Genomic DNA, 62,122 nt, shown 5'->3' on the forward strand with positions numbered 1-62,122 from the left:
TTAAAGATCTGTCATGCGAGTTGGCCTTGTTGGGCAATTAAAGCATTGGAAGCAGGAGCCAACATTAACCAGCTTATCGGCAGCGGAGGCTACTTTGTTTGGATACTGGTGCTAAACTTTAGCAGTGTCACATCGAATGTTTGGATGCTAATTAAGAGGACTAAACATGAGCTAATTATAAAACTAATTGCAGAACCCTGTGCTAATTTACGAGATGAATCTACTAAGCCTAATTAATCCATCATTAGCAAATGGTTACTGTAGCACCACATTGTGAAATCATAGACTAATTAGGCTTAATAGAATCATCTTGCGAATTAGACTCCATCTGTGCAATTAGTTTTATAATTAGCCTATATTTAATACTCCTACTTATCATCCAAACATCCGATGTGACAGGTGCTAAACTTTAGCAGGGAGTATTCAAACGGAGCCTAAATGCAACAGCTGATGAAAGCTAGCCGATGCCAGAATATGTTTGGGTTGGACATACTTTTATCGGCTATTCTTTAATCAAAAGTGCATGGGCCACAATCGGCTACCAGTGATGTATTTAAATTAGCAAAGGGAAGGGAGCCGATAGGCCCAATTAAGGGTCTGTTTGGCTCACTAGTGTTAAAGTTTAACACTTGTCATATCGGATGTTTGAAGGCTAATTAGAAGTATTAAACATAGGCTAATTACAAAACTAATTGCACAGACGAAGTGTAATTCGCGAGACGAATCTATTAAGCCTAATTAGTACATGATTCGACAATGTAGTGCTACAGTAATCATTTGCTAATGATGGATTAATTAGACTTAATAGATTCGTCTCGCGAATTAGCATAGGGTTCTGCAATTAGTTTTATAATTAGCTTATATTTAGTTCTCCTAATTAGCATCCGAATATTTGATGTGACACTGTTAAAGTTTAACACCTCGTATCCAAACAGCCCCTAGGATGACGAGAGGACTCTGGAAATCTGGCTAATACGGGACCTGCTTCTTCATCGGCAGCAGGAATCTTCAGTGATATGACAGAAAGCTCTTACGGCCGATGAGTGGTTTTGGCAAGTAAGGAAAATGAATTCTTCCACACAGAGACGTCAAGGTCTTGTTAACGTTATTATATCGGCTATTAATTTCGAAGCATGAAACGTTCATACTCCGAAATTAGGGGGCCTACATGTTGACAATAAAAACTTGGCGGTTACTGCACCCAGTTTTTGGTGTCCACATACTGATCTGTTGTTTCCACTGCCAGCGAATTCATCGGCTCAGAGTGGGATCAAGGCATCAAGCCGACGAGGTTCTTTATATTTCAAGAGAAGTCGATGTGACTTTAAATATTGCAATCAGATGTTATTGGCTCTAAAGACAAGTATCGGATTTCTATAATTAGTTTCGGAATATGAAGCCTTCGTACACCGAAACTGGGGGCCTGTGTTGACACCGAATTTTGGTCGATAAATCCAGTGAAGTCCGGAGTGAAGAAGAACCATCGGCAATCAGTATGCATCGGCAGGAATCCTGTGTGATGATCATGCATCCAGAGTAAAGAAAGGGAAGGATGGCGTTAAGAGGGAAAGCTAGCATGTGCATGCAAGGATGATTAAAATAATTGAAGTCTCAGGTAGCCACGAGATGGCATTCAGACTGTTGGAATTAAATATTCCCTAATCTAGATGCCTTGGCCGAAATCAGTACATAATAGAAACTTCATCGGGAAGGATTATGCGGAAAGGGAATTAGAGTCCATGTATCTTAATATTTCCTTTTATTTAGATATTTTGTATTAGGCAAGTCTTGTACGACTCATGCTAGGAGTCATTAGTTTAGGGTATAAATATATGCCTAAGGTTATTGTAATTATCATCCAACGATCAATCAACAAACATATTTACCTTTACGTATCTACCTTTCAGCTTTACGCTATTGCCCTAGGAGTAGGAGTAATGTAGCTTCTTGACGAGTTCCTTCTAGCAAGCTGGGCTGCATCGATTTTGATCTTTGGCAACCTGCAAGTTTCGTCACCAGGTGTTCTAGACTTTAACTATCGGGCGCATCGCTGTGGTTTCGTCTAGTTTCATCTGCCAGTTATCGAGTATATTGGATCTTCGACTTACAACGCATCACTTCTGTCTCGATCTACGGTATTCATCAGTTATCCTGCCTTGATTAAGATTGCATCGACTGATATCTATTTAATCTATCGTCTTGCCGTCCGGTTTGCTTTAATTAGCTCTAGATTGTATCATCATAGACGATAGATCACTTAATAGCCTGTTGCATCTTAATCTTGGCTATCCCTCGAGTGTTGTTGGAATTGAGTTTCATTGTGATTGGATTCATTGGCTGGTGGGGTTTACATTGACGTCCTGCTGAGTGTTTCTAGGCTGCAACTACCGGGTGCATCGCTGTGGTTTCACCTAGAAATATTGGTAGCAACATTAGTTTGAATATCATTGGCTTGTGGCTCTGCCTATGGTGGAGCAAGAGCTCGACGTCGCTCCATTTCCTATCGGCTTTCTAGCCGATGGTTATTGCTAAATTATGTTGAATCGGCTGGATAGCCGGTGAACTACTCACGCTCATCAGGATACTGGAATCAGCCTCGCAGTCGATAATTTATTCATCATGCATTATTCTGTTACACTATCATAATTGTTGGTGCCAGGATCACATCGGCCTGATCGGCCGGTTGCCTCGAACTTCAGAAGGATTATCTTCACCTTGTCAGTTGAATGGTCAAACTGACTGGCACGCCTGCGTACACCACGTGCGTCGATCTACAAGACCCGCACCGGAGTGAAGCAAATCTTCCAGACCTTTTGTGTGTTAGTACTAAAGGTCACCACCCGATTTCTGCATCAACACACTTTTGGCACGCTCGGTCCAATATCTCTTTAACGAGGATGTCGACAACTCATGGAATATCGAGCAACTCTATTGATTTTATCCCTAAATTTTAATTTACATGTTCATGTGAATCAGCCATCGACCCTAGTTGTAGAATTATAATTCAATAAAGCAGTCATATTTTTTGTTGTAATTCGACTAGCTATTTCTACCTAAAGGCGACTTGCAGAAGCAAGTTTGTAGACCTATTCAGCTTCCTAGGCAAAATCATCCAATTGTGGCTTCTAATAACAAGTCTACACACTCTGGCCATTATTGCCCAAGTGCGGCTTGTAATAACAAGTCTGCAAAAATTTTAATGAGTTATTTAACTCACTGGATAAAATTGTCCAATCGCGGCTTGCAAAGCAAATCTGCAGTAAACTTCATGAGTTAGTTAACTCATTGGACAAATCTGTTCCTTAGCGGCTTGCAGAAAAAGAAGCTATCAATACCTCAAGAGTTAATTAAACTACTTGAGTAACTATTCACTAGACAAGTATGTGTAGTCCCGACTTTTAATAACAAGTCTGCAGTTCTAGGCTTTCCAAAGCATAACATCAATACAACTCAAAGAAGTTGTAAAGATAGGCTCTACTCGTCGAAATCCTGAAGAGACCTCTATTAAAGAAGTCTATTGCCCAGGCAGCTTGAGTACTCGTGCACTGCAAACAAACGAACACAAAACAAGAGTACTCACAACTAGCGCCTGATGAGGCTCATCAAAGAAGCCTTGTGCACAGACACTCACATCTACCATATGAGCAAATATCAGGGAAGATTGTGAGATGCACTAAAAATAATAAGTCAAAAGCAACAAAGATTGCAACAAGACTTAGAAATATTTAAATTTCAAAGCATTCATATTATATTTACATTACAAACTAATATTTTCTTTGATACAAACTACTTAAGAACTAGATGCTTAGCTACTTCTTCTACAATAGGATCCATCTCCTGCAAGTACTCCTGAAAAAGTTTGTCAGAGCAGTTCTCCGCTATAGCCTCCACAATATAAGTCAGATCAGCTTGAGGATATAAAGATCTGGCAAAACTCAATAGTTGCTTCGAGATAGACTTCACCATCTTCTGAATATAGCCAGCAAATTTTTCTGGCACGTCCTTGAGTACTTCAGATAGCGGACGGGGCTCTATACCCTCAACTGGAGGCTCCAACATATCCGTTATTGGCTGGGCCGCTTCAAATATCTCCTTCAGAGCGAGTTTTACGGTTTCCAGCTCAGCTTCGCGCTCCTGGATAGTCTTCATGGCATTGACCAAGTAAACTTCACCATCTTCGCGCATTTTCCTCTCTTTCTCCAGTGGTGCTCCAGATTTTCATATTTCAATACTAGCTTATCATGCTAATCAGCTACGCGGTAATGCACGTTTTTCCAATCTGTGACTTGTCCTTGGATATCTTCCTTTGAATTTTCAAGCACTACACCAATAATACACAAGAGGATCAATATTACAAACAGAATCAGTACTCGAAATTCAACGAGGAGAGCAATTACCTTTGATGTACTGGTTCAATGATTTGTTGCGCCCCTTTAGATGGTCTTTCTCCTCCTCGAGTTGCTTGATGCGGTTATGGTACTCAGTGGCAGCGCCATCATACTTCATCAGCAGTCAGGAGGAGTACTCCCTCTCCTTGGCAATTTCCTTTTCAAGGGTCGTAGCATGGAGTACCGTATCCCCATAGCCTTCAAGCATCAGAGACTTACGGCGGGAGCGTTTGATGACATCCTGCGCCACACAATAAGTACTCATATCAAGGCATGGGTACTAATTGCAAGTTATGTGTCAATGGAAGAAGTTGGATAAAGCATACCTCTGCATAAGCACCGATACGGTGGTGCATCTCCATCATTCCAGCAACCACATCCACGTCCAGCAGTGGGTCATCGATCAGTTGGATATCTTCAAAACAAAATTTTCCAGCCGACAGAGGATCCGCACGAGCTTGGGAATTAGTTGTGCTAAGCGGAACCATGGCAAGAGTGGTCGACGGACCTGGCTCGGAAGACGCGTTGGCAGCTATAACTTCCAAAACTGTCGCCGCTTCAATCTTTGCCTCTAGCTTGGGGGCTACGAGAGTAGCCACGGTGCTAGAGATAGTCGCCACCACTTCTTCGGGTGCTTGTCGCTCGAGGGCTGGCACTACAACGTCAGTCAAAGATGATATGACATCTTGCATCAACAATGCTACAAAAGACACAACACCTGGACTACTCGTCATCACGGGCTGATTCTCCGGCTGTGGACTTGCTTGGGCAGGGGCAACATGCTGGACTGAGAGGCTATCACCATCAGTCACGGGCCTCAAGCTAGGCCCTCCAAGGACCATATTAGAGGATTTTCTGCATAAGACAAAGCTTTAGAGACACAACAAGTCGATCATGAGCTACAATTAATACTCAAAGGGGCAGCAAGACATAACTTGTAGATCTGCTCAACTTCAAAAAGGATTCTCTTGTAAGGCATAGCAGTTTTATGGTTGGAGACGGTACCTTTGGCACGGCTTGAATGGTCGCAGGACGATCATTGCTAGCCTTAGCCACTGCATCTGCTGTTTGAGTTGTTCTTGCACCGTCAGGATCCACCACAGCAACAAGAGGCTCTGGATCATCTTCAATATTGATCAACTCTTCGATGGTCAGCAACCTGTCTTGTGCAGCTAGAGCAGCTGCCATTTCAGCATCCGTCGCCGGCTCGAGGACCTACAAATGACCAATGTTATTTTGAGTAGATACGGTGGTGATATTGGAATCGCCTATTGGGAGTACACGATCCTAATGATCTTGTCCTTTCTCATAAGTAATTACCGTGGGAGATTTGACAACAGCAGCCTTCCTCCCCATCCTTGATGTTACGAGCTTCTTCTGTCGTATATGTTCTGGAGCTGAGTGGTGGGGGACGGTGGCACTAGTGCTCGGAGATTGGACAGCGGCGGCGATAGGGCTACAGTGTGGAGATTGGAAAGACAATTGGCAAAGGTAAAATGGAAGGAATAATTTCTTCCGTTATTTATCATCGCGGCGCGGTAACAACAACGTGAATAAAGGAATTTCAGATTTAACGGATCCACAGATTTTGAGCATCTGATTGGCAGTTTCCTTTATTTTCAGAAGAGATAAGATTTCCTTTCAGAAATGGTCACGTTAACCAGAGGTTGACCCTTATACCCACCAAACTAGTCAGTAAAAGGCTCAGAGGCTGTGTGCTACGTTCCGTCGATAAAAAGTTTTTTCTCTAGGTTTTATGGGGAAAATGATGCAAATTACAGATTGACCCTCATCCTGAGGGTTACTCCATATGGAGTGCGCACTTCCATATAGAAATTTATGATTGAAGGATAAGAGACTGAGTCAAATAAGGTCTAAGTACATTCTAGCCGCATGGCAATCTTTATGTACCTTTGAAGATTCAACTAGATGAAGTACTCGAAAAGCATCAAAACTAGTCAATGAAGTCTACAAGAGTAGTCGGAACTGCTGCATTTGACTAAAAAGTACTTGGGGGCTTGTCATATATACATATATGGGCCCACCAGAAGGTTTGGACAATTTTAAATATAGAGCTGGACGCCGAGACGTATCTAATATGGAGAATATGATGCAGGACGGTATAGTATACGTGGAAAGATAGGAATTAGTCAAGGATTTATAAAAGTACATGTAGTAATAAGAGTAGAACTCGTCTAGTCGAATCCGACTAGTATTCTTGTAACCAACTGACCTATTACCCTGTCTCCAGCAACATAAGGTGAGGCAGGGACCCCCTCCAAAGCAATTCAATCCAACCAACACATAGAACGCAGGGTATTACGCTATTCGGCAGTCCAAACCTGTCTAAATCGTGTGTCTACGTTTACCTTCGAGTTTCTGATCTCGTTAAGCCCCACTAACTAAAACACTACCTCGAGCAATCCCCTCGATGTCTCTCCTTTTGCTTATAGTTTTGCCAAATCTGACTTCAAATAGCGGGTTTGCAAGTCACGTCATTGCATCATAGAAAGATTGTTATATTTGATGCTTTTGTCGCCTCGCCTCCGCTCGTGGCTCTTCCATGGCCTGCTTCATTATGCAAAAATCGACGAGTTCGTTTGGACCCAGCTGTCGAAGCGAAGAACCTGAGTATACCAAGGAAAAGCAGGAAAGGCATTCTCACTTCCTTTGAAGATCGCTAAAGCACAAAGGTTAGAATCTATTAATTAGAATGACGACCGAAGTGGCAAACCCCCAGCAATAGATCATGCAACAGTTAAAGTAAAGACTATGTAACAACTATAATAGAGACAATTATATACCAAGTTAGATTGAATGTCTGGTAAGCAACTTATACCTAATATCAACTTATATAAAGATTGCATAATAATATGTTTAAATACTTGATAGGAGCATTATATTGACAATTCATCAGCATGTTTACAAAAAAGTTAATTGTGCCACCATATATAATAGTACATTTAAAATGACTTGAAAAAAAATATATGCTAGTTTTATTTTGTACATCCCGTCGTAATGAATAATATGGTGAAGATTAAATTAGTTCAGGACTGATAGGGTCGAACCGCAGCTTTCACTTTAACAGGGCGGTGCTCTGACCCAATGAACTACAATCTTAATAAGAAGATTCGACTTGTCTACCGTGCTTAAGAAATAGACTCCCAGTATAAAAGCTAAAATAGACTAAATTAAAATAGGCAAATAAATGTGCATTCAAAGTGGTTGTTTGTATATGATCGCAAAAAAGTTGTCATATGATATACGAGCTAGTCTCTTCATGCGTCAACCCTGAAGGCCACACATGAAGATGCGTTGAGATAATGCTGACTTAGGACTTGTTTGAGTTTTTTTAGCAACTTCTCAGTGTGAAAAATAAGAAGATTAAACAAACAACGAATTTTTCATGCAGCCTTTGGAAAGTCACAACCTCTAAAAAGTTGAGTTTATATGAAAAATTGCAAAGCTCAGTTTTTAAGCTTTTCGTAACTTTTTTAGCCTAGAAAACTGAACACATTTAAAATCTTTTAGAAGTTATAGTTGTCTTTTCAGAAAAAAAAAGGCAATAATAGCTTTTTCGGAAAGCTTCAACCTGCAGTCAGGCTTTAGCCAAGTTCACGCGGTCAACCGACCAGGCGCGTCGCCGTAGACATAGTAACAACGAGAAAAAGAAAAATCGAAGCACTTTGGGCCAAGCAAGCCCATATGAGAACTTGTAAGTTAACTTTGGAGTAAAATGCACGACCAGCTCACGAACTTCGGTCACCAAACTTTTAAAATGCACATTAAGATCCCCAAACTTACTAATCAGTTTACGTGAGATCCAAACTTACATAACTTGCATTAAACTGCTCACGTGGCATACTGCGTGTGCGTTGACGTGGACCTGGCATGTAGGGCCCACATGTCAGGCCCACCTCTCTTCTCTCTATTCCCTCTCTTCCTTACTGCCCCTCTCTTGGCGAGGTCTAGGAGGCGGTGGAGATTGCATCGCAGAGAGCCCAGCTCGGGGGCCCTATTCGCTGCCATCAAGGTCCCGCGCTCGAGTGCCGCCGTCTGCCGTCACCGAGGGTCGAAGCTCGAGCGCCTTGTCTACCGTCCGCTCCGATGGGGTCGCCGCCACTGCCGCCGCTCCTCCCTGCAGCCCCTGTCACCGACACCCGGGCAAGGCCTCGGCCCCGTCCGCTCCGGCGGGGCCACCGCCTCCACTCCCCCGTGCAGCCCTTGGCACCGACACCCGGGCAAGGCCTCGGCCTCGTCCACTCCGGTGGGGCCGCCGCCTCCCCTGCGCAGGCTCGTGGCCCTAGCCACCAACAGCCTGGGTGCGGAGCCTCTGCCACCTCCGCTTCGGCTTTGCCACCCCGACCAATGGAAGCTCAGGCACAGCCTCGGCCGCTGTCCGCTCGCGAGGCCCGCAAACCCGGCCCACGACAACTCGCGGCGGATGGGCAGGATAGAATGACGGTGCGGGGAATCGGCGCAGAGCGCAACTGGAGAGGTGTCGGGAGGCAGGGAGCTTGCCGGTGTTGCCGGTTGGACCAGGCAGCACGGCTCGGCCGCTCGGGGCTGTGGCAGGGGCAGGCTCGGTCGAATGCGAGAGAGGGATGAGGAAGAGAGAAAAATGAGGAGCTGCTGTGTGGGCCTCACGACCACGTCAAAGGTGATTTGAACCTCACTTGAACCGATTAGCAACTTAAGGAACTCAGATGTGCATTTTAGGAGTTCGGAAACTTTTATGACACCTAAGTTGGAGATCCGGGTGTACATTTTACTCTTAACTTTGCTATGTTGGCCCAGAAAAAGCATGGATAAGGGGCCGAGATGAAACATAATTAAGCACTAGGATTCATTCGAGTAATGCTGCACCTGCTTCCTCTCGCGGAAAATAAATAGTCAAAATACTCCTCCGGCAGCAAGGTTACCGCCGGCGGCCGGGTGGCATCACTGGTGCATGCAGCACGCCTCAGTGTGCCTCACCCGTGACGCATGTCGCCATGTGCCGCGCGCGTTTTGGCCGAGACCCACCCGACACCAGAGGTCTCCTCTTCCCACCGCGCATGTTCGATCTCAGCCTCGATCAGGCTCGCAGCAGTCGGCACAACAAAGCTTGGCGCGCGGCAGGCGAAGCTTGTTGTAGCAGTAGAATCCACATCGCCGGAGTCCTGAAGCCGGCCGGCCGGACGCTACCTCCGGCCGCCTCCTTGGGACTCCTTGGATTAACTTAATCACCCACCATCGCGGCACGATCCCACGATGCCGCGGCGTGTTCGGTCGCCCACCGGGCCACCGGCCGCCGGCCGCCGGACTCGTCACGTGACCGGCATGTGGTGTTCGAATAACAAATGGGTTCAGCAGCTTCGTCGTCAGAGCGACGCAGCTGACGCTGTGATACTATCTGTCGAGCCCTTGCTTATCAGCCTGTTGCTTATCACCGCGTCCAATAGGCGACCGACAGTTCATCGCCGATCATTCTGTCCACAGAATTCAACCCCTTTTATAATACTCGCCGAACTCGGTGATTCTTCTCGCCGCTGCTGTCAGATCGAGCAGCTGACTACGATCGATCGATCGACAGACACGGAATGGGATCAGAATCCTCTAAAGCTCTAGATGGCCATATACATACAAGCATGTTACGTTCCGGAATTAACGAGCCCCGGATCGAGCTCGAGAACCCGATCAGAACGCGGCCACGCCATGTCGCCATGCAGTTGCACCGCCGATCGATCTGACTGAGATGCGCAACTGTAGCTGCGCGCGCACGTGCCGTACGTCGTGCGCTCGTCGATCGAGCGATCGATCTCGCCTGCTGCAGGCTTCGTTCTCACGATCTGCCGATCCGTCGACCTCAGCGGCTGGTCAGCTCCATCGACTCATCGAGCGCACTTGTTATTTAAGAACAGACCGCCGGGCCGGGGCTACTGACTTGTAGCAACAGTAGCTCACACCACTTGTCAACAGTTCCTCTTCGATCGTGAGCTTTTCGTGTGATCGATCTTCACTTGATCATCCTACTGTTCGTGACGCAGGGAGCGGCGGCAATGGAGACGCCCAGACCTCTAGCGGTCTTCCTCGCCGTCGCCGCGCTGCTCGCGGCGCCGGCCGTCGTGGCGGCCTGGTCCAAGGGCACGGCCACGTTCTACGGCGGCAGCGACGCCTCCGGCACAATGGGTACGTGACCTATATATGCACGCGCTACCTAGCTTCAAGCCTTCAAGTATTGAACAGAACAATTTCTCCTGCACGGTCCATGCATAATGAACGATGCATGTAAACAGGCGGCGCGTGCGGGTACGGCAACCTGTACTCGACGGGGTACGGCACGGCGACGACGGCGCTGAGCCAGGCGCTGTTCAGCGGCGGCGCGTCATGCGGGCAGTGCTTCCAGATCATGTGCGACTCGCAGACGGACGGGCGGTGGTGCCGGGCGGGCGTCTCCGTGACCGTGACGGCCACCAACCTCTGCCCGCCCAACTACGCGGTCCCCAGCGACAACGGCGGGTGGTGCAACCCGCCGCGGGCGCACTTCGACATGGCGCAGCCGGCCTGGGTCCAGATCGGCGTCTACCAGGGCGGCATCATCCCCGTGCTGTACCAGCGGGTGCGGTGCGTCAAGCAGGGCGGCGTGCGCTTCACCATCACGGGGTTCAACCACTACGAGCTCGTGCTCATCTCCAACGTCGGCGGCAGCGGCTCGGTGGCCAGCGCGTGGGTGCAGGGCACCTCCACCAACCGGGTGCCCATGAGCAGGAACTGGGGCGCCAACTGGCAGTCGCTCGCCGGGATCGCCGGCCAGGCGCTCACCTTCGGCGTCACCACCACCGGCGGACAGACCATCGTGTTCCAGAACGTGGTGCCGGTGAACTGGGCGTTCGGCATGTCATTCATAAGCAACCTGCAGTTCTCCTACTGATTGTCATGTCACACCCTGCACTTTATTAGAGCCTAGCTAGGATGGAGCACTGACTGCTGGCTATAGCATTCAAGCCGTCAGTAGATAGATTATTTGGGAAAAGCTCTCCGGCTGGAGCATTGCATTTGAATCATGTGCAGATATGTTCGTTTTCAGTCTGTATGTGTAACTTGATTGATTGCAGTAACTCAGACTCCACGTCACGCTAGCGCCTAGCTAGCCATGTACACCCTCTGAATTCAAAAATAAAAAAAATTGTAAATCGTTTTTGATTTGCACAAAAGTATTAAGAATGTGTTTGGCATAAAAATAACCACGTTTTCCTTTCAATCATCACTGCGACTCTCCTGCGTGCCCTGTTTGAGTGTTGAGCGGTGAGCTTGAGCGATGCCGGCTTGTTCCATGAGGAGAAATGGTGGTAGTCTGGTGGATATCATGGAGGCAGAGAGACGTCGGGACAGAGAGATCAGAGGGATGGGGTGATAGTGTAATACAGAAAAATAAAAAAATGAGTTCGCCTACTATACTAAGCAGTGGTTCTAGTAATGACTGATGCCGTAAGCAAAATTTTCGGATGGAATCCATTATGCAGATACTTTGTAACTGGGCCATACAGGCCAGGTACCGGGCCGGTCCACTGTAGCTGAAACATAGGGCCCAGCAGTTTATTTGTTTAGCTAGCCCATTTAGCATCATCCTCTCCTTCTAACAACAAACCCACAACCCACTGACACACCACACCCACGGGTCACGGCCCATTTCGCTGCGCCAAGACACGCCGTACAAGGATCACCGCGCGGCCGGCGCGCTGCTAATCAACCGTACCTCGGCCTCTGCACGGTCCTCCGTCCCCAACCGCCATCCATGTGGCCACTTGGCTGCCTCTCGTGGCCCCATGTGGGGTCCTTCCCTCTCCTCTTATCTCGCCATGCTCTTCTCCTCCTGAATCCTGAGCCCTTGATGACTTGTTAATCCTGCAACTGGGAGGTCCCTGCTCGCGATCCCTTCGACATTACAGCATGATGAAACCTAACGGTGCCCATTACTTAATGGAACTAGGCAGTCTCTCTTAGGAGTTAGTTGGGCACTAATCATGCGCGCGCGCACCATCATATCCAGCATGGACCTCTATCTATCTTCATTCCATCGCAACATGCATGGCGCCCGCCTAATTGTCAAGGCTTTGACATGGCGCCCTGCATTTGCATATATGCACGCGCATGTGAGCTTCGCTAGCGTTAGGACTTAGGAGGGCCGCCGGGCAATCACCGCCCTATATTCCCTGCCAACGACCATCATTCCGATCATTCCCTGCCATGGTATCGGCCTCGTCAGCTTCAGTCCTCCTGCTCTTATTTAAGGCGCCGTACACTGCCCGTCCTGGTCGTAACAATCCATCCACCATCGTCCGATCGACTTCTAGCTTCTCTTGTCCTCTCTCTAGATCCCCAGCTCATCTCACAGGTGCCATCATCGCTGCCAACAAGATGGGCAGCGCCACGGCGATGCTGCTTGAGTTCGTCGCCGTTGCCGCGCTTCTCGCCACGTCGGCGACGGCGCAGTACTGGAACAGCGGGACGGCGACGTTCTACGGCGGCAAGGACGGTTCCGGGACGATGGGTACGTACTGCTACCAATGCAGCATGTCGGCGCGCCGCGTCGCAACCAGCAGCCTCCGCCACTGCAGATGGCGAGCTTCATTGCAACAGCTTCGTTCCTGACGGTACTCTGCAATTCTGAGCTTGCAGGCGGCGCGTGCGGGTACGACAACCTGTACAACCAGGGGTACGGCGTGCTGAACGCGGCGCTGAGCCAGGTGCTGTTCAATGACGGCGCGTCATGCGGGCAGTGCTACAACATCAAGTGCGACACCAGCAAGTCCGCGTGGTGCAAGCCCGGCTACTCCGTCACCATCACCGCCACCAACCTGTGCCCGCCCAACTACGCCATCACCACCAACGGCGGCGGCTGGTGCAACCCGCCGCGCGCACACTTCGACATGTCCCAGCCGGCGTGGGAGCAGATCGGCATCTACCGCGCCGGCATCATCCCCGTCCTCTACCAGCGGTACGTTCGTCGTAAATGCATTATCGATAAACCTCGCCGCCGCCGCCTCTCGCGACACAGCCCAAGCTTAATTACATTACCATACCATGGCGTGTGCAGGGTGCCGTGCTCCAGGCAGGGAGGGGTGAGGTTCACCATCTCCGGGTTCAACTACTTCCAGCTGGTGCTCGTCACCAACGTCGCCGCCAGCGGCTCCATCCGGTCCATGTCGGTGAAGGGGGCCAACACCGGGTGGATCGCCATGACGCGGAACTGGGGCGCGCTGTGGCAGTGCAGCTCGGCGCTCGTCGGCCAGGGGCTCTCCTTCATGGTCATCTCCACCGGCGGCCAGACGCTGTACATGAACAACGTCGTGCCGGGGTGGTGGACCTTCGGCATGACCTTCGCCACCAACCTCCAGTTTTACCAATAGTTCACAGCGCATAATTGCATGTGCGTGTGCCTGCCTCTGGGATTAAATTAATTAATACATCAGTTGACTTAATGGGGTGTGTATGTCTGTAATGTGGGGGTTGATCTGGGATTTTGATCTGTGTAATCACATTTTGTCGATTTTGTTTCTACTACCTGTACATGCACATCAGTTTATTTGTTGTCGGTTGATATATATTACATTATTTTTTTTCCATTTTGATTTGGACCTGAGAATTAAGTTTATCAGAACATTCTATTCATTATTATGTATATAGTAACTCATTTGACAGCAACCAAAACTCCTGCTTTTTTGTAAACCAGTCCAGCATTGTTACAGATGCATGACAAACCTAATTGACAGTGATTGTTTCTTTCTAAAATCACTCCTTCAGCATGTGATACACCAAAAAGTCAGAAACCTACTAACCAATTAATAAACTCCAACAGAAGTGCCCAATGAGATGCTGACACTATTAGTGATCATCTGACACAAGAACAGAGAGCATTTTATTTCCAATGGAAATACACAGAAAATTATTAGTTCCATGGCACTAATAATTGCTCCGTGTATTTCCATTGGAGAGTGGGATGTGGGAATAACTGGTCCATATATAGGATTTATCTCTTGACATGTACTCCCTCCGCCATGAAATACAAGGCATCCTAGATATTTTAGGACATATTAGGAGGAGTAAAAAAAAAACGTGTACCCCTGTTGTCTAGCTCTTTTTTAATGGCAGTTGCATATAACAATGAACTTATTTTTAGTAATAATTCACCAATCAGCCACCTTTATCTTGTTAATTATGGAAAGAATGAAATAAGCAATCATCCAAATGTGCCTACAATGCGAGGACAAATTTTGAACTCTTGGATGTTGTATTAAAATGAATACTATAAGTTATTACCTTAGTCAGTTGTTTTCAATAAAAAATAATGCCCTAGATCAAATAAATTAAACTACATATTTCCTATAACTTGCACTAGTTTGTAGAAAACCGGACCCATTATCGAGAAAAATGAAGTTGCAGGCCAGTTTGACAATAATCCAACTCTTGGCACATGATTACCATCCCAACTCTCTAAGGAAGCATCTATTTTAATTTTCAATATAACCTTTTATAGAAAAAAAACTTTATTCGCCTATATCATCTGCCATAAATTTCAACATACATCCAATACAAAAAACTACATTAATGATGATGTTTAAGATTGAAATGATCTGGCAACATGAACTTAATTTTCTCAATGATATATTCATGCCATATATTGACATTTTACCGCTTTATTTATTGGTAACCCTGTGAGGTCAAACACTTTACTTCCCTAGTAAAAGATAAGGATGTTGTTGGATGCTTCCATCAAGTTTGTAAATCTTTATATATCTATTTACATGTTTATGCATGCTTACCTTCTACATACGAAATTATGTTCCAGTAGATTTTTGGTGCAAATATTTTAAATTTAGTGTTCAGAGAATTCACACCAATATCCAGAAATATATTGCAGTACTGGTACATTTATAACGTATTCTGTCATGCAAGGGTAATGGTTTTTTGTTGACTCAGCAATGAATCTCCATTAATTCATTTATAATATTACATGTATATTTGAGACTCAAGTAAAACAAACATTTAAAAACATTGGGAACAAAATTGTAAGAGAAATAAAAATACACAAAGAGGTGGAAATTCGAAATTATACATTTTGCGCACCTCCTGCAGTCGGAGCATCACCTAGGAGAGATGCCAGTCAGGCGGTCACCAAGGATGGAATGACAAGTTGAGCTTGCTCCGTCAAAATCATGAGCTAGCGCTCACTCGCCACTCAACCGAATTGCAAGAAATGGCGAAGAATACTAATTGCTCTCCTGCTTGTAAGTCTCAGTAGGCGAAATTCTGGTAGTTGTTGGTGAAGGTCTGGCCGAACTGCCACCACCCTGGCGCGACGTTGAGGAACTGAATGTACTGCCCGCCAGTGCTGGTGACGGCGAAGCTGAGCCCCTGGTTGACAAGCCCGGCGAGCGCCTGCCAGTTGGCGCCCCAGTTCCTGGACATCTGGATCCACCCCGTCTTCTCGCCCTTGACCCAGGCGGCTCCCACGGAACCGCTGCCGCCGAGGTTCTGGATGTTGACGAGTAAGAAGTAGTTTGAGCCGGCGATGCTGAAGCGCACGCCGCCGCTGCGCTTGCACTGGACCCGCTGGTACTGGACAGGGATGATGCCGGCCTGGGCGATGCCGATGTTCTCAAACGCCGGCTGCGACATGTCGAAGTGGGGGCGGCCCGGGCCGCACCAGCCGCCGTTGGGGAGCGCGTAGTTGGGCGGGCACAGGTTGGTGGCCGAGACCGTAATCGACGTGCCGGGCTTGCAGTACTGGCCGCCCTGGCGTGACCCGTCGCAGGTGATGAGGTAGCACTGCCCGCACGACGCGCCGTCGTTGAACAGCGTCTGGCTGAGCGCCGCGTTGAGCACGCCGTACCCGGCGTTGTACAGGTTGTCGTACCCGCACGCGCCACCTACATGGATATGCATCGGATCAGTACGTGCCGACTGCCGAGTAATAAGCAAAATGTGCATCTATAAATCTTAGCTTTGTACCGAAATGCGATGCATGGAAGCTTACCCATGGTGTCGGAGCCGTCGGGTCCGCCGTAGAACGTGGCGGTGCCTTGAGACCAGCCGGCGGCGGCGAGCGTGAGGCACGCCGCGAGCGCTGTGCACAGAATCAGGGACTTGGCCATATCCATGGACGCCAATGCAGAGTTAGCTGCAGAGAATGAACGAGATGGAAACGGAGCAGACGAGGAGGCTAACTGTTTCTGAGCTTGAGGGATGAGGTGCATGACATCGGAGGCCGCCTGTGCTTAAATAGAGAACGAGGCGCGCGGAGGCTAACTGATGGAGCAGGAGTTTATTAATCACAAAAGGTAGGGGATTAGGGGAATAATGGTCTTGCCGTGTGTCAGAAGTCGGAACGCAGGAAATCCGTGTTCCACCGAGGCACATGCATGCAGATGATGCATCAGGCACCTCCAAGGCTCTATGACTTTGTCGTTGGGGTTAACTCGTCTACCTCCATCAAGAAGATTCCCGCGGCAACGAACTCAACTAACTGCAGTTGCGTCCGCATTAGTTGAAACCCTGTCCTGCGCATGTTCTGTGACTCTGAAGTTCGGTCGAGCAACCGATCGAAACGTGAACTCGTTGGCTCATTCCAAGCGACAAAGTTATTTTTTGAATATTGATTATCTTGTGGAAAAACACAGCTAAACTTATCATCAGTCTGCCGGCTGAAAATTAAAGTGGACAAAGATGGTAGTGCCGTCAACAAATTCAGCGCTAATAACGTGCCAATGGAAATGCCATGTCGGTTGGGAGTACTCCCTCCATTCCAAATTATACGTTATTTTGGTATTTCTAGATATAAACTATGTCTAAGTACATAGCAAAGATTATGAATATAGAAATGTTAAAATGACCTATAATTTGGAACGGAGGGAGTACGAGGCGGCAAGTTTTCTACACGATGGCAAGAATAATACCGCTTCTCAAACACTCGAGGGAATATCGCAAGTTCAATGAGCTCAACCGTCTCTATAAGAAAGAAAGCTAAGTTCATTAAACACTAATTGGAGGCACATTTGCAACACGTAAATTTTGCAGGGTTTATGAGGTGTTTTAATTAATTAATTATGTGAAGTTTCTATATTCGAATTCCCTAGCTTTTAACATAGGGCTCATATTTCTGCGCTAAACTTCTCCCATGAGGTCATACCATGTATACAACGTGTTGTGTCAGATAGAATGCGGATCTCCCTTGATTTCCTCTTTCGCTAGGTGGAAAACAGAAGCACATGATCTTAGCGCGGTTAGTCTAACTTTTTAGTTAAGGCACATGACTGGATCGGCACTTGCTAATTTAAAAACCTAAATTGGGTTAAATTCCAATACAGTTCCCATTAACTTTCTTTAATCCGACGATCACACAGTGCAGCACATGATGATAAGTGCAACACTACATTGACTTCAAATCCAATGGTTTATTTACCGATTCAATTCTTCTCGTTTTGGTTGTCCAACATGATCAAGCAACTTCCCTAGCTCACATATCATATCCACCCAATCCAAAACAAGCTTAGCTGAAATTATCAAATATTGGTAGACCTATTAGTACTGCAATACAAGTGATCAAAATTACGCGGTTAGGCACATTGCTGTTGCACGTTGTACTCCTATCTTACTGGTGGAGGAAGTTTGTTCAGTACTATCTAAATGAAAAAGAACTATATATCACAATTATTTCTGTGAAATCAATTAGTATCTCTATTAATAAAAGGACAAACATATTTCGAACAACACTGGCTTATTATCTATAGAGCCAACCAATTTGATAAGATGCATGATTATTGTCCCTTATAGTTTCTACTTTTTACAGTTCAAATTAAAGTATAAATTGCATATCTAATTGTAGAATGACTAAATAAACTCCTTGTTTCACACAAGACCCGTAACTCTGATAAACTTAAAACCTCTAATACTCTTAACTCTGTCCTCTTTCTTCAAAGCCTGAAAACCACAACCATGTATACATGTCATGTCAGATTGTCAATCTTCCCTAATTTTTCTTGGGCTAAGTGGAAAACATAAGCACATGATCATATGAGTTAGTATAATTTGGTAATCAAGGCACATGATTGTCTTAGTACTTAGGTTAATAAACAACGTACATTAGAGATAAGTCCAATAATCTAGTCAAGCTCAAAAAATGTACCTTTTGGTTATATAAGTGTGATCTCAGGTACAATGCATTTTGTGATGCGATAGTTCTAGATTGTCTTTTGTGATGTAATTGAATATAGAACCCCTGTTCAATCAAATGATCGCAAAGCACATGATCATTGCAACATCATCCAAACATTGAGTTGCATATTGCAATGATTTATTCACTAGCTTAAATTCTTCTCTTTTGTTCATACATGATGATTAGACAACTCCCATAACTAACCGCATCAGCTCCATCCCAATCTAGATTAGCACATGGTAGTAAGTCAATCTAGACCCCTCACTGATCCATGCTGGTGCTGAGTCATAAGCAAGGGAGACACCATGTTCAGTTTGCCCTGTGCCAATGCACCAGCACTACTATAGAATATGCTATCACCATCGGCCTATCATAGCCGGTTTTGCGTGGGCTGGCGGTGATAGAGCTTTATCACCAGTTTTGAAGTTGGTGGGGGTAGCAACCCTCAGAACCGATGGTGATGCTCACTTTCATCACCGGTAAAACCGGCAGTGAAAGTATCACCGCCGGATTTTAACACCACCCGGCGCTGAAACAGTGCACGAACGCGAAATAACCTTTCGTTCCACTTAATTCCGTCTCACGTCCGCACTACCCCCCTCCTCCCCTTCTGCACCCACGCGCCGACCTCTCTTCCCCTCAGTCTCTCACTCTCTCCCTCCCTCCCCCCGCCCTCTCCTCCCTCCTCTCCCGTGTCCTCTCCTCCCTCACTCCCGACGACCTCTCCTTCCTCCTCCCTTCCTCCCACCACCCTCTCCTCCCCTCCCTCCTTTCTCACCGCCCCTCATATCTGGCCCCTCTGCTCCCCCCTCTGCTCGCCCCTCAGCGGACTAGATCTGCTGGTGAGAAGCAGCGGCGCGGTGAGTAGCGGCGGTCGCAGCCGGCGGGGAGCGATGGGTCAACGAGGCGGAGCGGCGGTGGGAGCATGACAGAGCGGCGCGGCGGCATCCTCTAGATCTGGCACGGCGAGGCCCTAGCAAGCACGGTAGAGCAGCGGTGGCAGCATCCTCCAGATTCTGTGACGTCGGCTGGTGAGGTGCGCCGGTGAGGAGCAGATCCAGCTGCGGGAGCGGCGGCGGCGCATAGGGAGAAGCAGATCCAGCGGGAGCGGTGCCTGGCGGGCCCAGCGGCGGTGACGGTGAGCTCTCTCTCTTGCTCCCTCCCTCCCTATCTCCCTCTCCCTTTTTCTCTCAGTTGGTGGGGACGGGGCTCAGCCGGTAAGGAGGCGGGGCCGCAGCGGCGGCTAGCGGGCTGCAGGTATTTCTTTTTCTTTTCTTTTTTGTTTTTTCTAAATGGGCATCACCGCCGGTTCCCCATCCTTCGGTGATGCCCTCTACCATAACTGATGATCTTTTACCGCCGACCCCCAAAACCGGTGGTGGTGTTGGTTTGGGAGCAGCGGTGATAAGCACATCTATATTAGTGCAGGGTAAGAATTTTTTTGCCACTAGGTAGGCTCAAAATCACTATATAATCCTGGAAAATTTATCTCTATTTCTTCTTATTTAAAATGCTATTAATTCCTCCTAGTTTGATCAAGTTTTTAGTCCTTAAAAAGGTGCAGAGGTCATTACAATTAAAATATGTATCAATGACATATCTTCTCTGTAGGTAGCAACAATTAATGATTATTGAGATATTGGCTTGCACATCAACATGATTGATTCGCCAATCCAAATTATGTCAATTTTATTCATCAAGGCAAACATGCAACGCTTAATAACTAATTCATCTTCACCCCAATCTAAACCAGCTTAGCTGACATTGTCAAAAAAACACGGATTATATAAGTACATTTCTTCAAAATTGCAACGATAGCTATGCATTAGACCAAAAAAAGTCTTAGCCATTGTGAAACATTGATAAATCATGATTTGCATGGATGATAAATTGATGTTGTTTAAGGATAGGTTGACGAACTTCTAGAGGGAATTAGCAAGAGATAAAGTATTTGAAGTTCCGGTTATCAATCATTAGCTTGCATAAGTCAAAATCTGGTAGTTGCATATGCTGATGTGCATAAGAATGTTACAACATGCAGGGGCGGAGCCAGGGACTCATTTTTCTCATTGTCTGGGGGCCAACAGTGCTATTTTTTCTCAAAATTTGATCTAATTCAAAATTTTCAGTGGAAAATTTCAGACCATAGAGGGGCTGGCCCTGCCCCCTCCCTTCACCACTGACAACATATGCCATGAAAAATCTCCTTAGGAGACAACAACAACTACTTAAAGACAAACACTCACTGCTGGGAAAAGCGCCTTCAATATCGGATCGAAACCCCCTTAATACCAGTTGTGCAACCAGTATTGCTAAGTCGGTACTAAAGTGGGTAGACCAACCGGTACTAAATTAGCTGACACAGCACGCGTGGCTGAGGCCAATTTAGAACCGGTTGGTCTCCCCAACCGGTACTAAATTTTTTTTCTTTTCTGTTTCTTTATTCTATATTAGTATTTCGTATTTGTTTCCTTTATGTATACTAGTTCTAATATGCAATATATAAAATTATATTTGATCTATAATATTATACATAGATATATTGTGCATACACATATATGAATAATTTTACATTGCATCAACTCTCCAAGTTCAACATTTTGGATCAACTATTATGAATCCGAGTCCTGACGGTGATGCAGATTTGATCCATCATTATGGAACTCTCCTGCTAGATTTATTACCTCGTCCAGAAGAAATCCACTGAGTTGTTCTTGACGGCCCTGATTTTTTCCGTCTCGAGGAGTTCTTCCTTCGTGTGCATAATCTATGTGATTAGCAAAGGTTATTATATTAGATCAATAGATCTACATAATTAAAACTAATTTATTGTTAAGAAATTTGTATACGTACTCTGAATTCGTGGTCAGTTATACGCTTGGGACGTACAAAGCTATAGATGAACTCACATACGTAGTATCCGCATAAATTATTCCCTGGATTCTATCTCAAACACTATATATATATATATGACAATGAAAAAGAATGACTAATAATTATACAATTTGTTATAATAAATGACTAATCAATGTTGTACGTAATAATAACTAAAATTTTTCTATAATTTCTAGCTAGTAGCAATAAAATAATTATACTATAATTTCTAGCTAGTAGAAATAAAACAATTTTATGCACATTTCTATAATTATACTATAGCTAGTAGCAATAAAATAATTATTCTAAGTAGTAGAAATTTACAATTTCTAAGTAGCAATAAAAGAAATTATTCTAAGTAGCAATAAAAGAATTATTCTAAGTAGCATTAAAAGAGTTATTCTAAGTAGTAGGCAGTTTACATTTTCTAGTATTCCACTAATAAAATAATGCATGGCAATGTACATTAATTTCCTAGAACTATTTATAAATTTTCTAATTTTCATAACACAATTTCTATATTCACCAACACTACTTATAATTTTTTCTATTTTTCCTAACACCATTTCTATACTTTTCCTAGCAATATATTAACAGAATAGTATTTATCCTAAATTCCTAAAAATAAAGAAATTAAAAAAAAGATGATGTCAGCGCGGCCGCGAGCTTACATTAGCAGAGACGGCGCCTGCGGCCGTGCGCGAGGGGAGCTGGGCGGTGGAGAAGGGCCGGTGGCCGGTGGAGGAGGGGCGCGTGGTGTCGGTGGAGGGCTGGCGCCGGAGGGTGAAGAAGGCAGCGGTCGCGGTTGGAGGGGGCACGCCGCACTGGTGGAGGAGGGGTGCGCGGTGCCGGCGCTGGGAGCGCGGGGTGTCGGAGAAGGAGGCGAAGGTGCGACGGGGTGGGGACATGGCGATGTAAGGAGCGACGCCCGGCGACGGCAGTGGGCCAATCAAGCCGGGGGTCGTGGGATGCATTGTGGCGCATGGTGTAGGGGCACGTGACGACGGGGACGATGGTGGCGTGGAGGACAGGGCGGCGACGGCGGAGGATCCGGCCAGGGGAGGGGACGACATCATAGGTGTGTCGTACGTCGGGGATGGGGCGCCGTGGGGATGATGGCGTAGGGATGACGGCGCGATGGCGTGGCGACGTGTGGATGACGGTGGGGACAACAAGGGCGACGAGGAGTGGCTAAGTGTTCTGGGGAACGAGGGAGGAAGACGATGGGGCTTTATCCCCCCTTTAGTACTGAGTGTAGCCTTCACTCGGTACTAAAGGGGTTGCCCAGGACCTTCTTCTGCAACCATCTCTTCTTCAGCCTCACCCATTGCAGCATCTGCAAAGGCACCTCCTTGAGTTCAGTCAGGAATGTAGTTATCATCTTCTTCATCATCATCATGTTCCATCATAACTCCTCTTTCCCCGTGCTTGTTCCAAACGAAATAGTTAGGCACGAATTCCGAACTGTATATGTGGGTGTGAATAGTCTTTTTGGATGAGTAATCCTTCTCTTTTTGCAAATTCGATGGACAACAAATGAAACCGACGGCTGCTTATTTGACTCTGCTAGATCGAGAAAACCACACGAGCCATTAATGTACTCCATGGAGCGTTTGTCCGTCCTATACATCCATTGTTGATCCATCTACAAAGTATTACCAAACCAAAAATTTTCTGGTCATCTATAGAATTATACATGAAACATAACAAACATGATACAAATTTCATTAAACTCAAATGTTGTTGAAAGTTTAGATAGAAATACACAAATTTAAATTTCAAACCCAAACAACATGATACACCATGATAAACTCAAATGTTGCTGAAAGTTTAGATAGAAATACACAAATTTAAATTTCAGACCCAAACAACATGATACACTACGACAAACCATCCACTGAGTACTATCTAGGAGGAGTTTAAGCATCCTTGTGCGGTGAGGTTGAAGGTTTCACTAACCAGTCTCATCCTGTAGTTTATTTGTGTCTTCTGCAACGGTAGTACTCAGTGGACCTGAAACCCTCGGGACTGGCGGTGCAGCATAACAACCACCAAAAGGAAGTTCCTAGCACGCCGCAACAACATCTTCATGACATCTTTCCAAATAGCGAAATATTACTCTCTCCCACATGCTCATTTTCTTTGGCTTATCATGAGGGTCAACTATGGTTTTCCCCTTACTGCAAGAGGAACGACGATTGCCCCCACCATCGCCACTACCTCTAGCAACAGTAGCCATCTCTATGTACCACAATTTATTTAGCTCAAATTTGCATCTTACTAAACTATGAACAAATTATACTTTTTGCCCATAATTTGTTTAGCTCAAATATAACATATAAATGAAATTTTTCTCCATTGTAGCTTATTCTAAAAATGACTAATTACATACCTCTATTTCATCTTATTATCTCTATGTACCGCAATTTATCTCGTCATATTTGCAAATGACTAAAATATGAATAAATTATATTTTTTCCCATAATTTATTTAGCTCATATTTATAAAAAACTAAACAATGAAATTATTCCTCTAACCTTATATCAATTTCTTTGACTAATACGGAACATAGCATTCAAAAAATTGTAGCTTATTTTAAAAATCACAAATATGAGCTCTAAATAACACATGCATATAAATGAAAAATTTCTCCATTGTACCTTATTCTAAAAATCACAAATTACTCTAGTTCTAAAGTATAAAACTTAGTATACTAACCATGTATCAAGGGAGGATGAAGTTTTTAACCCTTAGAACACTTGAATGAGTGAAATCCTCACGAAATGGTCAAAAATCTGGCAGCACCTCCCCTATTTCGCCATGAATGGATAAAGCCCGAGCTAGAGGAAATGGATCGGGCAGCAGGAGGAAGAAGACGTCTGATTTACAGGAGGGAAGTTAGTACCGGTTGAGGGCTCCAACTGGTACTAAACGTCACCCATTAATACCGGGTGGTGACTTTTAGTACCGGTTGGAGCCCCCAACTGCTACTAAAGGGGGTCACGGGGGGCTTCCGGGGAATTAGCCGTTAGACCCGATACTAATGCTCACATTAGTACTGGGTCAAGAACCAACTGGTACTAAGTCTCGGGACGAATGTCGAGTTTTCCAGCAATGACTTATTATATGTTTGAAGTTTTAGAAGCATTTTTGTAATGATTAATGACATTATGTATTTTCTTTGAATGTATCAACTCATGTCCCATTGGCTAAACTTGCATTGATTAGAGCCTGCATTTTAGAGAAGCTAGCTTTTGAGATACCAAAAATCAAGTGCATGATACGAAGGATCTTCCAAAAGCAATTGCAACCCGCGAAGGATCTTCCAAAAGCAATTGCAACCCACAAAGATCAAAGAGACCTTTCCAATTTCTTCCCAATTAGATCACTTCACAAGATAATCAATAGACCCACATAGACATCTTGAAAAACACCATATTCATTAGAACCATCACTCCAACACTACTATAGATAGGGCTACATGATGCGCATAGTAGGACCATTCCATCATCCCTGTTCCCCTTGATTTTCTTTGCATTTTCTTGGTACCCCTGCAAAACAATGTGCAACATCCAGAACACTTGAAATTTGTGAGTTATAAATAAAATCATTGCTATGAGTAGGAACTTCCAAAGTTTGGATGGAGTTTGGAGTTGGTGTTTAGCAGACTCCAACATGCATGCGGACACTGTCTAGTTTTGGAAACTTCTTACCATTGCTGCAATCATGGCCCAAACTTTATATACATTGATGTTTTACCATGACCTTTCATATCTGCTACAGTGCAATCGATCTCACCCCGGTTAGTTACTTGGAAACATCGGGTCTCAAGTTATATCCACTTCTACCGCCATATATAAATTGTAGAAAAAAACAGTCCTTATTCTTCATTAACAATTACCTTAGTTCCTGTAAAAAAACAATTATCTTAGTTCCCGTAAAAAAACAATTACCATAGTTGAGTGTTTAAGATTCGATCAGTCCTTATTCTTCATTAACAATTACCTTAGTTCCTTAAAAAAACAATTATCTTAGTTCCCGTAAAAAACAATTACCATAGTTGAGTGTTTAAGATTCGATAAAAAAGGTCTTATAGAATTACACTAGATCTATGACATCTCATGGTACGTAGATTAAGGAAACACAATACCAATTGTAATATAAATATAACTCAATTGTACCAACATATGGGAGAAAGATGCAGAGTATGAGAAATAGGGGTGGGGGATGCCACGCATAACAACTGTTTGTAGCTACATCAACTGGCCAGCTCTAATAATAATAATAATAATAATAATAATAATAATAATAATAATAATAATAGAGCTGAGTGACAACGAGACCCCTCACTGATGCTGGTGCTGGGTCATAGCCAGGGAAAAAAATTGTGTCAGGATGGCTGCAAAGCCCTCCCGGTACAACCCTGGTCTAGATGGTGGACGCGTGGACAACGCTCATATCCAAGGACAGGCTCACGCGACTCCATGATCAACGGGAGAACGCGGCTCCAGGCAGAGCGCGAGGACATGGCTTGGCTCCATTTTCTGTACGCCACCGCACATATTAGTCGTCCACCGCCTTGCCTAGTTGGCTATTGCCTTTGGTTGTCTGCCAGATGTTGCTTCGACATTTGTGGCGGAGAAGCGCACAACGGCGAACGACGATGTGCGTGCGCCGCACCATCGGCACACTTCCTGCTACTGTGCTCTGAGCGTAAGTTCTCTACTAATCCATTCATTCAGTTAAGCATGAATTCCTCCAATTTCATGATTTATTATCACTGCACAACTTAAGACTTTGTGCCACCAAAATGTAAATACTTTATTTGGGTAGTTTATCATCAGAAGTAGCTTCAGATATATTGTTTCCCTTGTCAAACATTTCGTTGCATTAGCAGTAAACTATAGTACATTGCGTCAATCCAATTTTCAGAATCAAGTACTGAAATGTACTGTCTATTTCAGTTTCAGATCATGCTGACAAATTGGCTGCTGATTAGAAATGCTGATTAGAAAGGCCGAATCAATTTAGAAGATGCTGATTTTGGTTGGAATTGGTCAGCGGCCCTCGCAGGGCTAGTGTAGTGATCAGATTACAGATGCATTGTGATGGATGTATCATCTGAATATGTTGAAACTTCAGAAATTAAGGTTCATGTGAAGAAGAAATTTCTGCAATGAATGGATCTCTATGACTCCTTTCCTAGGCCTTTGAATAAGTAAAGGTAGCTGCTCGTGCTTCTAAATGATGCCCATTTAGTTCAGGTTCTGCATATTGTAGTCGTCAAATTACAGTTGTACAGATATGGATGCGTTAGAAAGAAGATGGATGCGTTAAAAAATGATAATTTTTCTGATTTGTTGCAAAATAGAATCTTCAAGTGTTATCTGGATGATGATCACCCGTGCTTGAACAATCAATGGTGGTTGCAAGGTATGTTGCAGCAGGGTATCATCGGGAGGCATCAGTGATGGCTGAGACGACCTCCGTGGCTTCTACGCAGTAGAATCATCACAATTGTGTGGTGGCTAGGCACGTGGTGCCGCCATCAGCAGATCAGATGCTGGGTTCCGGAGTCAAGCGTGCGAGTGTGCTGAGTGCAAAAGAGATGTGCTGTCTGATCGTCTAGGTGTCCACGCGTCCGCCATCTAGATCAAGGCTGCACCGGGAGGGCTGAAGCCCTCCTGCACATAATTTTTTTCCCCCATAACCAGGGGCGACGCCATGTTCAGTTTGCCCGGTGCCAATGCACCAGGGTAAGAATTTGTTTGCCACTAGCTAGGCTCAAAATCACCATATAATCCTGGAAAATTATACAAGTCCCTTGAGCGGTGCATCACGGTCACTTTATTTAGTGCTAGCTTTGCCCCTGGTCACATGTGACGGTTGATGTTGTTGTGACCTGTCACTAATTAATACTAACTCATGAGTGACGGTTAATGTTGGGTTCACATACCGGTCACTTATCTATTGTCTTCTTTGAGAGGGTTTGGGTTTTATTAAACACATTCATCAACTCCCATTTTTGTCACTTAGATGAAACATTTAAATGATATGGTAACATATGAAACCGTAAAATGAAAATCTTTCATTGGGAAACTTAGTTTTATTCATTTAACTCAATAATCGTTAGATAACATGTCACTATTTGAAATCACGCAATGGAACCTTGCACCCTGACCAACGGCTTGCTTATTTAACCGGGAGATTCGAGCCTACGATTGCAAGAATGTAATGGCTCAAAACCATGGAAAGACGACGCTATACTAACACATCCACGTACTACTCAAGTTTGGAAGTCTATTATAGTGCGGAAACAGATTTAAATTTAGTATGTATGTATATCAAGATGTCAAGTACACAATAGCATAATATGCTGTATCTACAGTGTAGGGTAAATAATCCACGTATGCCAGCCGTTTTCTCCTGCAGTGTGCAGTCGGAGCCAGGCGGTCATCAACAAGAATGCAATGGCAAGTAGAGCAAGCTCCGTCAAAATCACGAGCGTACTCGCCATACGACCGAATTGCAAGAAATGGCCAATGAGACCAAGCGCTCTCTCCTGCTTGAAAGTTTCAGTAGGCGAAATTCTGGTAGTTGTTGGAGAAGGTCTGGCCGAACTGCCACCACGCCGGCACGATGTTGAGGAACTGAATGTACTGCCCGCCGGTGCTGGTCACGGCGAAGCTGAGACCCTGGCCGACGAGCCCGGCGAGCGCCTGCCAGTTGGCGCCCCAGTTCCTGGACATCTGGATCCACCCCGTTTTGTCGCCCTTGACCCAGGCGGCTCCCACGGAGCCACTTCCGGCGAGGTTCTGGATGTTGACGAGGAGGAAGTAGTTGGAGCCGGCGAGGCTGAAGCGCACGCCGCCGCTGCGGGAGCACTTGACCTGCTGGTACAGGACAGGGATGACGCCGGCCTGGTAGATTCCGATGTTCTCCCACGCCGGCTGCGACATGTCGAAGTGAGGGCGCCCCGGGCCGCACCAGCCGCCGTTGGGCAGGGCGTAGTTGGCCGGGCACAGGTTGGTGGCCGTGACGGTGATGCTGTTGCCGGGCTTGCAGTACTGTCCGCCGGTGCGTGATCTGTCGCAGGTGATGGTGTAGCACTGCCCGCATGACGCGCCGTCGTTGAACAGCGTCTGGCTCAGCGCCGCATTGAGCACGCCGTACCCGGCGTTGTAGAGGTTGTCGTACCCGCAGGCGCCACCTACACACGTATGCATTGGATCATCAGTGCGCGCCGACTGTAAGCAAAATGTGCATCTATGCAGATCTTTCTTGTAGCGAAATGTGATGCATGCAAGGCAGCTTACCCATGGTGCCGGAACCGTCGGGTCCACCGTAGAACGTGGCGGTGCCGGGAGAGCCCTGGGCCGCGGCGAGCGCGAGGCACGCCGCAAGGACTGTGCACAAGATCAGGGACTTGGCCATATCCATGGACGCCAACGCCAATGCACAGGTAGAGCTGCAGAGGAGATGGAAATGGGAGCAGACGAGGAAGCTGGGCAATGGAGGTTGGATGCTAATTGTTTTTGAGCTTGTGGGATCGGATGAGATGCATGGCTCGAGGAGGCCGTTGCTTAAATAGGGATGGAATGAGGCGGGCGGCTAACCCAAGGAGAGCAAGAGTATATTAGTCACAACAGGGGAATAATGGTCTTGCCGTGTTTCAGCCGGTCGTAGGAAATCCGTGTTCGATTCCATCTAAGCACATGCATCCGGACGTACGGTGCATTATCTGGATGCTAATAAGCTCTAAGGCCTCTGACTTTGGCGTTGGAGTTAATCATGGATGAACGCCTTAATTATCATATATTTTTTCATGTTTTAATTCCTCCGTCTCCGTCAAGAAGATTCGCGAGCAACGAACTCAACTAACCAGTATTCCTTCCACATATAGTTTGACACTGTTTCAGATTGTTCTGAAATCGATTGAGCAACCGATCAAAACGTTGTTTATTACAAGCAACAAGTTATTTGAATGTTCACTATCATGTGAGACAACTAAGCCTGAAACTCGTTGGAGAAAGATGGTTGTAGCTGTAAAATTCACCAATTTATTATCTGGTTTGCCTTGCCGGCACTACCAATGTGCCAAGTGTAATGTCAGTTGTGAAGTTTGAATGTACTACGTGGCAAGATTTCTAGCAGCATTTCACAAGGGGATATCACATATTCACATATCACAGGTTCACCAAACTCTAGCAGCGGCATCGCTGTAAGACAGAAAAACAAAGCTCCTGTGCTGAACTTCTCACGTGAGATCTTTGCATTGTAGTGTTCTCACTAATCTCATGTGTCAGATTCCGGATCTCTCCCTTGATTTCTCTTGGGTAAGTGGAAAACAGTAGCACATGATCGTACAGGTTAGTACCCCAACTTGGTAACTAAAGCTCATGATTGTTTCAGCACTTAATCCAAGCCTATTTGATGTAATAGTTCCTATTAACTTTTTTGCGGTGCGATGCGATACCCAACCGCTATTCAATAATGCAACATCCGCGATTTGACTTCCACGCAGTCCAATAATTGATTTACCAGTCCAATTCTTCTCGTTTGGTTGTCCAAAATGATCAGGCAGCGTCCCTAACTAACGCATCATCATCTCCACTCGATCTAAACTAGCTTAGCGGAAAGTATCAAATAGTGTTGGATTATACCTGGTCAAGTCTCCGGATTACACAGTTAGGTAGAAATCGGTTGCATGTTATACCCCTAACAAACTAGAGAGACTTCGTTTAGTTGTATCCACAATCAAAGGAACTATCACAGTGTTTTTCTGACGAACTCATACTTTTCTTTAGGTGTGAAAAGCAAACCCATGTATGCATCATGCTGTGCGACACTGTTGATCTTCCTTATTTTTTCTGTCATAAGTGAAAACATAGGCACATGATTGTATCAGTTAGTCTAACTTGGCAGTTAAGGCACATGATTGATTCAGTTGCTAAATAAACAATCTACACTGGAGAGAAGTCGATCCAACAATCCCCTCTGACAATGCCTTTTGGTTTTTATATAAGTATGATCTCAGGCGCAATGCATTTTGTGATGCCGTATTTATATATTGTTGTCTTTTGTGTACAGAATCCCCTGTTCAATCAAATGATTACAAAGCACATGATGTTTGCATCATCATCCAAGAATTGACTTTTCACATTGAATGGTTAATTCATTCCTGAACCAAAATTCATAGGCTCTTAATTGTTCAACCACAATGATTACCTAACTCGTCATCTCCGCCCCAATCTAAACTAGCCAGCTTATATGAATTCATCATTAAACGTAGAAGTCAATCCAAATTACACAGGCAGCTATGCAGTCAAACCAATCGGAAATGATACACGGGATGGTTCAAGTAGCGAAACCTAGCTACCTCATGCCGCCGTGGTGTGGAGATAAATCCCAACATGAGGTGATGCTTGTGAAATGGTCCTTGATGGGGCCGCCATGGCCACATTGGCTTATGTCCTAGCACAGATTAACTCACTTTGGCGTACGATTCTATAGAACATATTGATTAACAAAATGATCATGGACAATCAATCTATAATATTACCATTACTAATTGGAGGTGTTAATTCTCATGAGGCGCGCTAGAAAAGAAGGATAAATATCAGAAATTCCTACAAAAATAAAAACATCCGAACATTAATCATGGCAGGCTCTAATCATCAATGAATAATAACCATGTATTATGTTTTGCAAACAATTACCCACCAGTTCCATTATGAAAATAGTTTAAAATAACAATCTAAATTCATATAAAAATTTATCCAACTCTGACATTATGACAAATAACCTAAAGTAACTTCCAAATTTTTACCGAAATTACTCACCTATGGCATTAAAAATATTAATTTAAAGTAACCCCATAAATTTGCATCTAAAATAATGTTTCCACTAAATCTGCATCTAAACTGTCTATATCTGTCATTAAAAAAATATCTCAAACTAAACCACTATATATATGATTGTAAGTTACCCATTTCTGTTGTTGTTAATAGAGAAATGCAAATTTAAATGCATGCACGATGTGTGTCACCATGTTGAACTCAGTTCTTGCTTTATCCAAAAGGGTTAGCCTGATGTTTGTCTTTGTTAGGGAAACATTATAATCAAGTATAACTTATATTGGACTGGAATTAATCATCTAAAGCCTTATTGCTATTAACAATGAAGTAGAGTTGGGATGGAAAAGGAGGTAATGCACGTGGCTAGAGATTATGGTTTTGAATTTGATGATTTGATCCCATATGTGGACCTCACGGGCACATATTTTGTGTAAAAAAATCGCGTGACTTGCAATGATGCTCGATCGTTCGCATGATTTTTGATCAACTACTATCACTGACCGTTTCCTTTTTTTGCCCTGATTTATGAAATATAACTGAGGGCTCATGTCATGACTATGATTGCACCGGCAGTGCTGATCATGGATTATATAATTATTACTGCCGGTCAAACTGGCAGTATAACTGTTTTGAACTATAGCATTGATCGATCGGACCATTTTGAGGATCTTTCTGGTAATCTTTTTAATCAACAGAAAGCCCTATCCCAAGCTGCAACACCCTGCAGCCTAAATGATAGAAAGAAGCCCAACCCTCTAATGTGGTGAACACACATGCATAAAACTTATCTTCATTTTCGATCCTCACTTTATCCAAAAGCATGCTTAACACTTTAGACTTCTCATGATTCTTGGTTGTTGCTTTATCCAAAATGTTTAATCTGGCCTAGGGCTTATGTGTTCGGTCTTCGGTGGAGCAACTCAAGCTTATATCCCTATAATAATGGATAGAAATCTATCCAGATACGACAATATAATATGTATTGACCACAAAAATTTGGAAGTCGCCACATAACACACTACAGAACGTACTTATAGTTCGATGTACAGTGTTGAAAAGCATAATTCTCAAAACCAAAAAAAAAGTGTTGTAACTACAGGAGGAAAATTTTGAGGAGGGCCTTAAAGGTCTGGGTGGGATCCCTTCTTCATCCTCCCTGCCATTTACACATGCAGTTCTGAGGCCACGTAGGAGAGATACAACACACCCTACATACGACCGAATTTGAACCACAATAGATGGCTATATAACGAGGATCGATCTCACTCTGCTACCTGTAAGTTTTCAGTAGTCGAAGTTCTGGTATGTGTTGTAGGTCTGGCCGAACTGCCACCATCCTGGCACGACGTTAAGGAACTGAATGTACTGCCCACCGGTGCTGGTCACGGCGAAGCTAAGCCCCTGGCCGACTAGTCCGGAGAGCGCATGCCAGTTGGCGCCCCAGTTCCTGGACATCTGGATCCACCCAGTGTTGTCGCCCTTGATCCAGGCTGCGCCTACGGAGCCGCTGCCGGCCAGGTTCTGGATGTTGACGAGGAGGAAGTAGTTGAACCCGGCGATGCTGAAGCGCACGCCACCGTTGCGCCAGCACTTGACCTGCTGGTAGACGATGGGGATGATGCCGGCCTGGTAGACGCCGATGTTCTCCCACGCCGGCTGCGACATGTCGAAGTGGGGGCGCCCCGGGCCGCACCAACCGCCGTTGGGCAGCGCGTAGTTGGCCGGGCACAGGTTGGTGGCCGTGATGGTGATCGCCGTGCCGTGCTTGCAGTACTGGCCGCCCGGGCGTGACCCGTCGCAGATGATGAGGTAGCACTGCCCGCACGACGCGCCATCCTTGAACAGCGTCTCGCTCAGCGCCGCGTTGTTGATGCCGTACCCGGCGTTGTACAGGTTCCCGTAACCGCAAGCGCCGCCTGTATACATCAAACATACGCATGCATTAGCGACGGCCGACGCCATCAGCACGTATGTGTGCAGTTTGCAAGAATGCTCTTGCACCAAAATGCAACACATCAGTAAGCTTACCCATGGTGTCGGAACCGTCGGGTCCGCCGTAGAACGTGGCGGTGCCTTGAGACCAGTCGGCGGCGGCAATCGTCAGGCACGCCGCGAGCGCTGTGCACAAGATCAGGGACTTGGCCATTCCTGTGGAGCACGAGATGGCAGTGAGGGTTTTGTTTGGTTTGAGCTCTGGGATGAGATGCAAGGTACTAGGGATCGCCGTTGCTTAAATAGGGAAGGGGAGGCAGGAGGCTAGCTAGCTACTAATTAATCACTACAGCTGGGGGATTAGGGGAATGATTGTCATGCCTTGTGTCAGAAGCTAATCAAAGAACGAAAATCCGTGTTCCGTGTGGAAGGACATGCATGCGTACGAACTACCTAGGCTCGAGGGCCTCTGAAAATTGCGTTGGAACGAGCTAATCATGGATGTTGGCGGCGAGTAGTATTTTTATCGTCTCCCTATATAAAAACATGCTGAGTATACGTAGTGTAAGTAGTGTTGTAGCTGCCTCCGTCAAGACGATTCGCGCGGCAACGAACGAGCAACTAACACAAATTCCTTCCACCTTATTAGTTGAAGCCAAGTCCTGGGCATGAATGTGGTGCAACCGCCGAACAGTAACGTCTGATCAGTTCATTCGAAGTGAGATTAGTTGGACAGTTGTTTAAACATTAGTTTTCCTATACTATGATATAAACTTTGAACTAACCCTCGCAGGACACGAATAATGGAGAAAGATTAAACGGATCACTAATTCATGGGTGAGAAACTCACTTATTCATAACTAAGGTCAAACGTGCCAGTTGTAACTCCATATCGGTTAGGAACGTTTGACGTCGTACCAGGGGCCCATAAATTTTCTTTAACTTAGTAACTTTATATATATGGCTTCTGAAATATTTCAACGAAGGACTTGGCCTAAAAACCTATCTAGAGAATGTAGTTTCAATGAACTCAATCATCACTATGAAAAAAAAGAAAAAATGTTCAAATTCAAGCACGGGAACTTTGTTTGTAATCCACGAATTTGACATGATTCATTAATTTGCTGTTTTATCTGAACTCCCTATATTCCCTACCTTTAAACACAGGGCCTATATTTCTGATCTTTCACGAGAAGGGAAATTCTCTGCAAGGGTGGACAATAGATCAGACATGTGAAGGTGTATGTAACATCTTGTGTCAGAGTGTTGATCTCCCTTGGTTTTTCTTGTGATAATTGGAACATAATATGGGATCTTATATGTTAATGTAACTAAGGCAAATGATTGGTTCTGCTGTTGTTTTAGAATTAATAATGTACGTACCTTTTTTAGGTGACTAGTGATGTATTTAGGTAAACACGCAATGGAATGTAACACGACTCTTGATAGTCTCTCTGATGACATTGTTCAATCAAAAGATCACAAGTACAAATATATATCGCAACATCAAAGCGTTGACTTGCACATTGCAATGATTGATGTAACAACATAAATTCTTCTGGTTTTATTCATCCAAAATGATCAAGGAGCACCCATTTGACTCATCATTTCCACCTGACTAGACTATCTTAGTTGGTTTTGTCAATGAAAAACGATGGCTACTCCAAATTGGACAGTATCAAGCAAAGTGGTTAAACCAACCAAAAATCGTGCATAATAATCATAGAAGAGCGATGTGGGCTAGGGGTTATATGAATGATGTGGTTGATAATCAGTGTGCGAGAAGCTATTGATAGAACACATGAAGGAATTCCATGTTCCATCGAAACATATGCATGCCAATGCATCAATCATGCATATCACCGGAGTACTGGACTGCAGGCACAGCCATCATGCGCCTAACCCCAAGGATTCTAGACTATGGCATTTTCATTATCTTAATAAATGCTAAGTAGTCGAAATTAGCAACCTAATTCTGTTATAGAAGATTAATGCAAGCTGCAATGGCCAATCAACTAATACGAATTCCTTCTACATCAATTGAAACCTAGTCTTGCACATAAATTTAAAGTCAAACAATTGAACAAAAACGTGATGTATCATTCAGAGTGATATTAATTACAATAGGAGTTAGGATAGTTGTTTAATATTTGTTTTCCTTATGTAAACCATAATTAAATGTATCCCTCTGCAGGGTTGGAATAGAGGAGAAATATCCTATGATTCACTTATTCACTGTTTAAGAAAATCACTAAATAAGAACTGAGGTGCCAGTTAAAATGTGCCAGTTGTAACTAATCCAAACCAATTATAAATTTTCTTAGTGTTTTATTTGTCCATAGGAGGCTATTTGGGATCCATGCATAATTCTGCATGAATAATTTAGTGTTTTACCTCAATCTTTCATTGAACTCACTTGTTTTGAACATAGTGTCCACAGTTCTCCATAATGAATCTCAACTCTCAAGGGGTGTACACATTGGAGAAATAAAACTAAAGCAATTTTAGTTCTAAAATGTGTTTTTTTATGAAATTAATAATAAAGATTAGGCATATTATGCTTTTAAATACCTTTTTGGACGTAATGTAATACAAAAGCTCAGCCTATTCACATATATCAGTCACAATCATATATATACGATTATTGCAACATCAAAGTATTGACCTCAACATTGTAATGATTAGTTTGATTCATCGATTACTACTTAAGGTTCATCCAAAATAATCAATCAAATTCCTAACTCACTCATAATCTTTATAAATATATCATTTGCGAGGATCAAGCTAATTAAGATCAAAGAATTAATCTTAATCACAAAATGCATCAATGACAAATATAGAGAAAAAAGTGGACCAGTAATTTTAGACCATGGTAATACTCTACTAGCATCTAAGATCACCCTTCTAACAAATCTCAAGACAACAAAAGAAACGTGGTGTTTCAGAGTTACATTACAATTTTAATTAAAGAAACAAGCTAAACATCTAGACTAAAGTAGAGGGGAATGAGATAAGCCGAAATAAGGACTGCAATAAAAACTTTCAACACTAAGCTTGGAGCTCCCCTGACTAACATTGCACTGACTAACATTGCACACTGCAATATAAACTTTATCGTCCATCGGTAAAGAGTTATGGTGAAGTGATTGTGGAAGAAAATCATGAGCTCCACTGAGATCTTTGTTATAATGTGAGAGTTACAAATATTAGGAACAGCAATAAATTATTAGGTTTTCCCAAACGACTTACGTCCGCCTCCTTTCACCCGGTGTCTAGAATCTACGTTGACAATATGTCCGCACATATATATTTGTTTTATAAAGATTGTATTACTAGATCTAATTTTATAAATGCTTTCATAATTCTGAATGTATTATTGTAGATATTGAAATAAAATTATAATAAAAATGTAATGATCAAGGTATTTTTTTTTGTCTCAACAATCACAAAAAGTGAAAACATCAAATAGAAAAGAAAGACAATACTATATGATGACATAAAGTAATCTGACATAGGCCTCCTTCAGTATAGCTAGACGATTGAAGCTAATTATTATAAGGTTCAAAATCTTGGCCTAACGACTCTATAATGTATTAATATCCACAATTCAAATTTGCAAGCCAACAATATAGTGTTGAGAGAGAACATTAAATTTAGTGTTTATATATACCGAACCGTATATAATATCATCACATATGTTAGAACAAAATAAAGCCAATAACTGTATATAATATCCTAACATCATATCTACGGTGTTGAATAAAACAGGAAGTGCATATAGCTCCACCAAATGAAGAACACACACACCGTCTCGAGTGAGCACGCACTCTACCACTTGCACGTTTTCACTAGTACACGAAGTTCTGGTTAGTGGAGAAGGCCATGCCAAACTGCCACCAGCCGGGCACGACGTTGAGGAACTGAATGTACTGCCCACCGGTGCTGGTCACGGCGAAGCTGAGACCCTGGCCGACGAGCCCGGCGAGCGCCTGCCAGTTGGCGCCCCAGTTCCTTGACATCTGGATCCAGCCCGTCTTGTCGCCCTTGACCCAGGCGGCTCCCACGGAGCCGCTGCCGCCGAGGTTCTGGATGTTAACGAGCAAGAAGTAGTTGGAGCCGGCCATGCTGAACCGCACGCCGCCGGTGCGCGAGCACTGGACCCGTTGGTAGAGGACGGGGACGATGCCGGCCTGGTAGACGCCGATGTGCTCCCACGCTGGCTGCGACATGTCGAAGTGGGGGCGCCCCGGGCCGCACCAGCCGCCGTTGGGCAGCGCGTAGTTGGGCGGGCACAAGTTGGTGGCTGAGACGGTGATGCTGTTGCCGGGCTTGCAGTACTGGCCGCCCGGGCGTGACCCGTCGCACGTGATGAGGTAGCACTGGCCGCACGACGCGCCGTCGTTGAACAGCGTCGTGCTCAGAGCCGCGTTGTTGACGCCGTACCCGGCGTTGTACAGGTTGTCGTACCCGCACGCGCCTCCTGTGCATCATCAATTCATCATGGACATCCATGCATTATTAGAGGCCACGTAATTCGGTAGTGCTTGTTCGAACGTAGCACTTGTACCGGAATGGAATAGGTGGACGCTTACCCATAGTGCCGGAGCCATCGACTCCGCCGTAGAATGTGGCGGTGCCTGGAGACCAATCGGCGGCGGCAAGTGCGAGGCACGCCGCAACCACCGTGCACAGCATCAGGGAATTGGCCATTGCCGTGGACGGGGACGAGATGGGAGTGAGGTGTGTTTGTAAGGTAAGGACGAGAAGAGCAGAGGATGTTAGGGATGATGCATGGCGTCTGGATACGATTGCTTAAATAACGGAAGGTCGTAGACGATAAAGTTTTATCAATCACGATAGGTACGATGGACTAGGGGAATGATTGTCGGATCTTTGCCTTGTTGACAGAAGCTACTCATCAGAACATAGAAAATCCGTGTTGCATTATTGAAGCACAGGCGATGATGCATCACGGACGGGCATGCTTGGCACCAATGCCTCTGACTTTGGCGTTGGAATGGAACTAATCATGGATGCTGACCGTAATCAACCGTTTTCATATGTTAATTGGTCTAAATTAGCTACCTCTTTCAAGAAAATTCGCGTGGCAACAAACTCAACCAACTGGAGTTGCATCTACGTTAGTTGAAAGTTTCTCTTTCTTTCTTTTTTGAGGTCTGCATTAGTTGAAAGTTTCGGCCCTCACCGGTGCATGTTCTCTATGAATCCAAAGGTCAAGCATCGATCCAAAGCATGAATTGGATTCAGCACTCCATGTTGACAGGTTGAGAATTTAGAGATATATGTTGTCGCCATTATTAATTTTCTTTACGATGACAAGCACTACCGGAAACAGTAACTTTGCCGAGTGCCTGGGGCACTCGGCGAAGGGCCAATTACACTCGGCAAAGGGTTTGCCGAGTGTAACACTCGGCGAAGTTTACTCGGCAAAGTTTCCTACGGCAAACAGTGAGTTTGCCGAGTGTCGATCATCGGGCACTCGGCAAACGCTTTGCCGAGTGCCACAATACACTCGGCAAAGTATAACACTCGGCAAAAAGATGCTAACGGTCACCGACGGTAACGGCTCCTTTGCCGAGTGTCAGACGGCAGGCACTCGGCGAACCTGTAATCTTTGCCGAGTGTTTTTTTCACATTGCACTCGGCGAACCTACAATCTTTGCCGAGTGTTTTTCACATTGCACTCGGCGAACCTACAATCTTTGCCGAGTGTTTTTCACATTGCACTCGGCGAAACTATACCCTTTGCCGAGTGTATTCTATGCGGCACTCGGCAAAGGATGTCCCGCCGGCCAGATTAGTTTAGGCTTTTACCGAGTGTATCCTTGCGGCACTCGGCGAAGTTGCGTGTTTTGCCGAGTGCCCCCCCTTTGCACTCGGCAAAGGGCCCTGCTGCAAAAATTTTTTGGCACCTTTGCCGAGTGCCAAGACAATGGCACTCGGCAAAAACGTCGATACAACAGAAAATGGGCGCTTTGCCGAGTGTTAACACTCGGCAAAGTACCCGAGCACCCCCTACAAAACAGAAATGTTACGTATAAAAGACCCCTCTCAAAAAAACAACCAGAGAAGCACATGCATATAAATTACACCACAGGCATATAAATTGCAGCACAAGCATCACAAGCACACAAATAACATTCACAAGTTCTGGTCGAAACAGGTAATTCACAAGTTTTACCACAGCTAACACCTCTAGTTCACAAGTCACTGAGGAGGATGAGGAGGCTGAGGAGTATGTGCAGGTGGCCACTGCCCCCAAGAAGATTCTGCATTGGACGCCGCCGATTGATTCTGCACAAAGTTATAGACATTGTATTAGTCACTTTTCTAGTGTAAGTCTGTAGTGCCTGTAGTTTCTAGTTTAACTCTAGATTGATTGTAAGGTTGAGAGTGACTCACAGGAGTAGCTGCAGGAGGTGGTGGAGGTGGCGGGAATAGGTTCGGTGGCATAGGTGGTGGAGTCTGACCTAAACTGTGAAAGACACTCTGCATGTATTGGAACATCTGCTCCGTCCTCTGCCTTTCTAGCTGCCGATCCGCCTCGATCCTCGCCTCTAGTTCCTCCCGGCGCTTCCGTTCTACCTCCACCTGGGCCTACAATATTTCATCCCAATGTCTTATAGCCAATGCCAAGATATGAACAAAATGAATGAAAAATTAAAGAAACAGGAATAACCTGCAGAGCCTGCATCTGTAACTGTGCAGCGGTAGGCCGTGCCCGTATCGCGGGGCTCGAGTCAGTGCTCCTTGCTTGGATCTGGGAGAGGGTGGGAGTACTGGCAGTGTCGATCACGCTATCTCCAATCCAGTACCTGCCATGCTTCTTCCCTCCTCCCACCCTCATCACAATTTCAGGATCTATATCCTGAGAGCTCGGATCGAACTCTGGCCCATGAACCTCCCTCGCCATTGCTGTGTACTCGGTGACACGGCTGTGGATGCTGGGATGGCTGTATGCCTCGGGCGGGTCCTCCGGGTTGAAGTCGATGTCTGCCGAGGCCTTGCCCTTTTTGGACATAACCCATGCCTTGAACCGGGAGCACTCCTGGCCTTCATGTGATGACGTCTGCGGCAAAAATACAAAAGGATTACAAAATATGCAGTATTATGTGCATTATGTGTGATAATAAAGAAATGAATTCACGTACCCATTTTTCCTTGTATTCATCAAGGCTCAGGCTGCCTTGATGGTGTGGTGCATATGGCATCTGCAGACGCCGCTCCCGGCAAGCATTGTGGTTCTCCAACCACCCGGGCTGCAACCACACGTTCACCATTTGTTCCCAGCACCGGGTAAAGGATCGGCACCACCACGGAGGCACCTACATCATCAAGTGTGTGACATATAACAAAAGCACTTTGCAACCATGAAAAGTTAGTTCGTATATCTCTTCAATTCTTCCGTAGTACTCTACACCATCAAAGCCAGGCGTAAAAACTCCGCTATTTGTCGTTTTTCGATTGGGCCGACTATGCTCATGGGTTGTTGTGTGAAAGCGATATCCATTTACATCATAACCGGTAAAAGATTTGACCCTGTAGGCACAGCCATCGGCAACCTGTCTCAACTCGGCATTCATAGACGAATCGGTTTGAGCCTGCAAGTTGAAGTAGGGTGGTTCGTTATATTATTCGCATATACGATCAACTTCTAATCAAGCTAAGTAGGAGCTAAAATCGACTGTACCTTATGTTTGAACCAAGAAATGAAATTGGGCATTCCATTTCCTGCACCCTCTTTGAGAAGAGTCTCGGCTTCGTGTGGGGTAGGTTCCCTTGAATGACGCCAGAACTTACGATGGAATTCCCTGTACCAACGAGAAACATGATAGTATGTCGAAGAATACTGACAAATTCAGAAAAGACTAGTTTGTTCAGAACTTACAGTATGTACGGCTCCACCTCGGATAGGTTGGTCAATACATACAACATGATAGTGCGCCACTCTTTATGTTTCAATTTTTTTTGTGTCGCACCACTTGCACTTCCAAGTTGTCCTCGAAAAAGACTAAGGCTCGATTCAACTTCGCTGTCATTGTAACGAGGCGGTGGATTGTGCACATTAGGAAGGTTGTCAGCATAGTATTTTGTTGTGAAGTTTGACACCTCCTCTAGAATGTATGCTTCTGCAATGGAGGCTTCAATTTTGCATTTGTTTTTACATTTCGTTGGAAGAACCTTTTGACACCTCTCAATTGAATAGCACCAACGGCCCTGCACAGGCCCCCCCATTCGTGCTTCATAAGGGAGGTGTAAAATCATATGCTGCATCGGATTGAAGAAGCCAGGAGGAAAGATCTTCTCCAACTTACAGAGCAACACAGGCGCCATTCTTTCCATTTCGTCAACCACGGTCCGAGATAACTCCTTAGCACAAAGCTGGCGGAAGAAATTACTCAACTCCGCTAGCACCTGCCACACATGCTCAGGGACATAACCTCGAACCATCACCGGAAGTAGGCGCTCAATCCATATGTGATAATCATGACTTTTGAGCCCGTTGATTCGCATAGTAGCTAAGTTCACTCCCCTCTTCAGATGTGCTGCATACCCATCAGGGAACATTAACGTTTCGAACCATTGTAATACCTCCCTCCTTTGGGCCCTCGTCAGGACAAAATCAGCCTTAGGCTTTCTCCACGACTTGCCTGCTCTGGGAGGCGCCATGTCTAACTTTGGTCTGTTGCATAACATTGCTTGATCCACTCTAGCCTTAACGTTATCTTTTGTCTTGTCAGGAAGGTCCATAATTGTACCAAAAATTGCCTCGGCAATGTTCTTTTCAGTGTGCATAACATCAATGTTGTGTGGGAGAAGAAGATCATCAAAATAGGGGAGGTTCCACAAGCACGATCTCTGGGTCCAAGCATGTTGCTCGCCATATCCCACAAAACCACCATCTTCATTGTTGACCTCCAGAGCGTCTAACTGAGCACGAACCGCGGCTAAGGTAAGCATCTGCGGTGGAGGGTCGTTAACTACGACATCTTTTGTAAAATTTCTAATATCTCGTCTGAAAGGATGATCAGGAGGAAGGAATTGTCGATGTTTGTCGAATGAAGAATATTTGCCACCCTTCGTCAACCAAATGAATTTCAAAGAAGCCTTGCATACTGGGCATGGGAACTTCCCGTGAACACACCAACCACAGAAAATACCATATGCTGGCAAGTCATGCAGGGAGTAGTGGTACCAAACATGCATCTTGAAGTTTGTCCTTGTAGCACGGTCGTATGTCCATACCCCTTCATCCCATGCACGGACCAAATCATCAATCAAAGGCTCCATGTACACACTCATATTATTTCCTGGATGTTCTGGAATTATCAACGATAAAAATATGTTCTGTCGCTGAAAGAGAACACCAGGGGGGAGATTGAGGGGGATAACGAACATAGGCCAACAGGTGTACGGGGCGGCAGCCATTCCATAAGGATTGAACCCATCTGTTGCGAGCGCAACCCTTACATTACGAGCCTCTCGAGCTTTCTCATGATAAATCGCATCAAACTTTGTCCATGCTTCGCCATCGGATGGGTGTACCAGCTTCTCAGCATTGTATCGACGTTCGGTTTTGTGCCATGTCATTTGTTTCGCGGATTCTTCACACATGTATAGCCGTTGGATCCTCGGTATGAAGGGAAGGTACCGAAGGATCTTCACAGGGATTGCAAGCTGCTTCTTCTGACCTTCACCAGAGTCTACCTCCAGGAACCTAGACGATTCGCACTTCACACAGTACTTTGATTCCGCATATTCCTTTCTAAATAAGATACATCCCTTCGGACAAGCATGTATCTGCTCGTACGGCATCTTAAGTGCACGAAGAAGTTTTTGTGCCTCATACATAGACTTTGGCAAGATGTGATTCTCCGGGAGCAGACTCCCAAAAACTGTCAAAATAACATCGAAGGCGTTTCGACTCAAGCTAAACTGGGACTTCACAGCCATTAGACGTGCAATGGCATCCAATTGAGAAACCTTGGTATGCTCGTGAAGGGGTTGTTGTGCCGCACACAACATGTCGTAATACGCCTTTGCGGTAGCCTCGGGTTCCTCCTCCCTACGAGCTTCATGATAGTCATCTAACATGTCTCCCACCCCGGCATCATCATCATATTGCTCGATCCGTTGTCTGATGACCTCGTCCCTCCCACGATCGAATTCACCATGGTAGATCCAGATGGTATAGTCTGGGGTAAAACCGTGCCTAACAAGATGTTTACCCATTTCTAACTTGGTTTGCCGACGCAGATTTGAACATTTTCTACACGGACACCAAGTATCTCTTCCTCCTTTGATCCTTGCAAATGCCCGTTCCAAGAAAGCATCGGTCTTGTTTATCCATTCTTCGGTCAACGAATTCTGACTAGATCGGCCCGTGTACATCCACTGACGATCCTCCATCCTCTAGCATATCACCGAGTAATATAAAAACTCACGTTGCATCTACACGTTCCTATATTATCTATTAGGTGAAGATAGGTCATAATCCCACACGAGGATGTGTAGGTGGGATTAGTGTCCATGGTCTACTGCAATCCGAGATAGAATTTCGGCAGCACCTCCCCGCTGTTCTCCAAATACACGTCCTGGAATGGAGATTGTGTATCCGGAGAACAATTGGGAGGTGCTGCCGAAATTCTAACTCGGATCGGAGTAGACTATGGAAACTAAACCCACCTACACATCCTCGTGCTGTCCAAAGTGACGTGGACAATTCGAAACAGATACGGTTATAAATATGCAAACATCTACATATTTCCAACCGTATCTCTTTCGAACGGGAGATGCCTAACTAGGTTACGTGATATACGAACATCATACGGAAATAGAGGTATAGGATAACTCACCTTGCTATCGTACGAAGTGACGACTCAAGGACGGTAACGTAGCCTCTCCTGCAAAAAAAAAACATACAACTGTCAACTACAATTTTCGGCAGCACCTCCCCTGCACGTGGAGGTTTCCATAACCTGCATCAAATGAAACGGCACGATGGCCGACAACCACATGTACAAGAGAAGGAACGGCACGATGGCCGACTTCCACAAACATTCTTATACCTTAGATTCTCAAGAAAAACATCATTTTCTAATTTCTACAACTACAGCTCTACAATATCTAATTTCTAATTTCTAATTTTAACCTACTTCCTAATTCTGAATTTGTAACTTGAAAAAGAAATATTCATTACCGAGTCGGCGAGGGACGCCGGCCTAGAAAGTCGATGGGACGTCCGGCGGCGGCGGGAGCGTCAGGGGCGGGGCACCAGGGTCCAGGACGCTGGTGGCAGGGGGCACGGGCCGGGGAAGGGGTGCCGGGGCCGGGGACGCCAGTGCCAGGCCGGGGGCGGCCCTTGGGGCGGGCTGCCGGACAGGGGGCGCCGGGGCCGGGGCCGCCGGGGTCGGGGCGGGGCCGGCCGGTGGGGCGGGCCGCGGGGAAGGGGCGCCGGGGCCGCCGGGGCTGGGGCGTGGGCGGCGGCCGGGCCGGGGCACGGGGAGTCGGCCGGCGGCGGGGCGCCGGGGCGCCGGGGTGGGGCGGTGGGGCGCCGGCGAGTCGGGGAGGCGACGGGGCGCCGGGGTGGGGCGGTGGGGTGCCGGGGCGCCGGGCCGGGGCGCCGGGGAGTCGGGGCGGCGGCGGCGCGCCGGGGGGCCGGGGTGGGGCGGTGGGGCGCCGGGGCCGGGGGCGGGGGCGCCGGCGCGTCGGGGCGGCGGCGGGGCGCCGGGGCACCGGGGTGGGGCGGTGGGGCGGCGGGGCGGCCGGCGGTGGCGGACAGCGGGTGGCGGCGGCGGGTTGCACGGGCGAGGACTCGAAGCTTTTGGGATAGAGGCCAGGCCGCGCGCGGCGGTTCGGGGATAGCCTAAGTCCGGTTCTTTGCCGAGTGCCCGCGATCTGGCACTCGGCAAAGTAAATAAATTTGAACGGGACAGTGTGTTTGCCGAGTGCTTTGGATCTGGCACTCGGCAAACCTTCTTCCTTTGCCGAGTGCTAGATCCAAGGCACTCGGCAAACACACGTTTTTCTTTTTTAAAGCAGGACGAGAACACTGCCAGTGGGCCCGTGTAACCTTTTTACCGAGTGCCTGCGATCTAACACTCGGCAAATACTACCTTTACCGAGTGTTTTCTTTTATGCACTCGGTAAAATACACTAATATTTCATGTGCCTTCTTGAACAACATGTTTTACAGATCTTTTCCTAATATACTTGGGCAAAATCGTGTCAACATCACTCAACAATGTTTAAATTATTTTTCTACTGATAATGTTCTATTATTTCATGCAGTTATAGCGAAAATTGCATTTATATCTACTAAAATTCTATAATTGCATTTAATCAATAAAAAATAGTAAACGCATCCAAAAAATTTCCAAATTTTGACACGAACCAATCTGTGTTGCATGTTGCCTATGCAAAAAGATTTGAAGCCAAACGTTAACTCAAGTGTCACTTGGACTCCAAATCTTATTGTGTCCTCTCTAACTTCTATGAATCCTTCAAGGAGATGCGTCGGCTTCTAAGCATCATATGTCAGAAATTGCGCAAAACCTTCTCAATTTTTTACCACAGCCTCCACACATAATATCATGACATCTTGACAAATCTTGTGATTTTCAGATTTCGTTTGCTTTTTTTAGAATTTAACCACCATTCAACCACACGTTCATGGTCGCATTTTTTAAAAACAATGTTGACAATTTCTTTTCATTTCCTGGTTGAGAACTCAATCCGGACTCCATAATATGGATATAATTTTTCCACTGATTAAAAACCATCATTTCATGTACATGCAGTTAAAATCTGACATGAATAAAAAAATTCTTATTAATGCAATCATTTCATTAAAAATAGCAAACAGACCACAAAATATACCAACTTTTCTTATGGATTACAAAATGTCCTACGTGGGGAGTAGAAAAAGTGTGGAGGCTAGGGGAGGATTTTTTTTTTTTTGTTCGCCGAGTGCCAAAATTTTACACTCGGCGAAGTACTGTGTTTGCCGAGTGTCCAGGCCTAGGCACTCGGCGAATGGACACCTTTGCCGAGTGTCTTGTGCTGCCACTCGGCGACATTCTCTATTTGCCGAGTGTCGGAGGGCGGCACTCGGCGAACCGTGTCTTTGCCGAGTGTCGGAGTCCAACACTCGGCAAAGAACTAACGGCCGCCCCAGTCCGGTGACGGACGGCGCACGTGCGATGCACGCGCCGTTGATTTGCCGAGTGTCGGAATGTTGCCGTGTGTCACTGAGAGGTTTGCCGAGTGTCGGATTTATGGCACTCGGCAAACGACCTCATTGCCGAGTGTAAATATTTTGCCGAGTGCCGAGTTAAATACACTCGGCAAAAAGGCCGTTTGCCGAGTGCCCGAAGGAATGCACTCGGCAAAATTTTTACACTCGGCGAATTTACTGTTTCCGGTAGTGAAGGTCTAATATATGGATTCCAGAATATTTGAAGGACTATTACCATTACATTGGAGTAAACTCTCACCTTCATTTACTTTCAAAACTGTGCCTTTTGGTTTTATAATGTGCATATATATATATATATATATATATATATATGTGTGTGTGTGTGTGTGTGTGTGTGTGTGTGTGTGTGTGTGTGTGTGTGTGTGTGTGTGTGTGTGTGTGTGTGTACATTTCGTTCTTTTTGCAATGCCTCTAGGTAATCTTTGTGATCATGTAACAACGGGGGCGATGCCTTGTTCAATCCAAGAATGGCAAGTTAACATTGCAATATCTTAGTATTGGCGTGGACGGTTGCACATTGTAATGATCCTCACCAACTTGTTTTGTTCATCTAAAATGGACATGCAACGCTTAACTAATCCATCATTTCCAACCCAATCTAAACTACCTTAGCTCAAATAGTGGTTGATTATAGTACTAGAAGTCATACAAATTATTGCATGGTTGGTTAGGTTGCATAGTGTGCTCCTATTTATATTTGTGCGGTACTTTCCAAATATCCAAATTCATTAGAACTATCTTAATTGAAATGAACTTAACCGTTACTATAAAAATAAAAACAGAAAAAGGGAGGCAAAGAAAAAATAGAAACATCATTAGAGGCTTGTTTGAAGCGAATTATTTTGACATGATTCACAAGATGTTTTCTTTAGTGTCCCAACGACCTTAGCACCTTTTACGGTCCTGGTTTAAATAGTAGTTTAGGCCAAATTGAAGAATAGCCGTGAAGATTCCCTACTATTTGACACATGGCCCGGGTTTTATGCTAAACAACATCTCCCATGAGAAGGGAAAACCTATAAATTAAACTCATACATCTAGCCACTCTTTATTTTTTTATTTTGTGAACCCGGTCCCTCTCTCCTACTTATTTAAGGGCATTTACATGTATATATAAAATGTTTCGTCAGATTGTAGATATCCCTTCTTTGGGCTAGGTGGAAAACAGAAGCATGTGATGCTATCACTTAGTCTAACTAAGTAGTTATTGCACATGATTGGTTCAGTACTTGGCTAATGTAACAAGCTACATTAGTTGAGCTGTTTGAGAGAAAATTCCAGGCTTCTTAGATCCAAAAATGGACTTTGTCCAATGATGCACATAGGTACAATGCGCTTTATAATGTAATGCCTCTAGATGGCCTTTGTGATGTAAGGCTATATGTACATGACCGTTGCAAAATTAAGCATTGACTTGCAGATTTATAGTTGGGATGATTGATTCACCGATCAGTATATTCTTCTTGTCTTGGGTGCCCAAAATGATCAAGCAAAAAAACAAAAAGAAGAGATCAATCATCGCCTATCTAACGTTACATCTCCAAACTAATCTAAACTTTAGCTAAAATTTCAAGTGAAATTGGATTATAATAGCACAGGTCATCAAAATTACGTGGTTAATTAGGTACATTTCTGTAGCATATGCTGTTCTCATATCCAACTAAGGGCCTGTTTGGGAAGGGGGTGTTAAAGTTTAACACCCCCTTTTTAACAGATTTTAACACTTTTGGCTGCCAAACACAAGTGTTAAAGATGAAGTGTTAAAATTTAACACCTCCCTTTTCATAAACACATGGAGGGGGTGTTAAAATGTGGAAAATGTGTTAAAAGTGGTCCCCCTCTCCCTCTTTTCCCTGGTTGCCCCCCTCTCTCTCTCCTCTTCTCTCTCCCCTATCCGACCGCCAGCGCCTCCTCCTCCCGCATTCCCCTCCCACCCTTTCCGCATCGCATCCTCCACGGCCGCCGCCATCCGCATCGCTTCCTCCTCGCGCGCCGCCGTCTCCTCCCGCAGGCCATCTCCTCCCGCCGGCCATCCATCCCGGCCGCCGCATCTACACCCGCTCGTTCCCCTCCCGCATCTACATCGCTGCTTGCGTGCCCGCCGCCATCTCCATCTCCTTCCGCATCGCTTCCTCCGCACCCGCCGCCAACCCCTCCCGCCGGCCATCTCCTCCCGCCCGCGGTTCGTCGCCTTCCGCCGTGACCTTCCCCTTCCAAACCTTTTCTTCCCCCCTGCTCTATCCGCACCCCGCGTCCTAGATCCACCGCATACACGGGCTCATGGACGGGCACGGGGACGATGGACTGCAAGATCTGTTCCCCGAGGGGGATCCAGCTTTCCCCGCCCCCGCCTTCGACCTCCTCTCCCAGGCCGAATCCTCTGGAGTTCCTCGCGAGGGCTTGCAAGCCTTGGATCTCAACTCCCAGGCCGAAGATTGGGGCGACTACAGCTCGTACTCCGACCTCCTTCGAGGAGAAGGAGCACCCCGTGGCCGCGGCAGCCGTTCGCTCGGCTTACGCGCGGCTCGTAGTGGAGGTAGAGGAGGCGGCAGCGGCAGCAGAGCTGGGGCCGGTGGCAGCAGAGGAGGGGGCGGCGGCAGCAGAGCTGGGGCCGGCGGCAGCAGAGCAGGCGGCGGCGGTGCATCTGTGACAAGGCCTCTGTTCGCACCGTCGTTGGCCGACGGTGCTGGTGGCAGCGGCGGCCGCAGCGGAGGCCGAGGGGGCGGCCGCGCAAGGCGGTCTCGCGGTCGTGGAGGTCGATCCACTGCTGACTACATCGAACCCTACGAGGTAGAGGATTGGGTTGATGTTGACGACGAAGATGGTGCTCCACAGAATGTGGAGACAATTTTCCCCACCTCCAAGGTTAGTTCTGATATCCATCCAATTGAACACTCTGGATGTTTTTGTGATCATCTGTGGTACTGAATGTTGTTGTGATGGTTAGTGGGAGTTTAGGAGTGGATTACTGTCTGTTCTTGTGATGTTGTACATCCTGTTCTTGTGATTGTTAAGGCTCTAGTTCAGAAACTTTTAATTAGGACTGTTTTTTCTTGTGATGATTAGTTGCAAAAGTTCAATAAACAGGAAGTAGGACTGTTTTTTTTTGTGATGTTGTTACCTTCTCTGTGTGTGATGTTGTTTCTATGTCTCTGTTAAATTGTCTAGATAAATAGATTCGACAAGGCACAGTGGACAGAACACAATACTGGTGTCTTGTGTGACTTGTGGGTTGAGCAGATTAGGTCAGGCAACTGTCCAAAAGGATCAATTACTTCAAGGGGTTTGAGGATAGTAGCTGATAAGTACCAGATGGCCACTGGGCTGAAACATCAACATTCCCAGATCAGGAACAGGATCAATCAATTGAAAACATTGCATACTTTCTGGAAAGCATGCAATAAGGATACTGGTCTTGGAAGGCATGCAGATGGAACTATAATTGCCTCAGATGGGTGGTGGAAAAGTAACACCAAGGTGAGGGCAAATATGTTTTCTGGAAATATGTTTGCAGTAACTTTTCTGTGCATAACATCATAATCCATTTGCAGGGCAAATTTAGTGAGTGTAAGAAATTTCGATATGGTGTTCCACATTACATAGATCACCTAGAGGAGATGTTTCGTGATGTTGTGGTAGATGGCTCTACATCTTTTGTGGCTGGTTGTGAAGAGGATGAGGACCAAGATGTTGATGATGTAGAGGAAGATGATCAGTATGGTACAGAAGGGGATGTCAATGCATATGAAGACAGCCCTATGAGCTATAACACCAAAAAAAGAGGAAGTACCCCCAGCACCAAGTCCACTGCCACTAGTCCTTCCAAGAAAAGTAAAAGCCCATTGCTGAAGATGGTGAGCAGCCTAGTTGACAAATTGACAACCTCTGACAAAGATGATGGCCTCTTAAGGAGTGTAGGGGAGAGTATTGCAACCAGCCTCAATGAGAAAAGACAGAAGCTGAACCCTATTAAAGAGATGGGTGAGTCTGTTAAGAGGTGTCAACAGCTGGCTTTGGAATGTGGAGCAGCACCTGAAAGTGTAGAGTTCTATGCATGCAGGCACTTATTCAAAGATCCATATGAGAGAGAATTTTTTTGCAACATACCAACTCCTGAAGGAAGGCTGCGTTATTTGTAGAGAGTTTGCAAAGAAAACAATCTATATGAGTGAATGTGTGTGTTTTAGGACTGAATGTTTGGTAGAAGTAAGTAGTTGTCCTTAGGAGTCAATGTGGCTGTTTTATGGAATATGAGTTCCTTTATGTACTAATTATGGTTATTAGAACAATATGTGACTGTTTGTTCTAAGGATTGAATGTGCTTTGGAATTTCTATATGGTTGATGGCTGTTTAAGAATTGTTGACTGTTTGTGACTGAATGCATATGTGCAATTGTTGCTGTTTTGTGGAAGGCTCTGTTCTATATGGTTTGTGGCTGAATGCATATGTGCAATTGTTGCTGAAATGTGGATGTTTACATTGGTTTTATTTGGTGACTTAGGAGTATTCATTACTGACTTACATTGGTTTTAGTTGGTGACTTAGGAGTATTCATTACTGACTGACATGGTTTTCTTTGGTGACTTAGGAGTATGAATTTGATATTGATGAGTCAAGTTCTTCTGATGACGACTTATCAACAGAGATTATGGGTTTCATGTGGATGCAACAGTATCATCGTAAAAGGACCCGGGACATTGCAATGGCCGCAGTAATGATCGGTACGTATTATGACACATACATGGACAAGGCTCCACATAGGATTCCTACTGTGTCGGGTATAGAATGGGTGCATGAAACATTGTGTAGCAGAACCGCTTGCTACAACATGTTTAGGATGTCAAGCGTTTTGTTTTACCAGCTACATGACTTGTTGGTCGAGAACTATGGGTTGAGGGCAACTAGAGGAATGACCACGATGGAGGCTTTAGGAATGTTCCTTTGGGTAATTGGTGCACCACAATCCCTTAGACAGGTTGAGGACTGGTTTGTAAGGTCCTTAGAAACAATAAGCCATACTTTCGATAATGTGTTGTCAAGTGTTCTTAAGCTAGCAGTGGATATTATTAAGCCCAAGGACCCAGAATTTAGGACCGTGCACCCAAGGTTGAGGAACCCTCGCTTTGCACCATACTTCAACAACTGCATAGGAGCTATAGATGGGACGCATATACCGGTGGTGGTCCCAAATGATAAGGTGGTTCAGCACACCGGGAGACATGGATATACTTCACAGAATGTGCTGGCAATATGTGATTTCGACATGAGGTTCACATTTGCTGTGACTGGATGGCCTGGATCGGTTCATGACATGAGAGTCTTCAGTGATGCCTTAAACAAATATGGTGACAAGTTTCCGCATCCTCCTGCAGGTAAACTTGATTTGTTTTCATTTGTATGTAAGATGGTGGCACCTTTGTTAACCTCATGAAAATTGTCGTATATGTAGGCAAATTTTACCTAGTTGACTCGGGTTATGCAAATCGTCCGGGTTACCTTGCACCCTACAAGGGTACAAAATATCATCTACCGGAGTTTAGGAGTGGCCCAATGCCAAAAGGTATGAAAGAGACTTTTAATTATGCCCATTCCTCCCTTAGAAATGTTATCGAGAGGTCATTTGGAGTGTTAAAGATGAAGTGGAGGATTTTGTTGGGTATTCCAAGTTTTCCGATGCAGAAACAAAGTAAAATCATAGTAGCATGTATGGCAATTCATAATTTCATACGAGAGAATGATATGGCCGATAGGGCCTTTGATATGTGCGATCGGGATGAAAATTTTATTCCTATGCCTCAAGTGCCAAACGACGAAGGAGATGGGATAAATACACAAGCAGGGGAAGAAGATTGTAATATGAATGCATTTCGGGACGAATTAGCTAATGCTTTGTACAACAAATCGTAGATTATTTGTATGATTGTATTGTAATGATGTTGACAACATTTTTGTAGTATCTGCGTTCTATCGAATGCTTTGTACAGGACAATCTAAATAATTTCAATATCTTTTTATTTTCATTTCATCGTTCTTTCATTTCACCGAATGAAAAAACAAAAGAAGGCCACTTGAACTGGCGCCAAAAAAATGAGCAGCTCAAGCACCAGTACTGGCGCCAAAAACCAGCAGGACTAGCACCTCCCGCGCCAGCACTTCCTAGCGCCAGAAGAGTGCAAGCAATTGGCGCCAGAAGAGTGCAAGATTATGGTGCCAAAATTAACAGCACCACAGGGGTATGGGACCTCATTTATTGAGGGGTAATGCAGTCATTTTTCAGCTAAAGTGTTAAACTTTAACAACCCATCCAAACACCTACCTTGTGTTAAAGTTTAACACCTCATTTGAGAGTGTTAAAGTTTAACACCCTGTTAAACTTTAACACCCCCTTCCCAAACAGGCCCTAAAGGAAAATGGAAAGTAATATCCATTATTGTAAAAAGATGTGGGCTCATGTTTTGTTCAAAGGGAAAAACATAGAAGCATGGTCTCATTTTTTTAGTTTATTTACACGTTGTCTTTGCAGTGTTACCGACTATAGAGATCATTAAACATTGATTTACAAACGCAAAGTTAAAAATTTATCCAACACCATTACAGAAAGATGATTTACAAACGAAAAGTTGAAGCTATTTCTTACCAAATAGACCATGGAGTTTCTATCGGGTAGAAGGGCGAGAGAGAGTGATAGAGCCGATGACTTGGGAACAAATATTATGTATTATGTCGTGCAAGTCAAAGAAATAAGTAGTAGTTGGCATGTAATGATGCATTAAGATCGTTACAACAGGTAACTGTGGTACTGGCACATCTCTTTGGTAGACACAGCAACCACCATCTCAAATGATGATGAGCAATTCTGTTTGAATATTATAAAACTTTGGTAATGATTGGCACTATTTTTTTTCGGATTTTTAACTCATGTTAAGGAAAACTTGTGCCCTAAAGCCTGCTTTCCGGACAAGGTGGATTTGAAGATGTTAAGAAAACGGTATCGCTGCCACCTATATATATCGGTTATAGTCCGTACGTGATAACAGCCCCTACAGGACAAAGAATGAGAGACCTTTGCCGACTACTACTTCACACGGAATTCTAGAACCTGCATTCGTTCCCAAGATCGAACACTCACCATAATCCAAACCACTTTTTTCATATTCCTCAAAGAAGACAGAATGTGTATGATATGGACCCATATACCATCGTGATTATCATCCAATCCCAGAGTAGAACACGTACAAAGCAAAACCTTACTTCCTCATAAAAATATTTTCATCCTGTAATGTCTCTTTGTTACCACCATTTATCCCTACAAATATTGGGAGTCCATGAAGTGAAAACACACTTGACATTTTATCAACATAAATGGCAAACGTTTCTTCTCAAATAATGTTAGGTTTTTTCCTTTCGCCTGAGATTGTTTTGATTTGGATGCATTCTTGTGATTCATACAACTCTCATTTTATCATGTCGAACTCTTTTTAACACACAGGCAAATGACAAGTATAATCAAGAACATAAAGCATGACAGACTAATTATAAAAATCCAACGACCACAGTTGTTTTCAGGACTGCTCATACTATCCTCGGCCCTTATTTTCAAACGGAACTAAATTCAGATCATATTTTTTATAACAAATTCAGATCATATTGAACATTGGAAAGAGAAATTAGGGTGTTTAGTTATATTCTTGGATTCTCTGAAACAAAGCAACCAACATTTTTATTAAGGTTCTCATCCACTTATGCTGTGTCTTTCTTGTGCTATATTAGAATTTGTCGATCTGAGCAATTTGATCTCCTAGCTAGAGCTATACGCTTTTCTTGCTTCTTTTCCTTTCCCCAATCTAGAGAGGACCAGAGGAAAGCAAATCCCGGAATTATAAGAAGGAAAAGTTCGCTTTGACTTTTCCCGTTCACACTACCATGTGGCGTCGTATGCCAGCCACCCTGGCGCAGCTATCTGATTGTAGAGGAAGATCACTGGTTCAATGTTGGTTCAGAGCCGGTTTCAGTTGCTTAGACAAGAAAGCTTCCTGTTACCGCAGATTGTTTACATACTAAACAATAATTCTTTCTCCTAGACATATACTTCCTCCATTCTCAAATAAATGATATTTCGGATAAGCAAGTTAGTTCATTTTTTAACTAAATAACAGTGCCCTGAACGTCACTTGTAAAACTCTGTTAATAAAACATATGCAGTGCAAATTCTTGTTCTATAAAATCATAACATGTGGTATCTACAGAATTGAGAAACAAAGGCGAGCCTTAATACGATCTATTTGACATTCCTTCTACCTCCAAAGACCCTTGCCATTTCCTCCTGCAGTCGGAGCATCACGTAGGAGATATGCCAGTCAGGTGGCCAACTAGGATGCAATAGCACAAGTGCATAAAGCTCCTTCAAAATCAAGAGCACGCACTCAGCCATTCGATGGAACGGCACGAAATGGCAAAGGGGAGAGAGAATTCCACGGTTTGTAGCTAGTGGACGAAATTCAGATTGGTGGAGAAGGCCATGCCGAACTGCCACCAGCTCGGCACGACGTTAAGGAACTGAATGTACTGCCCACCGGTGCTGGTCACGGCGAAGCTGAGCCTCTGGCCGACGAGCCCGGAGAGCGCCTGCCAGTTGGCGCCCCAGTTCCTGGACATATGGATCCAGCCCGTCTTGTCGCCCTTGACCAAGGCTGCGGCCACGGAGCCACTGCCGGCGAGGTTCTGGATGTTGACGAGCAGGAAGTAGTCGGAGCCGGCGATGCTGAAGCGCACCCCACCGCTGCGCGAGCACTTGACCTGCTGGTACAGGACCGGGACGATGCCGGCCTGGTAGACACCGATGTGCTCCCACGCCGGCTGCGACATGTCGAAGTGGGGGCGCCCCGGGCCGCACCAGCCGCCGTTGGGCAGCGCGTAGTTGGGCGGGCACAGGTTGGTGGCCGTGACGGTGATGCTGTTGCCGGGCTTGCAGTACCGGCCGCCTGGGCGTGATCGGTCGCACGTGATCTTGTAGCACTGGCCGCACGACGCGCCGTCGTTGAACAGCGTCGTGCTCAGAGCCGCGTTGTTGACGCCGTACCCGGCGTTGTAGAGGTTGTCGTACCCGCACGCGCCGCCTGAGACATACAAACGCATATATTAGCGACATCAACGTCCGAAGCTATAGGAAATTGTGTAGATTGTTCGTGTACGGAAATGCATTATGCATGCACGGAAAATCTTACCCATTGTGCCGGAGCCATCAGCGCCGCCGTAGAACGTGGCGGTGCCAGGAGACCAGCCAGCTGCGGCTATTGCGAGGCACGCCGCGAGGACTGCGCATAGTAAGATCAGGGACTTGGTCATTGCCATGGGTGTCAATGCAGAGCTAGCCAGCTAGGTCCAGAGAACGAACGAGCTGGAAGTCAAGGTGCGTGTTGGTAAGGTGGCTGGGTGATCGAGGTTAACTGTCTCTTCGAGCTTCTGGGATGAGATTCATGGCGTTGTGGATACCCTTTGCTTAAATAGGGGAGGAAGAGGAGGTGCTAACTTGTTTTGTCAAGAAGATTTGCGCGGCAACGAACTATCAACTAACCTAAATTCCTTCCAGATTAGTTGAAAGCCTGTCATTCGCATGTTCTGTGGTTTCTGAAGGTTGATTGAGCAACCGATCGAAAACATGGAATTGGTTGGTTCATTACAAAAGATGAACAAGGAATCTGAAGACTTTTAATGATTATATATGTATCCTATGAAGAAGCGTACTTTATCATATCCCTCTACGTACCCCAATAGTGGAGAGAGACCATCAGACCATACGGTTCACTAATTCAGAATTAAGCTGCCGGTGCTAACGTGCCAGTTGTAACTTCATGTCGGTTGAGATTTTAGACTTACGAGGTGGTCGATGACAAGTCTTTATGGCTTCTGTAATATTTGAGGTAGTGGCCCAAAAAATTATTTGAGGGACTATCACAAGTTCACGACTAGCGGACTTTTCTGTGGAGTTGATAGACGTAGTTCTAATGTAGGTCTACTGTAATATTGTTTTTCATTTTTTTTCTCTACTGTCATAGTGTCATCATTTCGCTCTTTTTCATGTAGATTTTTTTCCATAAACTTAATTCTTATTTTTTTATTTGCTACATTGTTATACTTAATTGGTGGATAGTACCGGCTCATGTACGGATTAAAATTCAAGTGCCTGTATATAGTTGATAGACATATATAGTTCAAATATAAGTCTACCATAATATTCAAGTGCGTGTAGTTCGTCTATTTCATGTAGATTTTGCTCCGCATACACTTATTCTTGTTTTTTTATTTGCTAAATTGTTACTTAATTGGTAGAACAGCACCAGCTCATGTGCAGACTGCATCTTTCACTATTACCATCCTTATTCCACTCTCTACATGAAATTAGTAGAGCGTGGAATATAAGGGCGGTAACGGTACCATCCTTATGATTTTGTGAATATCACGCTCTTGTGCTATAAATTTTAGGCCGGTGCAACAATATGTGTAAATATCTCGCTTATTAGATAAATGGCTATTGGTATTGCTTATCAATGCTAGAGGTTTTGTTGATGCATTATCAGCAACCCGTAGACTACATATAATTCTACCCTCTAGGTATAGCAGTCCCAAAGTTTGATATAGCAGAGCGCGTATTTTCACCTATGGACCCTTCCATTTATGTGGGCAACCGAACGGGTTCTTAGGAACTTTTTCCATCCATCTTAATCATAATAATTTGCTTTGCTTTCTCTTAGTTATACCCTTCTTGATTATCATCCATAAGTTACATGTTCGAGTTCATATCCTGATTCAAAAGTACTACTTGTTTGTGACATTCCATTATGTTGCTGCATAACAGTCCGCAGTAGAATATGCTACATTGTTTTTGTTTCATGATCTTAGTGCATAGGTTATCCTCTAGTATCGCATCTTTATTTTATTTTATTTTGTTTATTTTTTTCATCTAAATATGTTCTATGTCCATTTTTTTAATTTCATGTATCCCATTGGATACGTAATCTAAGCTCGTCCCCTATTTCAACATCATTATGCTTTGTGACATTCTTAAAGTCGATGTCCAACCCAACACCTCACATAACCCCTTGCGCTGCTGCATAGTGCACAATAGTGCCAGCCAATCTAACTATCTCCATCGTCGAGGAGAGAGATAATAGTTTACATTGTATTTTTCTTTGCGCATATTATTTTCTCTTTTTTATGCAGCTATATTTCTATTTTTTGCTACATTTTACATTAAAATATCATTTGAAATTGCAACTTTGATCTCTTACATTAGACCTGAGCAAATTTGGCTCGACCCATCAGCAGCTTGGATCAAAAGGAACCCATAAAAGAAAGTGTGTGATTCTTATTGGACAGGCTTGGATAGGGATAAGGAAATACAAAACATTGGCTTGATGGAAACAATAAATTCAATTATTTCTAAACATGAAATTCATGTCTATCTTGACTTCATGCAATGTGCACTGAATTTATACATTATAAAATTGTATTTGCCTTTTATTTCCAAGGACTTGGGTTTATTTTTTAATAAAGGTAGAGATGGGTATTGAGAAGAATATAAGGATTTGGGGAATTTTGTAACATGGTTTGTAATTTTAAATAGACATGTTGGTATTTTGCTGTCAGTGGTAGGTAATTTTTGCATTCCTTTTTCTCTGAATAATGTATTAATTTCTAGACCCAGAGAGTGAATGTGGAGTCTTCGTTACTGCCCAATTACTAATTAAGATAATACATTTCAACTCAATTGTTGCTAAAAACTTATAAAAAGTTCATGTTCAAACCCATGTAAGGCACAAATTCAACACGATTAACAAGGTGCTTATCATTACTTCTTTGAATTCCCTACCATTGCCCACATTTTTGTTTTCCATGAGAATCTCATATTGTCGATCTCCCTCGATTTCCATTTAGGCTAATAAGTGGAAAACAAATTAAAAGCACATGATTATACCGGTTAGCCTAACACTCTAACCTTGTAATCAAAGCACATGGTTTGTTCAGCACACAAAGCTAGACAACAACATGACACACCTACATCCCTTTTAGCTCCAAATTTCAGCTATATAATGATGTATTACGTAAACTGCAGGCTGTGATGCAATGGGATACGTCATCCTCTGTCCAATCCAACTATAGATATCTCAAGCGAGCATTACAGCATCTTAGCATTGACTTGTACTTATTGATTCACTAACCTAATACTTCTCGTTGGGTTCGTCCAAAACGATCATGCAACTCTTGACTAAAAACATTAATTATTTGCACCCAATCTAAATAAACTAGCTTATTAGCTAAAATCATCAAATAGCGGTGGATTATAGAAGTACAAGTCATACATTCTATGCAGCTAGGTAAACTTCAGTTCAAGTTCTTAGCTAATCGATGGAAATTTGTCAGTATTAGCCACATTCATAGGAACAATCGCTATTTCAATGAACTCAACCATGACTAGCTGAGGAATATGGGTATCCCATGGGTCCCCACCGACTAGGATACTGGTTGGTCCTGACAAGTGGGCCCGTTCGATCAGAATGTGCGGGCCAAGGACATGAAGATATTGGAGTATAAGTCAAGGAGGCCCGATGATTCAAATCAGCCCAGATATTACGGGATACGTATTATAATCCGACTCAGATCACCTTCCATGTAATGACCAAGTAGATTAGATTCAAACCAACTTGTAACCCTAGGTCGTCAGCCTATAAATGGCGGTCAAGGACGCCTCCCGAGGGCATCCCAATCCAATCTATAAACCATGCACCAGCGCAAAGCAATACAAACCACCAGCATACAGGATGGGTATTACTCTCCGGAGGCCCGAACCTGTCTAAAACCCTCGTGTTCTCGTGATCACCTTCGAGTTCTTGGTCTCTCAATCCTCTCTGCCTACAAATCAACCACTTGGGTAACCCCCTGATAGACTGTCGGGCTACTAAATTCGACAGTTGGCGCGCCAGGTAAGGGAGATTGTGAGATCCTCCCTAGCGAGCTCGATGGCATCCCGTCCTGGCATTGTCTTCCCTAAGAACATGAAGGACTTCCTCGCCAACCCAATCCAACTCCGTTTCGGAAGCATGCTGGTGGACTCTCACTCCACCGCCTCCTCCACCAACTCAGCATCCGCCGCTAGCTCAGGATCCGTCAGATCTACTATGACGGAACAAGGTCTTCACTTGAGGATCATCACGCCGCTTGCCCAGCAGGTCGGTGATCTCTCTCTCTGAGAGGGACCCGTACATCCTTGCTGCGACCCGCTGGCCCACGCCCTCCGATCCGATCGTGGGGCTAGATCGCATCAGCAACACAATTGCTGAGTGCATTGATCTCTCTGAGGCGGCGCCTACGCTCAACAAGGTCGACACAAGGTCCGTCCCTCACCCTCTTTGGCCTGAGGAACTCGGCTACTACTTTTTCTGCAAACCTCACGCAGTCCCTTCGGATCCAATCTAAAGGCCCACCCGAACCTGCCCAGTTTTCGGACTGTGGTGAGTTCCAGATCCTCCACATCATCCTGACTCCGAATCCCTATGGAAGCGATGATGAAAGCAACTCCTCCACGCTAGATCACGAAGCCTTTGTGGTCTCCGCCGATGATCCGTATAGGGATGGTGAAAACTCTTCTCAAGAAGCAGGTCACAACGCCAAGAACCAGGAGTGTGCAAAACAGCGCCAACAGGAGCAAGCCAACGCCCAGCAACAACCTGATGATGCAGAAGTAGCAGGCAATCAGTGTTGGAGGTATGCCCTAGAGGCAATCATAGAGATGATGATATTCCATTTGTATCCATGATTTGTATATTGTGTTCATTGAATATCCATTAAAGGCTACTTGAATTGATTTGCAATTATGTGAATTGTATGTGAAACTCTTTACTTGTATGGTTATTCTAAAGTTGTCCCTAGTCGGAGTTCATGTGAGGACACACATGAATATTAGACTAGCACATGTATTAGTTGATGACTATATTTCACAAGTCATGGACATGGAGATGTTGAACTAATAATGTGGACACATGTGGAGACATGTGCTAGGACTGACCCAACACGAGAAGTAGTTCTCTCTTTAAACAACATATACGCTTTGTCCTTAGACCTGAGATTGTCGCATGTATTCAAGATGTGGATCGACATACTTAGGGGCTATCAAACGCTACGCCGTGACAGGGTAGTTATAAAGGTAGCTTTCGGGTTTGTCAAGAAGCATGCTATGAGACATGGTCAATCAAGATGGGATTTGCCCCTCTCTGATTGAGAGTGATATCTCTGGGCCCCTCGAGTGATCGGATCCGAAAATGCATGGCCATGCTACGTACGGTTAAGAGTTAGCCTACAAAGGGATTCCGAATCACAGGATCGAGAAAGAGCGGTCGGCTTGAAGCTAGACCAAATATCGTGAGGCAAAGGGAATAGCATGTATATTATGTTGTGATGGTTCGTCTGATATGATCTTCGTGTGCGTATAGGAGTTGGCATGTCTTGCTAGAGGCCGCTACCGACTATTGGGCCGAGTAGGAGTACTCGGGCCATGTCTATACGTATCCGAACCCATAGGGTCACACACTTAAGGGGCTGGAAGCCCAATTCAGATCTGATCTGAGTTGGATTAGGTTTAGAAGTACTAATGGGCCTCGGACCCAGAGGCCCGTCAGGAACCTCTATAAATAGAGGGGTGGGGGCGCCCTAGGGTTTACACCTTTTGGCAAAACACATCTGCCGCGCCTCCCACGCCCTCGCCTGTTGCAACTCGCGGATCTAGCAGTCCGGCTTGCGACGCTTCCTCCCTGCACATGTGGATACCTTGGAGGTGTTGCGCCTGCAGCACTTGGACGAGCCGCCGACGAGCCACGACGAGCCACCGACAAGCCACGACGAGCCACCGACGAGCCACGACGAGCCGACGACGAGCCGCGGTACGAGGGCGATCTTGCTGCACGTGGACGAGCTGCTGAGGAGCTGCTGAACGTTGACGTGATCGACTACGTACGACTACGTTGATCGACTACGTACGACTACGTTGATCATCTTCGCTGCATCGACGCAAATCTACATCTTCCGCACCAGTAGTACGTCGAGTGGTAATCCTGTGATCCTTATACGGCAGTTCTTCCTGGTTTTACGCGGTAGAAATTTTGATTTGCACTAGTGTAGCCTACCTCGTATCCCAACAATCAGCGCTGACCACCGCACGACGATAGCGACAACGCCAACCAGGTTGGTGCCTGAGGTAGACGCAGGCACCCTGCACGCGCCCACAATCTACAAGCCGACCTCGAGGGGGCCGGCCACAACGTCTTCACTAGACCCCAGGCTAACCTGGGGGCTGCCTTCACAGACCTGTAAAATCTTCCAAATTTGGAGCCACTTCGGCGGATCCGGGCACGTATCCATGTCGCCAACGCCCAGATCGAAGAGCGGGCCCACAGCTGGTTCGCATACCACCGGTCCACTACTACCCGGCACTCTCAAAGCTGATCTGGGCATAACAGATCCTGCCACCACCGAGGCGACCACGGCAACCGCGCGGGAGGTCTGCTGGAGCCCGTCCATGAAGAGGAGGTGGAGCAACCCGCC

At 45.2% G+C, this 62,122-nt stretch overlaps 9 protein-coding genes across 9 annotated transcripts; 3 read left to right on the forward strand and 6 right to left on the reverse strand.

Moving 5' to 3' along the window:
- The first annotated feature begins 9,898 nt into the window (after positions 1 to 9,898).
- Positions 9,899 to 11,528, forward strand: LOC117837480 (expansin-A15). Its single transcript, XM_034717119.2, has 2 exons — positions 9,899 to 10,559; positions 10,667 to 11,528. The coding sequence occupies exons 1-2, from the start codon at positions 10,430 to 10,432 to the stop codon at positions 11,299 to 11,301; spliced, it is 765 nt and encodes a 254-aa protein (XP_034573010.1). The 5' UTR covers positions 9,899 to 10,429; the 3' UTR covers positions 11,302 to 11,528.
- Positions 11,529 to 12,443: 915 nt separating this feature from the next.
- LOC117837479 (expansin-A28) lies at positions 12,444 to 13,996 on the forward strand. Its single transcript, XM_034717118.2, has 3 exons — positions 12,444 to 12,921; positions 13,050 to 13,368; positions 13,468 to 13,996. The coding sequence occupies exons 1-3, from the start codon at positions 12,618 to 12,620 to the stop codon at positions 13,778 to 13,780; spliced, it is 936 nt and encodes a 311-aa protein (XP_034573009.1). The 5' UTR covers positions 12,444 to 12,617; the 3' UTR covers positions 13,781 to 13,996.
- Positions 13,997 to 15,331: 1,335 nt separating this feature from the next.
- On the reverse strand, positions 15,332 to 16,609 carry LOC117837481 (expansin-A31). Its single transcript, XM_034717120.1, has 2 exons — positions 16,408 to 16,609; positions 15,332 to 16,300 (listed from the first exon to the last, which is right to left on the reverse strand). The coding sequence occupies exons 1-2, from the start codon at positions 16,529 to 16,531 to the stop codon at positions 15,666 to 15,668; spliced, it is 759 nt and encodes a 252-aa protein (XP_034573011.1). The 5' UTR covers positions 16,532 to 16,609; the 3' UTR covers positions 15,332 to 15,665.
- Positions 16,610 to 27,762: 11,153 nt separating this feature from the next.
- Positions 27,763 to 29,033, reverse strand: LOC117839588 (expansin-A31). Its single transcript, XM_034719960.2, has 2 exons — positions 28,776 to 29,033; positions 27,763 to 28,669 (listed from the first exon to the last, which is right to left on the reverse strand). Exons 1-2 carry the CDS (start codon positions 28,897 to 28,899, stop codon positions 28,035 to 28,037), a joined length of 759 nt encoding a protein of 252 aa, XP_034575851.1. The 5' UTR covers positions 28,900 to 29,033; the 3' UTR covers positions 27,763 to 28,034.
- Positions 29,034 to 32,279: 3,246 nt separating this feature from the next.
- On the reverse strand, positions 32,280 to 33,530 carry LOC117839680 (expansin-A31). Its single transcript, XM_034720070.2, has 2 exons — positions 33,345 to 33,530; positions 32,280 to 33,232 (listed from the first exon to the last, which is right to left on the reverse strand). Exons 1-2 carry the CDS (start codon positions 33,460 to 33,462, stop codon positions 32,601 to 32,603), a joined length of 750 nt encoding a protein of 249 aa, XP_034575961.1. The 5' UTR covers positions 33,463 to 33,530; the 3' UTR covers positions 32,280 to 32,600.
- A 3,352-nt stretch (positions 33,531 to 36,882) lies between these two features.
- On the reverse strand, positions 36,883 to 38,621 carry LOC117839738 (expansin-A31). The gene is made up of 2 exons (XM_034720145.2): positions 37,841 to 38,621; positions 36,883 to 37,728 (listed from the first exon to the last, which is right to left on the reverse strand). Exons 1-2 carry the CDS (start codon positions 37,956 to 37,958, stop codon positions 37,097 to 37,099), a joined length of 750 nt encoding a protein of 249 aa, XP_034576036.1. The 5' UTR covers positions 37,959 to 38,621; the 3' UTR covers positions 36,883 to 37,096.
- A 1,973-nt stretch (positions 38,622 to 40,594) lies between these two features.
- Positions 40,595 to 43,679, reverse strand: LOC140221129 (uncharacterized). Its single transcript, XM_072290452.1, has 3 exons — positions 41,158 to 43,679; positions 40,960 to 41,080; positions 40,595 to 40,870 (listed from the first exon to the last, which is right to left on the reverse strand). The coding sequence occupies exons 1-3, from the start codon at positions 43,677 to 43,679 to the stop codon at positions 40,595 to 40,597; spliced, it is 2,919 nt and encodes a 972-aa protein (XP_072146553.1).
- Positions 43,680 to 50,992: 7,313 nt separating this feature from the next.
- LOC117840620 (protein ALP1-like) lies at positions 50,993 to 52,542 on the forward strand. Its single transcript, XM_072290453.1, has 3 exons — positions 50,993 to 51,010; positions 51,117 to 51,900; positions 51,978 to 52,542. Exons 1-3 carry the CDS (start codon positions 50,993 to 50,995, stop codon positions 52,433 to 52,435), a joined length of 1,260 nt encoding a protein of 419 aa, XP_072146554.1. The 3' UTR covers positions 52,436 to 52,542.
- A 2,183-nt stretch (positions 52,543 to 54,725) lies between these two features.
- LOC117839559 (expansin-A31) lies at positions 54,726 to 56,318 on the reverse strand. Its single transcript, XM_034719920.2, has 2 exons — positions 55,753 to 56,318; positions 54,726 to 55,644 (listed from the first exon to the last, which is right to left on the reverse strand). Exons 1-2 carry the CDS (start codon positions 55,877 to 55,879, stop codon positions 55,013 to 55,015), a joined length of 759 nt encoding a protein of 252 aa, XP_034575811.1. The 5' UTR covers positions 55,880 to 56,318; the 3' UTR covers positions 54,726 to 55,012.
- Positions 56,319 to 62,122: the final 5,804 nt, after the last annotated feature.

This window comes from Setaria viridis, chromosome 9, assembly GCF_005286985.2.
Source record: "Setaria viridis chromosome 9, Setaria_viridis_v4.0, whole genome shotgun sequence".
In the NCBI taxonomy this organism is placed as follows: Eukaryota; Viridiplantae; Streptophyta; class Magnoliopsida; order Poales; family Poaceae; genus Setaria; species Setaria viridis.

Bases quoted from the DNA above. Each gene is read 5' to 3' on its own strand.
- LOC117839680 (XM_034720070.2), bottom strand. From the start codon at position 33,462: ATGGCCAAGTCCCTGATCTTGTGCACAGCGCTCGCGGCGTGCCTGACG. The intron at 33,233-33,344 runs GTAAGCTTACTG...TGATGTATACAG, and splicing joins CGACGGTTCCGACACCATGG to GCGGCGCTTGCGGTTACGGG.
- LOC140221129 (XM_072290452.1), bottom strand. From the start codon at position 43,679: ATGGAGGATCGTCAGTGGATGTACACGGGCCGATCTAGTCAGAATTCG. The intron at 41,081-41,157 runs GTAAGTTCTGAA...TCGTTGGTACAG, and splicing joins GAGGTGGAGCCGTACATACT to GGAATTCCATCGTAAGTTCT. The intron at 40,871-40,959 runs GTACAGTCGATT...TTCAACTTGCAG, and splicing joins TTTCTTGGTTCAAACATAAG to GCTCAAACCGATTCGTCTAT.
- LOC117839588 (XM_034719960.2), bottom strand. From the start codon at position 28,899: ATGGATATGGCCAAGTCCCTGATCTTGTGCACAGTCCTTGCGGCGTGC. The intron at 28,670-28,775 runs GTAAGCTGCCTT...ATACGTGTGTAG, and splicing joins CGACGGTTCCGGCACCATGG to GTGGCGCCTGCGGGTACGAC.
- LOC117839738 (XM_034720145.2), bottom strand. From the start codon at position 37,958: ATGGCCAATTCCCTGATGCTGTGCACGGTGGTTGCGGCGTGCCTCGCA. The intron at 37,729-37,840 runs GTAAGCGTCCAC...GATGATGCACAG, and splicing joins CGATGGCTCCGGCACTATGG to GAGGCGCGTGCGGGTACGAC.
- LOC117837481 (XM_034717120.1), bottom strand. From the start codon at position 16,531: ATGGATATGGCCAAGTCCCTGATTCTGTGCACAGCGCTCGCGGCGTGC. The intron at 16,301-16,407 runs GTAAGCTTCCAT...ATATCCATGTAG, and splicing joins CGACGGCTCCGACACCATGG to GTGGCGCGTGCGGGTACGAC.
- LOC117837479 (XM_034717118.2), top strand. From the start codon at position 12,618: ATGGTATCGGCCTCGTCAGCTTCAGTCCTCCTGCTCTTATTTAAGGCG. The intron at 12,922-13,049 runs GTACGTACTGCT...CTGAGCTTGCAG, and splicing joins GGACGGTTCCGGGACGATGG to GCGGCGCGTGCGGGTACGAC. The intron at 13,369-13,467 runs GTACGTTCGTCG...TGGCGTGTGCAG, and splicing joins ATCCCCGTCCTCTACCAGCG to GGTGCCGTGCTCCAGGCAGG.
- LOC117840620 (XM_072290453.1), top strand. The intron at 51,901-51,977 runs GTAAACTTGATT...TCGTATATGTAG, and splicing joins GTTTCCGCATCCTCCTGCAG to GCAAATTTTACCTAGTTGAC.
- LOC117839559 (XM_034719920.2), bottom strand. From the start codon at position 55,879: ATGGCAATGACCAAGTCCCTGATCTTACTATGCGCAGTCCTCGCGGCG. The intron at 55,645-55,752 runs GTAAGATTTTCC...TGTATGTCTCAG, and splicing joins TGATGGCTCCGGCACAATGG to GCGGCGCGTGCGGGTACGAC.
- LOC117837480 (XM_034717119.2), top strand. From the start codon at position 10,430: ATGGAGACGCCCAGACCTCTAGCGGTCTTCCTCGCCGTCGCCGCGCTG. The intron at 10,560-10,666 runs GTACGTGACCTA...GCATGTAAACAG, and splicing joins CGACGCCTCCGGCACAATGG to GCGGCGCGTGCGGGTACGGC.